At 40.8% G+C, this 71,823-nt stretch overlaps 3 protein-coding genes across 3 annotated transcripts in view; 2 read left to right on the plus strand and 1 right to left on the minus strand.

Moving 5' to 3' along the window:
* Positions 1-1,802: 1,802 nt before the first annotated feature.
* LOC127171017 (GRIP and coiled-coil domain-containing protein 2) lies at positions 1,803-25,588 on the plus strand. Its single transcript, XM_051119418.1, has 23 exons — positions 1,803-1,965; positions 2,659-2,715; positions 3,469-3,553; positions 3,636-3,703; positions 4,483-4,587; positions 4,784-6,763; positions 7,230-7,293; positions 7,387-7,487; positions 8,125-8,223; positions 8,320-8,439; positions 8,810-8,974; positions 9,182-9,286; positions 11,322-11,484; positions 11,604-11,704; positions 11,856-11,933; positions 12,013-12,150; positions 12,531-12,652; positions 17,443-17,619; positions 20,189-20,406; positions 20,515-20,706; positions 24,421-24,560; positions 24,635-24,836; positions 25,055-25,588. Exons 1-23 carry the CDS (start codon positions 1,960-1,962, stop codon positions 25,126-25,128), a joined length of 4,560 nt encoding a protein of 1,519 aa, XP_050975375.1. The 5' UTR covers positions 1,803-1,959; the 3' UTR covers positions 25,129-25,588.
* A 7,837-nt stretch (positions 25,589-33,425) lies between these two features.
* On the plus strand, positions 33,426-47,724 carry lims2 (LIM and senescent cell antigen-like domains 2). Its single transcript, XM_051119655.1, has 10 exons — positions 33,426-33,712; positions 40,354-40,513; positions 41,786-41,852; positions 43,054-43,174; positions 43,313-43,462; positions 44,135-44,285; positions 45,286-45,378; positions 45,717-45,765; positions 46,689-46,764; positions 46,873-47,724. Exons 1-10 carry the CDS (start codon positions 33,582-33,584, stop codon positions 47,012-47,014), a joined length of 1,140 nt encoding a protein of 379 aa, XP_050975612.1. The 5' UTR covers positions 33,426-33,581; the 3' UTR covers positions 47,015-47,724.
* Positions 47,725-48,472: 748 nt separating this feature from the next.
* The window catches only part of ranbp2 (RAN binding protein 2), a 25,373-nt gene continuing 2,022 nt past the window's right edge, over positions 48,473-71,823 (minus strand). The window contains 27 exon segments of the mRNA XM_051119646.1: positions 48,473-48,834; positions 48,836-49,087; positions 50,527-50,861; positions 50,968-51,241; positions 51,321-51,484; positions 51,902-51,991; positions 52,294-52,447; positions 52,534-52,706; positions 52,926-53,012; positions 53,213-53,395; positions 57,506-61,706; positions 61,802-61,896; positions 62,569-62,707; positions 64,374-64,457; positions 64,538-64,732; positions 66,910-67,041; positions 67,133-67,270; positions 67,366-67,527; positions 67,757-67,880; positions 68,007-68,188; positions 69,231-69,412; positions 69,496-69,796; positions 69,876-70,071; positions 70,375-70,489; positions 70,492-70,516; positions 71,218-71,442; positions 71,520-71,672. Of these exon segments, the coding sequence (XP_050975603.1) occupies positions 48,778-48,834; positions 48,836-49,087; positions 50,527-50,861; positions 50,968-51,241; positions 51,321-51,484; positions 51,902-51,991; positions 52,294-52,447; positions 52,534-52,706; positions 52,926-53,012; positions 53,213-53,395; positions 57,506-61,706; positions 61,802-61,896; positions 62,569-62,707; positions 64,374-64,457; positions 64,538-64,732; positions 66,910-67,041; positions 67,133-67,270; positions 67,366-67,527; positions 67,757-67,880; positions 68,007-68,188; positions 69,231-69,412; positions 69,496-69,796; positions 69,876-70,071; positions 70,375-70,489; positions 70,492-70,516; positions 71,218-71,442; positions 71,520-71,672 (8,418 nt within the window). The 3' untranslated portion in view covers positions 48,473-48,777.

Here is a 71,823-nt window from a genome sequence, read left to right on the forward strand (position 1 = left end):
TGGGTGTTTTGAAAGGCGCCATTAAATAAAACTCATTATTATTATTATTATTATTATACATTGTTGACTTTTCATATAAAAAATTTGGTTAAGACTGAAATGTTGATCCAACAATAAACGGTGGACGGCCAACAGCTCATAATGGTGGTGACAGTGACAATGAATTGAAATAGATTTGTAGTTGTTGATCAGCTGCTTCTCATTACTTTAAATGATGCTCAGAGAAACACAGGTGCCTGACACACACACACACACAGTCTGCTCCTCCCTCACATCTGATACCATTTCAAACACAACTGTTCACCTTATCATTGCTCGTCCTGTTGTGTGTGTGTGTTGTTGTTGTTGTATTTTGTTCCTGACAGTAATTTAGAACATTTGAAAAATGTTTTTAAGCATTCTCATTCTATTTTCACAAAAATTCAATGTTTCAGTGATGGATTATTAGTGAAATGTTTTAATGCTTGATTTATGCCCTGCACTGTGTGTGAATTAGCTGACTTTAGATAGTGTAAATCTTTATGTGTTTTTTAAGGGAGCTATAGCCGGCTCCAGCAGCGTTGAGCGCACATCGCACAGCAAAAATAAGCTCAGCACCGGAACTCGAGCAGCGCGTCTGGGATGTCATTTCCACTAATTCAGTTGAAGTCTGACTGATAAGACTAATAATTCGATTAAGGGGGGAAGTAAATCAATCAATAGATGAATTAAGGATTCATCTTTAACTCAAGTATCTCCGTAGCTTCGTGTACCAGAGCGTCATCACTGACAGCAGCCTAACACTGATGTACAGACGAGCACAGTGAGCCAAGACTGTTCAGTGTCGTCCTCTGCTCTGAGGAACTATCACATCTGCCACATTCACTTTCTGCTGCAATTAAAGTTAGATTCAGCCAATAAGAAGTGAATGTGAGACCCTGAGCTCCATATATCTATGCTGTGACTCCTGCCTCAGATTCCTCGACTTGACAGTGGGAAAGTTTTAAAGTGCATCAGTTCTGCCTCCACCTGCAAATGAATGGGCTTTAAACATTAATTTATGTATGCATGTTAAAACTTTTAGATTATTTAAACCATGTATCTTGTGTAGCTTTATGAATAAACAGATTGTTAAAAGTAATAAATTACAGATCATACTGTTGTGTTCTGGTGATTAAACCACTGTTTTGAAACAATCACTATGTGGAAAGACAATATGCAGGCTAAACCTCGACTGAAAGAAAGCATGAGAGTTTTACACCTTACACTTTATTTATGTTTCTTATTTCTGCCACAGAATAAAAATATTTAATACATAAGTTTTTGTCTTACAAATTTGACTTTTTCTTTTTTTTCTTTACTACACAGAGTTTACATCTTTTAATTCTTATTTCCAGGTGTCCAAAAATTCTGAGGGTAAAAAATATAAATTGTGAGATTAAAAGTTTTATTCCGTGGCTGAAATTAGATTTCATGTTCCTGTATTTGGCGGTTTTATTGCCTTATTAGGATAACCTGTCCTACTTGATTTAATCATCATCATCATCACCACATACGTGCTTTTGTGAATAATAATATAATACCTTTTTGGCGTTTATGTAGTAGTCTTGTAGCTATTTTGTCTCGTAAACATATACTAATCGTTTCCCCCTCCCCCCACCTCCTCGACTAACCAATCCTGTCAGCTGTAGCAACGGACGAGCCGCCTGCGATTGGATAGTTTAGACGTCATTCAAACAACCGTAGCAACCAACGCAAACAGTGACGTGGACTTCAGACGAACGCGATTGGCTGGTTCCTCTCGCTCTGCGTGAAAGCTGACGCGTGTCTACGGAAGTAACGAAGGCGGAAGTAGGCAATATAGTGATGCTTACCTATGTTTAGGCATTTATTCCTAAATACACCCGGTGGATTTGCTGGATAATTAATCTCTTCTCTGCGATTGACGTTTTGTGGAGGTGTCTGTGATTCCGCGGCAGAATGGAGGTCAGTCGCTGAAGTTCAAACCCTGACAACAGATGAAGCTGCTTGAGCCTCTGTGTAGATTGAGTTAAACGAGCGATCAAATGACACCTTCATTTATGTGAATGAGTCTTATTATCGTTGATCGGGTAAATAACTCTGTGGCGCTGCTAACAGAAGGAATCGAAAGAATCGTTTGACTCCAGCTTTACCATGGTAAAACACATGTGTGTACCCGCACCTGAACACAGGTTTTGTTGGTTCCGGTCATTTCTGTGAGGACAGTGGCAGTCAGTGATGATGATGCTTGCTGACCTGTGCTGCTCCACTTTATCTTAGAGCAGCTCAGTTAAGATCCACCGTTCAGTCATGTGTTTATGAGCCCTGCTTAGTGCGCAATGGTTTGTCATTTTGGAATAGAAAAGATCCTGCTCCAGCTGCTGCATTAAAATTCGTTTTTGAACTACTGTAGAGATACTTGTGAAATAGCAGAGTGTCATGGTGCTGAATAATTACCCTGCTCCATAAAAACACTGGTATTTACATGATGCTCCAAGGAGGACCATAGTAATCCCACAATAAGTTGGTGTACATCACATAAGAGTGTACACTGTTTTAAAAGGTGTTGCAGTTTTTTTATGGACTGTGATCCAGTAATGAACAAAAAAACATGTGTAACTGTAGGACTGTCATATTAACACCTTTCACCTGTGACAGGACACAAACCCTGAGTCTGCGATGTCTCCGGCAGGACAGAGTTCTGGCAAATCCAAGGTAAGATCCTTCACTGCTTCACAGCTCACATAGTCAATGCGTTTGTTGATTTAAGAGCACTTATGATTTACCTGTAGCTACATTTTAAGAAGTTTAATTTCCATTATTCATTGTTTAGTGGAGGAAAAAACGTAATAAGAAACATAATCCAAATGTTTGTTTGTGTAAATTCTGCTGTTGATTGCTTAACTTAAACTTAATCTTAACTCTCCACATTTTCCTTGTAGACTTTATTTGTAAACTTCTTGCAGCCAACTTCCTCTAAAGACTTTTAAATAACAGCATCCTGTTTGTTTTGTATGTTTAATTCATAATAATTAAATAAAAATATAATCTTGTATTGTTTTTGAAGGCTGATTTTAAATGCATTAGGGCAATTAATAATTATAATTATTTTATTATTACATTTAAATTAAGATTTTGTGAGAATATATAAAAGATTGTGTTTAAAGGATTAGTTTATTGAAAAAAAAAAGTTTTCTGGCTCTCATGTAATTCCATACTTATTTTTTCTTCTGTGAAACACAAAAGAAGATAAAAGACTATTTCAGCTTCTTCTTTGCAATGAAATTCAGTGTTGTCCAAAAGATTGAAACATTTGGACCTTATTGACTTTCATTGTATGGACTGAACAGCTAAAACATAACTCAAATACCTTCTCTCCTGTTTCACAGAAAAAAGAAAGTCAAACTACAGAAAGAGTTTATAAGAGTGTGAGTAATGAAGGTGAATGATCATTGTGTTTCTTTAAAGCTGGACACACTGTCTAAAGAAGATCTGATAAAGTTTGCCAAGAAACAGATGGTGGCAATGCAGAAGATCAAGTCAAAATGCACAGGTGAGATTATAAGAGTAAAAAAAAAATGATTTGTAAAGCTTAATGTTGAATTTTAATTATTTTTTCCAACTTTGTAAAACAGATCTAGAGAAGCAGGTTGAAGAGTTAAAACATCCTACAAGTGGCACGTCAGACTCCTCAGTTATCCAGGTTAGTAGCTCTACTAAACAACACTCTCCAAAATTAACCTTATTTTTTTTTCTTCCATTAAACAGATGTCATACATTTAACACATCCAGTGCTCTGTTAGGACAGGTTAGAATATACAGCTTTACGAACAGTTATTTTATGACAACTTTTCTAATGAAAAATATGATGCTAAAAGAGCAGATGCATCAAACTAAACTCCAAAGTCTCTTTTCCTCCATCGGGTCGAACGGCTCTCGTTGAGAAACTGTGCTATTCTGCTTCTTCCACTGTGGTGCTATTAAATGAGGAGTGGCGATAACATGATGACGTAAATCGCTGAAGTAGACTGATCATGTCATACAGAAAGGCAAACATCCCACACTAGCTTCAAAGAACATTTATTGACGTATGGTTGTCGTGGCATATTATATGAGTGTCACGGCATTAAAAACAAAAAAAAAACATATCAGTAAAATGCTGATATATAAGTTAGCTTGAGTAATGTAGCTCACTGATGAAGCGCTGTGAAGAATAAGTCTATATTAAACTTAAATGTGCTAAATCATCAGCACATCACTACAAGTGCTCGAGCAGCACATTTGGTTTGTTTCTGAATCTGTTCCTCATCATGCTGAGAAGCGTTCACCTGATGGTGGAAAAGAACTTTATACTCAGACAATTCACTAGAAGCCATAGATACGGCAGAGTTAGGAGGAATTTACATGGAATTGATAGGAGGGAATCCTGCCTGTTTGCACATGAAAATGATTTGTTTCAGAGTTTGTTTATCATTTTAACAGGAACTGACTGAGCGAATGGATGCAGTTCTTCTGGAAAAAGCTGAGAGCCAACAGAGCCTTACGTTACTGCGCAAAGAACATGAGGAGTTGAAAAAACAAGCACAGGTAACCTTACTTCTGCCATGGGTTTAACATTTGTGTTTTTTTAATGTGTAACATTTGCGTATGAAGTCTAATTAAAGCAAGTGTTAGAGGTGATGAGACTTGTGTTTGGATTTACAGTTGTTCTTTCGGTGATGGTGCATTAAATACTGTAAAAACTCCACTGTGAATAAGTGACTGACTTTACCTGTAATCACAGGAGACAGTGGAAAGGCTAGCAGCTCTTGAGGAGGAGCTAGACTTAAAAAATAAGGAGTATGCAGAAATGCAGAAACACACAGCTGAGCTCACTGCAAACCTCAAGGCAACCTGCACTGAATATGAGACCAAAATATCTCAAACTCAAGAAGAGCTGGCAGAAGCCAAGCGCCAGTGGATGGCAGCGACGGAGGATCTCAAAGACTCTCACCAGATGAGCCTCACCGAATCCCACCAGGAGATCGAGAACCTTCAGAAAGAAATCGAAAAAATGACCAAACAGTACGAAGATGACGTGCGATACTTGGAGGAGCAGCTGGAGGTGAACACGGCAGACTTCGAGAGGGAGCGAGAGCGGCTGCTTCTGCTCCAGGAAGAGCTTTCAGAGCAGCTGGCGCTAAAGGAGGGCTTCCTGCAGGACGTCCAGGAGGAAGAAGAGGACACGAATAGAGCAGGGCCTCCAAAACATTCACCAAGCGCCAAGACGTCAGACTTCCCGGCATCAGACGACTCGAGTGACGAGGGCGGCATGCTGAAATTGGCACTGGAGGATTTGCAGTCTCAAAACATGATGCTTCAGGAAGAGCTCGTATTTCTGCGAAATGTGAAAGTGGAGCTGGAGTCTGAGCTGAAGCAGGTGCGAGAGGAGTTCACCGTGGAAAAGGAAGAAATGGAGTTCAGGATCAATGAGCTTCAGATGCACAAAGACAATGGTGACACATCTGTGGACAGAGGTGAGGAGAGCGTCTCTGAAGAACCCCAAACCTTACAAGAGTCCCTCAATGATGACCTGAAGGAAACCTGCTCTAGTGCTGAAACAGAAGAAACGCAGCAAGACGGATGCTCTGCTCCTTCTGAAGATGGCAGCACAACAGCCAACACGTTTGAGCAGACTATGAGCGTCATCACAGATCAGGACGTGGATCTCAGAGACAGAGCAGAGCACTTTATAAAGCAGTACAGAGCCATGAAGGAGCACACGGCTGCATCGCTTCAGGGTCTGCAGGAGAAACTCAAGAGCGTCTTCCAGGAGAGGGACCGATTGTTGGAGGAGATTAGAAATGCAGAAGAAACATCAGACCCAGCAGCGGAGGGGCTGAAGATGTCTTTTGAGGACCTAAGGAACAAAAATGAAGATATCCTAGTGAATCTACAACACAAGGAGGCTCTTGTTGTAGAGTTTAAGGAGATGCTGAAGTTCATGGCGTCTGAGTCAGAGCACGAGCAGATCAGTAACTTGGAGAATCAACTGTCCTCCATGACCGAGGAGAAGGATGAGCGCATAAAGACTCTTGAGGAGGACATCACTGCTCTTCAAGCCAGACAGGAGGAGTGTCAAGACACCATCAAACTTCTCCAGTCTCAGATCACGAGTCTGTCCGAAGAGAAAGACGCCCTTCAGCGAGACATGGACGCTAATCAGAAACATCTCTCTGCCATTCAGTGCCACATCAGTGAAATCCTCAAGCAGAATTTCTCTGAGACTGAGGTGGATGGCACGTCTGATATCGCCACCCTCATAGACGGTCTCTGGAATAAAGCCCAGGAGGAGAAAGCGGTTTTAAGCCAGCAGCTGGATGAGAGAGTGGAGCACTTCACCGCTGAGCTGGAGAGCGTGAGGCAGTCGGGTGAGGAGCGGGCGGCTGAGCTGGAGGCGCGGATCAACGACCTCCTCCGGGAGAAGGACCTGCTGAAGGCCAGTCTGGATGATGTGGTGTTAGACACAGAGGGACTGCAGAAGGACCTGAGAGAAATGCAAGCCATGAATGAAAAGCTGAGGGCAGAAAACCACAGTCTGCTCACTCAAGTGGCTGACTTGAGCAGGAGTTTAGAGGAAAAAGAAAAGGAGTCGCCAGAGGAAAAAGAAAAAGAGTCGCTGGATGAAAGCGATCCGCTTCACAAGGCCAGCGAGCTCCAACAGGTTCTTGCTGACAAAGACACTCTGATATCTCAGCTCAAAGAAGAAGTCGGACACTTACAGGTATCGTGTGTTTGTAATGCAGGCTGGAATGTTTTCTTTTATACAAACAAGTAGCCAATCACAAAGATCTCAAATCAGAAAGAATAGCAGGGTCAGCTTCTATAGATGTGCTTGAGAGATCAGAATGCAAATCATTTGTGTTCACATTTGCTCCAAAAGCAAAAGAGAATCCAGTATTGTTTCCATGAATTATAATAACATAAAGAGATGGACAATGGCAGGCTGTATTAGCAGCAGCTGTATTAGAAACATTCACACAGCAGTGTCAGCTCATTTAATGTCTGGTGTTTATCTAAAGGGGCCAAAGCCAACTTGAAAATAGCAAAGACTGAGCCTAGCAGCCATCCACATTTTCAAAAAAATCTTGCATTTATAGGCAGTTAACTGAGTTATTTATAGCAGAATTGCTCTGCAAGTTCTAACAAAGATCTCTTATGTTTCTTTCCTTCTGACTGTCCATTTTCAGATGTGCAAAGAGTCGTTGGTGTCTGATGGAAATGAACAAACGAAAGAGTTATCTAATGAAATTGGTACGTTCTTTTACGTTATACTAAGAAACCCTCTACCTTTCATGATGCCCGAACTGTTTGTTTTATATTTTTGATATTTCATCTGTCATGTAGAAATACTGAAGAAAGAAAGCAAAGACAAGGATGAACGCATGAACAAAATCAAAGCTGTTGCTGTGAAGGCTAAAAAGGAACTGGACAACAGCAAGAAAGAGGTTTGACATGTCTTTTACTCCTGGAGACTGGTGACACAGGGTTTCTGCAGGTCCCTAAAAGGTTGTAAATGTATGTATCAAATTTAAGGCCATAAAAAGTCTTAAACTGTACAAGAAAATCTTCATTTTGATTTCGAGAGGTCTTAAATTTGCTGATGGAAAGACAAGATTTGCGATCTGTTCCGAAAAGCGACACCTGCTGGCAGAGAATGAATTTGCAATTTCAATAAGCAAATTTCAAAGACCCATGTTTTTACACTGCAGACATGCAAATCTAAACTTGTGGATTAACAAGATGATAATATCCATTATAATAATCTAAACAATTAAGACAGTAAAATATATTTGTTAATATAATTGATTCTTTTGACTTCCTTTTCTAAAAAATGATTTAAAGTTTATTATTTTCGAAAACTTTTTGTTTTGTGAAAACCTGTATCTGAACTGTAAATCATGCTTTTTCCAGTCATTTTCCAGTTAATTTTGTGTTACCATAGACATTACCTTACTCCGCTTATACGGAGTTAATTTTATCTGTGTAGATCTTAAAAGTTTGAGCTTAAAAATCCTTAGATACCCTGTGTCAGATAGCCATCAGTGTCGGTGCTGTTTATTCAGCCTCTGTTTGGCACACTAGGCTGTCTCTCTGAGAGAGGAAGTGGACCAGCTGAAGGCTGAACGAGACAAATTATCTCGATCTATGAAGGACATAATCCACGGCGCAGAGGACTATAAGGTTTTGAGTTTATTCCTTTAATTGTAGTTTAATTCATTTGTAGATTAGAGATTGACTGATGTAAAAATAATGCTGTTTTGAATGACGCTTTTATAGAACCTGATGGTGGATTATGACAAGCAGACTGAGCTGCTGGATCAGGAGAGGGAGAAGCTGGAACAGGCCAATAAACACAACGAAGATTTAACCAAACGCCTTCAAAATGCAGTTCAGCAGGTACTTCAATAACAACTGTCCATCCATCATGTGAAGTCATGTGTTATTTATAGGCAGAATAGATTTAGAGTTACACATAAAGACAAAAAGTATGTAAAAGGCTGAACACCTGTGTGAATGTGAGGAGCACTGACTTTATACAATCACTAAAAATCTGTACATGATTGAAGATCATTGAGCAAAACTGATGAACAGATGTGAATCCAGCTGTAAGAGAGGCTTCTGCAGCACGTGACTGATTCACTTGTGTCCAGTGACATTCACCCATATTTAAGGGTGACTGTGTAACTGCAACAGAAGGAGCAGGATGAGCGACAGCTGACCGAGGCTGGGGTTGTGTTTTTGATTGTTTTGTGTGACTGTGTCTCAGCACGAGCTGCTGTCATCAGAGCGAGAGGATCTTATGGCCCGTATTGAGACGCTGCAGAATAACGTCACCCTGCTGGAGTCGCAGATACTGGAGATGCAGAAGCTGAAATGTGGGCTGGAGCGAGACCTGGAGGCAGAAAGGCTTTTAAGAGAGCAGAAGTCTAAGGTACAACTCGGCGTGTCTGAGCTCTTACAGCAAACGCTGACTTTCTGATGCATCCCTGCAGCAAAACCTCTCTTTATATATTTCTCACTGGTATTGTGACAGCATTTCTTGTTGTTTGTGAGGAATGTTTTCTGTTGTTTTTCACTTAGGTTTTAAAGCTGTGACTGGCTCTTTCACTGATCTGTGTGTGTATGTATTTTCTTCCAGGACCATCAGTCTGCAGTCAAGGAGGTGGAGGAGCTTCAGACTCAGCTCAGCAAACACAAACAGCAGCTGCAGCAAACCGCTCAGGAGCTTGAGCAGCTACGAAAGGCATGAACAAAACCTCTTCACTATGTCCTGTTCACATCCTGCCCTCTAATCCCGATCCTAAAACCCAAACTATTATACAGACTGATATATGGATATTGTTGTTGTTATTGTTATTATTATTATTATGGGCAGGATTTTGACTTGAGTCTGGATTTACAGTTGAGGTCACAAGTTTACACCCCCCCCCCCTTCAGAATCTGCAAAATGTTAAATATTTTACCAATAAAATGCATGTTATTGTTTATTTAGTACTGACCTGAATAAGATCAAAGACCTTTAAATATAGTCCAGAAGAGAAAATAATAGTTGAATTTATAAAAATGACCCTGTTCAAAAGTTTACATACACTTGATTCTTAATACTTTGTTACCTAAATGATCCACAGCTGTTTTTGTTGTTGTTGTTGTTCGTTTTTTTGTTTAGTGATAGTTGTTCATGAGTCCTTTGTTTGTCTTGAACAGTTAAACTGCTGCTGTTCTTCAAAAAAATCCTTCAGGTCCCACAAAATCTTTGGTTTTTCAGCATTTTTGTGTATTTGAACCCTTTCCAACAATGACTGTATGATTATGAGATCCATCTTTTCACACCGAGGACAACTGAGAGACTCAAACACAGCTTTTACAGAAGGTTCAAATGCTCACTGATTCTCCAGGAGGAAACAATGTATTAAGGGGGGTTGAAAATGAAGGTCAGGGTAATTTTAACTTACTTGTCTTCTGGGAAAGTATCTTCTGTAGCTTCTGAAGGGCAGTACTAAATAGGGAGAAAAAGAAAAAGATATTTAGGCAATATAAGGAAAATAGACACATCTTCATTCTGTTCAAAAGTTTTCACCCCTGGCTCTTAATGCATGTTTTTTCCTTCTGGAGCATCAGTGAGTGTTTGAACCTTCTGTAATAGTTGCGTATGAGTCCCTCAGTTGTCCTTCTTGTTAAAAGATGGATCTCGAAGTCATACAGTCATTGTTGGAAAGGGTTCAAATACAAAAATGCTGGAAAACCACAGAATTTGTTGGACCTGAAGGATTTTTCTGAAGAACAGCAGCAGTTTAACTGTTCAGGACAAACAAGGGACTCGTGAACAACTATCACTAAAAACACACAGCTGTGGATCATTCAGGTAACAGCACAGTAGTAAGAATCAAGTGTTTGTAAACTTTTGAACAGGGTAATTTTTATAAATTCAACTATTATTTTCTGTTGTGGACTTAATGTAGACTATACCTCATTCAGGTTACTACTAGATAAAAAAAAAATAACATGTATTTTGTATGATTCCTCCTATTTTGGTAAAATAGTTAACATTTTGCAGATTCTGAAATGAGGATGTAAACTTTTGACTGTAGTTTGATATCATTCCCATTTTGTCATTATTTAAAAACAGTGTCAGGGTTTCTGCAGGTCTTAAATAGCCGGAATCAGAGCAGAAAATCTTAAATTCATGAAGTCATGACATTAAAATGGGGTGTAAACATGTTTTTCCTTTGAATAAGGTTGATATTTCTTTTTTTTTTTTTTTTTTTTTTTGGACCCAGTTGGCATTTATATTCATATACATTTTTAATCATAAACTCTTCTAACTGGTCAAATTCTGAGAAAACAAGGCTTCTTATCTTCTGTGATTTTGCTTCTCCAGTAAGCAAAAAGACAGTTTCTTTTGTACTGGAAAATAAGACAAAAAGTACTGAGGAAGAGCATCACATTTTTACTGTGTGATCAAAAGTAATGTAATTTCCATATTCCATATTGATTCTAGCAGAGATATACAAGCCTTAGCATTTTAATTGATGAATTAAAGTAATGAAGATCAGTTTTAAGTTGTATTTTCAGTTTCAGAGTATTTGCTTCCTTGACATTTCCATACTCATATAGAACACATTGACGTATCGTGTTCCCTTTATAATGCAGGTCATGTTTAAGAGTTAAACAAATGAAGTCCTTTCATTCATAGTGCTGAGATGAGCTCGTGTTCAGTGTTTGTGATGTGTGTTGGCCTTATAACGAGTGCTGATCTCCCCCCTCATGTCGTGCTGTAGGACGCTCAGCAGAGCACACTGTTGGACATGGAGATGGCGGACTACGAGAAACTGGTGAAAGAGCTCAATCACAAACTCTCTGAGAAAGACAAGCAGATGGAGGAGCACGAGATGCACATACAGACACAGAAAGAACGAGAGCAACGTCTGAACGAGGAAATCGGTACTAATAAAAGTTTTGTTCATTTGCGGTGGTTGATGTTGTAATCGGTGTGAAATAGTCTGCCTCCAGCTCTACAGGATCAAACGCTGATGAATCTCATTATGTGCTGATTCTCTCAGAGTCTCTGAAGCTGCTGGTGGATCAGACAGAAGACAAAGCCTCCAGGATGAAACAACTGCTGGTCAAAACCAAAAAAGACCTGGCGGACGCAAAACAGAAAGTGAGTTTTAAGAAATCTGTCTCTGCAGGGATGCTCTAAATGAGCCTATAATTAGTCGCTCTTATTTTACAAGATCAAGGGAATGGTATGAGCTCCATAACTTGATGTAGTGATGTGGTACGTATAGTGATGCAGTGAATGTTCACCACAGGAAGCGGCGCAGATGATCTCCCAGTCTGCTCTGAGAGGAGATCTGGAGGCCCATCAGCAGCAGCTGGAGGAGCTGAAGGTAGGAGGTGTTGTGATGATCTTCTGTATCTCTGTATCCTCTGCTGTGGCTCACTGGGTTGTGTTTGTGTGTATCTCAGATCCAGTGCAGTGAGCTGACGGCCGAGCGCCACCGGCTGCAGGAGCAGCTGAAGCTGATGAACGAGCAGCACCAGCGGACGTCCAGCTCATATCAGCTCAGTCTGAGCGCGCTGCAGGACGAGTGCACGGCCGCTAAGGTGCAGAAACGAACCCTAGCACTGCCTCCTCATGCTCTCTGTGTGCAGCATCTCTCCGTTAGATCCAGAAGTGTGTTGTTCTGCTCATTCCAGCAGACAGATTGAAGCTCTGACACCGGGATGTTTTCCACAGAACGCTATAGATTTTCCATTTCCGTCGCCATCTTCTAGTCTGCAGTCTTGTTAACAAAACACAATTATAGCTCGGCCATCAGCCCCAGCGGCTCCAAATAAATCCTGCGCAACAGAAGCGAGAGGAAATGCTTCTGAGTTTCCTGCTCAGGGGAAACGCACACACGACTTTATTCACTGTTCGCTTGAGCACCGTCAGCTTCAGTTTGTAGCTGTCGTCATTTATTCATGTTTGTCTCTCTCTGCAGGCTGATCTTGCGACAACGGTGTCAGAGTTCGAGAGTTATAAGGTGCGAGTCCACAATGTCCTCAAGCAGCAGAAACACAAGAGCTCAGCCCAGAGCGACGGCGACGCTTTCAAACAGGAGAGGTGATGGTCATGTTTACTGCATTTACTGTATGTTGTTTTTTTCCCGCTGCTTAGAGGTTACACATAGAATTAGCTGCAGTTTCACCGATGTGTGAATCACTTTCTTAAGACTTTAGCTCTCTTTCTCTAGGCAGATTCACTCTCTGTTTCATTCACAGTCCAGTTATGATATTGTGCTATGGCACTTTTGCGTATAAACAAACTAACCTTATTGATTAAATAGAGCTGGAGAATGGACCAATTTCTTTCTTTTTTTTTATAAAGCAGTTTACTGATCTATTGTAATATAAAGTTTAAATTTATAGAATTTATAAATTTATAAAATAATTAGATATAGTGAATTTTATTCACATTATATGGTATTATACATTATATTTATAAATAAATATGTAAGTCAATAAATGATCATTGCAAGTGTTTATTTTTATATTACATATTTATCCATTGTAAATTTATAGATTTATAGCATTATAATTTTATAGCATTATAAAAAAAAGACTGTAATGCAACAGGAGTAATATGTAATATATAGTTAGTAATTTAAATGTATTATTTATTTATTTATTTTATTTTATTTTTTATTTTTTTGGACCAATTTCGAGTAGACGTCACTTACGTCACCTGCAGTTGCATGCGCATAGTGGTTGCAGAAAAACACTGGTAACAAGTGGAGAGAAATGGGAAAAATCCACAGAATAAGAGATAAAATGTTCCAGCAGCCAGTAGCCTCGCGGTTAGTGCACTGACATATAGTGCAGTTGCGTTCATGGCTCGTGGTCCTTTGCCGATCCCACTCCCCTCTCTCTTCACCCAGTGCTTTCCGGTCTTATCTACACTGTCCTGTCCAAATAAAGTCCCCCCCCACCCCCCACCCCCCAAAAAAAACCCTGCCATTTGAAGCTAAAAGCAGATGTTTAAACCGACAGACTATGGGAGAAACCTGCTATGATTACTCTGCTTTTAAAGCATAAATTTGGTTTAAACAATAGGTCTACATAATATGCACACATGCAGTTCATAGGGGACATATCATATTAGCCCTACAGTTACAGAAATACTATTTAAAGGAGAAGTCCACTTCCAAAACAAAGATTCACATATAATGTAGTCACCCCCTTGTCATCCAAGATGTTCATGTCTTTCTTTCTTCAGTCGTAAAGAAATTATGTTTTTTGAGGAAAAACATTTCAGGATTTTTCTCCATAAATTGGACTGATATGGTGCCCCGAGTTTGAACTTCCAAAATGCAGTTTAAATGCGGCTTCAAACGGTCACAGCCGAGGAAGAAGGGTCTTATCTAGCGAAACGATCGGTTATTTTCATAAAAATAATACAATTTATATACTTTTTAATGTCAAGCGTTCGTCTGGTCTTACTCTGCTGGACTGTTTTTGTTCCGGTTCATGACAGTTAGTGTATGTCGAAAAACTCCCATCTCATGTTCTCCCTCAACTTCAAAATTGCCCTATATCGCTGTTTTAACTTGTTTCTTAAGGGTGTTTGATCTTCTTTACATGTTCACTCTGCAAAGACTGGGTCTGTACTTCTGCAGTGATGTAGGATGATTTTGAAATTTGAAGGATTGATTTTTGAAGTTGAGGGAGAAAATACGATCAGAGCTTTTCGACAAACCCTAACTGTCTTGAGTCAGAATACACAAAGACTGCAAGGCAAGACGAACGTTTGGGAATAAAGTATTTAAATAGTATTTGTTTTAATGAAAATAACCGATCATTTCACTACATAAGACCCTTCTTCCTCGGTGGGGATCGTTTACAACCACACTTGGGATCTTTTGAAGCCTCATTTAAACTGCATTTTGTAAGTTCAAAATCGGGGCACCATATCAGTCCATTATATGGAGAAAAATGGTGAAATGTTTTTCTCAAAAAACATAATTTCTTTACGACTGAAGAAAGAAAGACATGAACATTGTGGGTGACAAGGGGGCGTAAGTAAATTATTTGTAAATTGTTGTTCTGGAAGTGGACTTCTCCTTTAAAGCTGTAACATTTTACATTAACCTATTTTATTCCACATATTCTGACTTTTTTCTCTCAAATGCAAGTTCATATCTTGTATTTTGGACTTTATAACTCGGTTTAACTCAACAATAGTGAGTTTGTCTATTCTGAGGGGAAAAAGTCAGTGGGATATAAACTCGAAAGAGAGAATGGCGAGTTTATTTTTCTTATCAGAATCGGAATTGCAAGAATAAAGTCAGAATTTTGAAATATAAACTCAAATTTACCTTTTTTATTCTTTTATTCTTTGGCTTCCACTGTCTGCCACCAGACAGGCTGCACCCACAAAAAACGTCATTACTGTTTGCAAACAGTATATTGGTCTGTAGTGTGCATTCTGCTGTTCAACAGTACAATGATGTAAACCATATTTATATTGTTTACTTTTACAGAGAATTTATTTTATACTAAAAATGTGATCATCTGATTCATCAATGTACAGAATCACAATAATTTTTCAAACCATTTGCTTGGGGAACGTAGTCTTACCTCACGGATATTAATCAAACTGAAGAAGTAATAATTAAGAGCTTAAAAGCCCAGTCCCATATTGTTTGCTGAGGTGCATGTAGACAAAGTGTCTTTTGATGTTGGCAAAGGTGTGGTTGATGGCATGACGGCTGTTCAGCCTAGCAGCAGTTCATCCTGAATGAAGTCCGTGACGGATCCGTGCAGTGATTATTAGGACTCCTCCACTATCTGGTTGGTGAAGCTCCAGGCTATAGTCATCATTCAGTATCACATGACCGGACCAGACCTGGGTCTGTCAGTCTTTGGCATCTTCAAGACACTAAAACAAAACAGACACTTGTTACCGTTTACGTAATCATTTAGATTTATATTAATTGAGAAGTATTTTTGGGTTCTGGCCAAACTTATTAATGCAGCATAGTCATGCGTTTAGGTGATGAAAGTAGGTGTATGCTTGACTGGAGGGTTGAATCTGAGCCAATTAGGAAAAGGATCTGTCTCCTGCAGAGGATTTTATTAGTCTAGGTTAAGACATTAATGTGATATGAACTAAATCATTTATAAGTGATTACTATGAGTTGGGGTTAGTTCTACAAATACTTTTGCAAACACTGGAAATGTGACTTTAAAATGACAGGTATCCACTTATGTTTAGACGTTTTAGCCCAGTGTGTTTAATCAGAATTTATTAGAAGGAAATTACTGGCTGAGGAATTATTAAGATAAATATCACTGATGACATAATGAGCTAATTAACTACTGTCATGTTTCCAGACACATAAGGAGAAAAGTAGAGGTCCTAACACTGAGCCCTGTGGCACACCATACTTAACTTGACTAATATGATGTTTCTTAGTTAAAATAAAGTGAGAATGGATAGAGAGTGCAGACTCTATACTATTATAGGGCCTCAGTCCTGAAATTTATTACATGCCATGCTTTGAGGACACTTTTTTTTTTTTTTCTAAAATGGAGAATGTGCGTGTATGCGTCAGTGACTGACAATGTGATTAAACTGACTGCAGTCAACTGTGCCTTAAACAATTTAATCTGTGTTTGTAGTGAATAATGTTAAAGGGTTAGTTCACCCACAAATGAAAATTCTGTCATTAATTACTCACTCTCATGTTGTTCCAAACCTCTGACCTTCGTTTGTTTTCTGAACACAAATTAAGATATTTTTAATGGAATCCGAGAGCTTTCTGACCCTCCATAGACAGCAAGGGTTCTTCCACATTAAAGGTCCAGAAATAGTCCATGTGACATCAGTGGTTCAACCGTAATTTTATGGAGCTACGAAAATGCTTTTTGTGCACAAAGAAAAATGAAAATAAATGTTTGTTTTTTTTTCATTTTACAATGATGCATGAACGTGCTCTCCTCTGCAAATAAACAGCATTGTGATACTCTTCAGTATGGCGCTAGGGTGACGCAGAGAAGAATTAATAAATAAATTAATTTAAAAAAAATTCTTGTAGCTTAAAATTACGGTTGAACCACTGATGTCACATGGGCTATTCATTTTTCTGGACCTTGAACATGGAAGGACCCTTGCTGTCTATGGAGGGTCAGAATGGTCTCGGATTTTGTTCTGAAGATGAACGAAGGCCTTATAGGTTTGGAACGACGTGATTAATTAATGACAATTCATTTTTTGGCTGAACTAACCCTTTAACTGTAAGCCAGAGGGTCTGTGTTTGTTTTGTGGAGATCAAGAGCTCACAACACACAAGCTCTAGTGCGCACTCTAGTGTTGATGACTGTATAGGGAGACTTTTCATTGTCTGCTCCACTGATTACAGATTGCATGTGTGCTGAAACTGATTAACAGATCAGTTCAATCAGTAAGAGCTCTGATAAAAGTGCTGTTAACGGTGATTAATCTATTACATTTAATCAGTAAATTAATAATTTAAGTAGAAAGCAGCGTCAGTTTCAGAGAGCTACTGGTCCATTAGAACATCTTAATGCAGTTATGTTCCAGATTACTGCGACTAATTTTAAGTCTAATAAAATTAACTGTGACTTTGTTGCATGTATTTTGCCAAATATTAACGCTACTGTTTCCCTGTGAATGTTTATGTTGTAATTAGTGTTATTTTGTCATATTTTCTGAAGTGATTCCACCCATCAAATCTAACCCTTCAGCAGAGTCGATATCAAACACGCCTCTTTAACTCGAACTGCTCCTGATGAGAGTGAAATCTGTCTAGTGCAATTGTAGAGTTGTAGCTCACTCTGGGTGTGTAAGCATTCATCAGTCAGCTCATTGCTGTTTGTGTTGTCTTGCGTTAGGGAGCACATGGAGGCCATGGTGGAGCAGCTGCGTAGCCGCCTGCAGGAGACGCAGCAGAGCCTCCAGTCCAGCACGTCAGAACTGCAGCAGCTGCAGGTGGAGCATGACATGCTGCTGGAGCGACACAACAAGATCCTGCAGGAGACCGTCAGCAAAGAGGCTGAGCTGAGAGAGAGGTACCGGCACGCACATCTGAACATGCCCTCATACTGCTTACGGCTCACGCGAGTTGAACTCTGTAACTACAAGGCACAGGAAAACCTAGACGGCATTCATTTGATCTGAGCATTTCTGAATCATAAAAACTAATTGCACCCTTAAACCTTCTAACTGCACAGCTGCAGATAGTTGAAACACTGATAGGTTGACCAGTTTCTCAAGAACTTTCTCTTGAGAACTCGAGAACTTTCTCGTCTAATTAGATCTCATGTAATTATTATTAGAGGTTCAAGCATGTAGCGCTGAAACTATATTGTATTAGAATGGCCAAGGATCAGCGTTCTCCATGTAATACTGATCGTGCAGACCAAACCATAAGTCGTAGAAACTTGAAACTTTGAGAGATGGTAGTACTCACACAGTCTACAACGTGACCAAGGCTCACCCCTACCGGCCTGACGGGGACGCAACAGCGATCAAAAGCACAAAATCGCTCATAACTCCTAAACCGTCAGTTGCAGACTCAAGTGTCTTATGTCGTTGGAATCATTGGCTCATGCCTCAGATTCATGAGACTTTTCAAGTGTCAAAAGTTTTGGGGTGTTTTGGATTTTTTGAAAAACCTACTTTGGTGAACTAGTCCTAGGTTTTTTCGCCTGATCAGAACCAAACCAGCGCAGGAAAACACCAAAAAGGGCCACTTAGAGTAAAATGCCTGTAACTCCTGAACGGGAAAAAAAAAAGAAAAATCTACTTTTGTGAACTAGTCGAAAAAAGTTTACCCTTTGGGAAGCTATAATGGGGTTGTTTATAAAAGGGGCCTGTCCAATTTGACCCAAAAGCCTAAGGGAAACTCAGAACTGAATGAAATCTGCTGAGCATGTGACGGGTGATTGTAAACAAGCATGCAAAGTTTTAAGATCTGACCACAGGTGCCGCTATAACAGTCATAAACATTAAAAAACATAATATTTCTGTTAAATTACCTGGATTTTTGCCAAAAATGCTTTTTTAAATCATTGATTTCGGTGGTTACTGGCTTGCTTAATAATGTCTTTTTTTCATATGTGCTTAAATGCCTTAAAGTGCTTGAACTGATAAGCACTGCTTGCAGCTATATTTCTGTATTTCTTTTTTGTTTTGTTTTTTAATGTGGGATTGTGAGCAAATGTTTTCTTTAAAACCTCTGTAATGACACATGCAATCAAAAACAAGAGCCGTTTAGCACACTGAGAGTTTACTGCTCAGGCGCTCAAATCATAATGTCCACTGCGCTTTATGAGACTGTTTGACTTGAGCCTTGAGTTTCCTGTGTCGGTTGACACAGTTTATCCAGGACGGACGAGCAGTGTGGTTACTGTTTTGTTTTGTCTTTTGCGTGGCTCAGTGACGCACTATAGATGAATGCTGTCGAAGCGCACGTGTCCCACCCGCCGCATGACACTCGAAATGATTACTGTCTGACAGACACATGCAGACAATGCTGCTATTGTTTTACAAAGCCTCTTTCAGCTGTTCAGACAGTGTCTGTCTGAGCATTATGGACTCTCACATTACTTATACAAACAGTGCTTTATTTTGTGCTGTATTTTGCAAATACTGTGAATACATAAAAACCATGAACACAAAACAGAATGAAATGCATCTTTGATGCATTTGTTTTTGAAAGTTATATAACAAAATGATTGCATCTTAGAGTCAATATCAGGTTTAGCCTTATTAACAGCATTACACGTGACGAAAGTTTCCTGTAGTCATCTGCGAGTACTTCAGTGCCTCACCTTCCACACCCGCTTCAGATCATTGACATTTGTCGGCCTAAGAGCATGAACTACAGGCTGCCCTCTTGTTTTCATCTTGCTTGTGTGTTTGGGATCATGGTTTTGCTGCATGATGCTGTGCTTTCAGCTTCAGTACACAGACATACTTCTGAAAATACTTCAGAATTCTGAGGGTAATTTAATAATACACTACCGTTCAAAAGTTTGGGGTCAGTACATTTTTATTGTTTCTTTTTTTTTTTAAAGAAATTAATACTTTCATTCACCAAGGATGTATTAAGTTAATAATTAAAAGTTTATTAAAAGTTAATAATAAATAATTTACATTGTTATAAAATATTTATATTTTGAATAAACACTGTACTTTTTAAACTTGTTATTCATGAAAGAATCCTGAAAAAAAATTACAGGTTCCAAAAAATATTTGGCAGCACAACTGTTGATATTATCCAACATTGATCATTCTAACAATAAATCCGCATATTAGAATGATTTCTGAAGGATCATGTGACACTTAAGACTGGAGTAACAGCTGATAAAAATTCAGCTTTTCATCACAGGAATAAATTCTATTTTAAAGTATGTTAAAATAAAAAACATTATTTTATATTGTAAAAACATTTTGCAATATTACTGTTTTTTTTTTGTATTTTTTTAATCAAATAAATGCAGCCTTGATGAGCATAAGAGACTTCTTTAAAGACTATTACAAGTCTTACTGACCCCAAACTTTTGAACGGTAGTGTAAATGGATGTCTTTAGTTCCTCTTTGTGTGTGTTTGTGTCCGTGTGGCGTCTCTGACAGGCTGCTGTCGCTGCAATCTGAAAATGTTGCCCTGAAGTCTGAACACGGCCAGTGCGCATCTCATCTAAGCACCCAGATCGAGGCGCTGCGCGGCAGCTTCCGCGAGCAAACGCGCCACCTGCAGGACGAGCACTGCAGCACCGTGGAGACGCTGCAGCAGCAGATCAGCAGGCTGGAGGCCCAGCTCTTCCAGCTGCAGAAAGAGCCCGTCAGCACAGGTGAGAGGAGCTGCTGGCACTGATAATCCTTGATCTCGGATGTGATTCTCCCACAGATGTTGGTTGGTGCAGCATGTTTTGATGTGAGTGTGTTTCTGTCTGCTGTAGGCGCAGTGCTGGTGCAGCAGAGCAGGAAGAGTCATACGGACAGGAAGCCTGATGTTCCTCAGGTGGATCTGCAGGGAATGGCTAGAGAGGAGGGAGAGGGGATGGAGACCACCGAGACAGAATCGCTGTCGTCCAGCGGGACCACACAGCCCTCTCTGGAGCAGCTCCTCACCACCGCAGACCTCAAACACGGTACAGCAGTCTTTACATGTCACGTGATTGGGTGCAAAGCAGAGTGACTGAAAGTGAAGTGAATAACCCTGTAAAGCCTGACATTAAAGTGCTCCTATTATGCCATTTTAATGGTTGCTGATATTGTTTTATGAGTCTCCTAAAACAGGTGCATGTATGCAAGGTCAAAAAACATTTTAGTTTTCTCCAAAAATAAATTTAATTTGACTGTGACTAAACGATTCATAAACGAATCGTGCGAAGCTGTTTAAAGAATCGGTCTCTGTAAACCCCTCCTTTCCGTGAGCCCTCACTGCTGTGATTGGTCAGATGGCGCAGTCCTTTATGATTGGTCTACCGCGTACAGTGTGTTAGAGAATGAAACGCCCATTGCCATAACTGACTGACAGCCCTGGATACTTGTCAATAGGTAGAAAAGATGGCATCGATTTTACCTTACCAATTCGAGCCGGAGTCTGACGATGAAACGGTTGAAGTGGCTGATCAACAAGTTAACACGGTCTACTGTGGAAAGTGCTCATAATTTGCTTATGTAAGCGAACCGGGCACACCTCTATGTTGTAAACTTCAATATTGTATAATGCATGAAGTGGCATTCACACTGAACACGGAAAGCGCTGCGCTGGCTGTTCAGAGCGCAGTGGCAAAAGTGGTGCTCTCTGCTGCGCGTGTGCTTTGGACGACGCAGAAACAAGCCATCCTCATGCGGCACAAGCAATTGAAATGAATGGGTTTCACAGCTCAGAGCTTTCCGCATTCGGTGTGAAAGCCGCTTCGTGTGCCATCCTTTATCATTACTCCAGCTAATGAGACAGACAGACAGTCAAGCTTCATCAATCACAAATTTGTGACTACAGTGGGTCCACAGCTGAACAACAGAACTACAGAAGCGTGATTTAGCCAGTTAGCGAGACATGTGCAGGGTTGATACACAACATAACATACACAACTACATATTTTGAACGATCGTTAGAAAATACAATCTTTATAGATTCATGTTTTGGAAGTGAATATAAAACAAATGTACTCTCACAGTGTAGGACACAGCGTCTTCTCGACATGACGTAAACCACATGGAAATTGTACTGTGTTTGTGGGCGGGCAAGTTGTTTGCGACGTAGAACATGGGCGGACATTATGCAAATGTGTTACTTCGTGATGTACAGCCGTAACAGAATAAGATTCGAATTCCTGATGACTCGTTTAGGCGATTGTGAGTCGACTTTTTTTTTTTTTTTGATAGACAATAACTTTATTTATCGTGCACTGATGGCTTCACAACTGCACTGATGCAGATTTTACATGTGAACATACAGCTACATGGCACACTACATGAAAGATCATATTTGAAAAAGCATAATAGGAGAACTTTAAATTATAGTCAAAAAATATTTACTTATTGCAAAAGTATTCATACTCCATTTGTTTTCATGTTTTATGTTGCTGCCTTATGTTAAACTGCTTTAAATTACCTTCTGCCCAGTCTGAGGTTCTAAATGCTCTGGACTGTGTTTTCATTCAGGCTATCTCTATATTTTGAGCTTTTTTTTCCTGCTCTGACGAGTCCCTCAGTCCATGAGGCTGCTGCCCTTTATGAGCAGAGCTGGTTTCCTCCAAACATGATGCTTGGAATTGCCGTTCATCAGACCAGAGAATCTTGTTTCTCACAGTCTGAGGGTGCTTTAGGTGTTTTTTTTTTGCAAATTCCAAGTGTGTTTTCATGTGTCTTCACTGAGGAGAGGATTGAGTCTCATCACACTGCCATAAAGCCCAGAGTGGTGGAGTGTTGCAGTGATGTTTGTTCTTCTGTAAGTTTCTCCCATCTCCACAAATGATCATAGAGCTCAGCTACCATGAGTGACCATCAGGTTCATGGTCACCACTCTAGCCAAGACCCTTCTCCATTAATTGCTCAGTTTGGCCAGGAGGCCAGCTCTAGGAAGAGTCCTGGTTGTTCCAAACTTTTTCCATTATGGAAAAAAAAAATTTTAACATAAGGCAGCAACAGCAGGGGTGTGAATATTTTTGCAAGGCACTGTATTTATGCAACATCTTAGCTAACCTTTAGACAAAAAAATAATAATAATAAAAGAAAATCTTACAAAATGTTTTATGTTATCATATTTTGGTCCATCAGCCATTTATGGCTCAATGTAGTCTGATATAGTGAGAATATGGAGGAAAAAAAACAGATCAGTTTTATTCCAAGACCAGTGTTGGGGAAAGTTACTTTTAAAAGTAATGCGTTACAATTTTGCGTTACTTCCTGAAAAAGTAACTAATCACGTTACTTAGTTACTTTTTATGGAAAATAATGTGTTACGTTACTTTTTTTGCTTTTTAAATCTGGGCAGGACTTGCTTCTTTGTTTTTAATATGAAACAATTCTAGTTTAAAAGCCCTTTTACACCAGAAGTGAAATGAATCCACATCAGGCTGAAAGAAAAGCACATTTATGCAGGAAATCACTCAAAAAAATGAAGCACAAATGTTAGTTTATCTAAAGTAATTTTTGCTTATTAGTATGGTTGAATTGCATCATCGAAGGTCAGCAGCAAAGACACTGGTTAATAAAATGAGATTAAATACATAAAGGATATTTGTATTGTTTAACATATTTAATTATTGCAGGGTTGCGTCATATTCTGAGTTTGCATTTGACTGTTTATATTCAGTTTGAGGAATACTGAATCTGTTTTTTGTGAGTGAGATGAAGTAATGCATGTCACATTTAGTCTAGAATACAGTAACATGATGTTTACTCCCAATTTCCCGACAGGAGACTTGTCAATCAATAAATGGGGAAAAAAGTAACTGGCGTTACTTATTTGAAAAAGTAACCCAGATATTTTCTTAGAAATTCAAAAGTAATGCGTTACTTTACTAGTTACTTGAAAAAAGTAATATTATTACTTTACATTTGCATTATCCCCAACGCTGTCCAAGACACAAACTGAGCAAAGTTTACATGAATTTACATTTACGTTTATTCATTTAGTAGATGCTTTTATCCAAAGTGATTTACTGTACAAGTGGGGAATACATCAAGCGATTCATCCTAAAGAGGCAAATCGACGTAGGAAGTGCTCATAATACCATATCAGGCATTGTTCAGATCACTACAAGCTAGAAAGGGAAGAATAGGAAAAGAGTAGAACAAAGGTGTTTTATTTTTTTGTTTGTTTTTGTTTTTTTTATTATTCTCAAATAGTGTTGAAAGAGTTGAGTTTTCAGCAGTCACTTGAAAGTTGTCAGGAAGTCGTCAATCCGGATAGGGGTGGGAAGATCATTCCACCAGCCAGGAACGGTGAAAGAAAATGTTCTGGAAAGTGATTTTGTGCCTCTCTGTGATGGTTCATTGAGGCGTCTCTCACTAGTGGATCTCAGACTGCTGCAGATGCTGATATTTTTAAGATGAAATTCTGCTGCTTGTAAATGATATAAATATCAGTAGTCACTCTGTATCTCCAATAATATGTCTTAGTAAGATGAAATTAAAATAACTCCAACATATAATTCCTTTTCAGCAAAGTTTTGATCATTTTGATAAATTCCTCTGACAGCTAATATATTTCGCTGATCTGATCACAATAACATTAAGAGGCAAGAATTACAAGTTTCAATTCACAATTTCAATTCTAGTCAGAGACGAGCTAAAGTAGTTTATTTGTTTGATTATAACTTAAGTACTACTTAATGTTTGTGTGTGTGTAGAGCCTGCTGTCTGGCACATGGAGCCCAGTAAAGAGGAGCTGACTCAGAAGCTCAGCACTGCCGCCCGCAGCGTGGATCACCTGAACAGTCTGCTGCACGAGACCGAGGCCACGAACGCTGTCCTGATGGAGCAGATCAATGTAAGGCACACACACACACACACTGCGGTTCAGCTCTCTCACATCTGTCTGAACAATGAACACTGTATCCGCAGCTCCTGAAGAGTGAGGTGCGTCGACTCGAGCGCAATCAGGAGCGCGAGAAATCCGTGGCCAACCTGGAGTACCTTAAAAACGTGCTGCTGCAGTTCATCTTCCTGCGCTCGGGCAGCGAGCGGCAGGCTTTACTTCCTGTCATTCACACCATGCTGCAGCTGAGCCCGGAGGAGAAGAGCAAGCTGGCTGCCATCGCTCAAGGTGCGTTCTGTCATTTCCTTACGGTTCACCGATGGTCTTTGCTATAAAACACTGAAGGCTGAGTAACAGCAGGTCAGATTTCATGGAGGAGGCAGCCTTCAGTGACATCAGCACACGTCTGAATGAAGACTGGGTTTGTCCGTCTTTATAGTAGAGACGAGGAGTTCACAGGTGACTGGGTTCAGCTGTAATCGTGCATATTTCCTGTCTGTTTGTAGGTGAGGAGGAGTCCGCGCTCTCACGGGGATCAGGCTGGACGTCGTATCTGCACAGCTGGTCAGGCATCAGATGAAACAAGGACTTGCCCGCACCTCAGTCACACACTGACCTCAGTCCAGCGTCCGGCCGTACAGCAGCAGGAATCCTCCAGTCAGGACGCACAAGCGCTGGAGGACGAGCTGCTGCCCGGTCAGAGTCTCATAGCAATCCATATCAGCAGTTCATCTCCACATCAGTGCCGCCTTATTTTTCAACCTGTCAGTCCTAATGGGATTTTTTGCTTTGGGTTATTGAAGATTATTTTGTGCTGTGAAATCATACATGGGAACTGTTGATCATATTTATCGTATTTTAATGTAAATTATATCATTATCATTTTTCCACAAATTGTCTTATGGCTGTGTTGTTCTTTGTAAATCTCATGTCCATGAGAGATTTAAGGTTCGTTGAATGAACATTCACATGAAGGAATGTAAATACAGGGTATCAGTCTCAGATCTGTCAGAGAAAATCATCTAATTAAACTTCTTTGAGAGCTGCTCTGTTTATTCTTTAAACTTTTTTAGAAATGAAGACTCAGTTTAAGCTGATCTTAATCCTTGTTCTTTTGTGAACAAAATCTTTGTGTGTTTATCTGTGCCATATGTTAATTTACACACAAACAGTAATTACAAGTTAATTACACTCAAAGTAATGTGGATCTCTTCAGATCAGGTAAAGGATTGCGGGTCTTTTCTCCGCATTTAGGTTTCATGATGGCGTCATCTGAAATGACCTGAATCCCTCCTGAGGTGAGCTGATGAGTGAGAACTGACTGGGTCATCTGTTCATAAACGTGTCACATTATGTCTACTCAAGATCCTTTTCTCCACACATATAAATATAATGCAACTCAACTTCACTAAATCTAACTTTATATATAACCAACAGATGGATAATATAGTAATTAATAACAAAGAAGAAAAAAAGGTCAAGTTTTAATTACTTGTGTTTTTGTCTTCCACTGCACTGCTGTAATTGTTTTCCAGCATCTTGTGCATCAGTGTTTTAATAACAGTTCTACGAGACAATGGCTTTTTTCCTATTCATCAGCACTGCACTTCAGTTTTTTTAAAGAAGTCTCTTGTGCTCACCAAGCCTGCATTTATTTGATCCAAAATACAACAGAAGTAGTAATATTGTGAAATGTTTTACTATTTAAAACAACTGCTTTCTATTGGAATATTTTTACAATGTAATTTATTCCTGTGATCAAAGCTGAAGTTTCAGCATCATTACTCCAGTCTTCAGTGTCACATGATCCCTCAGAAATCATTCTAATATACTGATTTGCTGCTCAAAAAACATGTATTATTATGATTATTATTATCAATATTTAACTAAGTATTTTATATATAACTTTTTTGAGAAGGAAATTATAGAAATTAATACTTCTATTTAGCACAGATGCTTTCAGTTGATCAAAAGTGATGATAAAGACATTTATAATGTTTCAGATAAATGCTGTTCTTCTGAACTTTATATTCATCAAAGAAACCTGAAAAAAAAAAAACAATTCTACTCAGCTGTTTCCAACATAATAATAATAATGTGTTTTTTTGAGCAGCAAATCAGAATATTATAATGATTTCTGAAGAATCATGTGACTGGAGTAATGATGCTAAAAATTAATCTTTGACATCACAGTAATAAATTACTTTTTAAAATATATTCAGATAGAAAACAGTTATTTTACATAGTACATTTCAGAATTTTACTTTTTTTTTTTTACTTTTACTGAGCAGAAGAGACCTCTTTAAAAAAAAAAACTTACAAATCTTACTATTCAAAAAAAATTTTTTTTTAGATTTATTTTTGGCATTTTTATGCCTTTATTTAGATAGGACAATGTAGTTAGACAGGAAGGGAGAGACAGAAGGGGGTGGGATCGGGAAAGGTCCACAAGCCGGATTCAAACTCGGGACACCCACAGCGCAACAGCGCAATATGTCAGTGCGCTAACCGTGAGGCTATTGGTGCCAACATTAAAAAATTTTTGACTGGTAGTGTATACTACATCAGATGTACACTTGCTGAAGCACTGTTCTCCAAAATCCGATGCAGAGAAAATTGACAAGCTGGATACGACCATGGACGCACCAATGGAGGAGAACATCATGGGGAAGCCAGAATGACAGGAGACCTCTGGATGGCCGGCAGAGATGGAGGGCTCTTAAGAGGAGCCAGGAGCCCACATTGAATCTGGTGAAGTGGAAGCCCATGGCAGAGCTAGCTGGACCACTGAACATAGCAGAGTTAATGGATCAAAGGACTGTCATTAGCTTGTAGGCTTAAAGGACCAAGGTAAAGCTGCTGGGAGTAAGGACAATAGTTGAGCCAAAAGGGGTGGAGGGCCCAATCACAGCCAAAAGTCCAGAAGTCTGTGGTAGAGCAAGGGGTGCTGGAGGATCAGGGGCTGAGGTGGATCTGGAAGGTCAAGACTGTCCCAATGCCACAACTGCCAAGACCACAGTGGATCCAGAGACTGTGGTTGTGCTGGTGAAGCCGTGGCCCTGCCATGGTCTTCCTCTCAAAGGAAGGGCTTAGGACAGGGGTGTTTAATCCTGCTCCAACTATCTTCTATAGCAGTGGTTTTCAATCCTGGTCCCAGGGTCCCACTCTCTCCCTTATCTGACACACAGTTCAGTACATAGGCTGTGTTTACACTTAGCATTAACATGCGACCCGTATCTGGATATTGTCCACATACACACTGAAAAGACAAGTGTAAACACGCTTCTGATTGGAATGTTATCCGATCAGCATGTCCTGGTCCAGAGGTAGTCGAGGACGCATTGTAATCACATCTCAGTGTAATGTAAACACAATCCAGTCATTGTGTCTGCATTCGCAGGTTGACATGACGCAAAACGCTGCACCCTCTCTCACGAACTATCTGAAGAGAGAGGCCGTGGAGTGCTAGTGAGACTTGTACAGTTATTTTCATTTGTCACATGTGTGTTGGCAGTGTGTGTACACAACCACCCTATAATGATAAAAATCCACCCAGTGGTTTTTATTTAATCTGTAAAAATAATTTCACCTTTTTCAAATCGAGCCATTCTCAGCACCTTGTCTGTGTGACGACACCCCAACAGAGGCTGCTCCCATGATAGTTGACTGACACTGGCGTCTCACTTTAGACCTGCCTTGAATGAGCAGTAACAGTCCAATCACCATTGTTTTGATGCTGGAGCAGGGACATAGACAAGAATGGCTCCTAAGTGAGGTGTTCTTGTAACACAAAGGTTGCTGGTTTGATTCCCGCACCAGCAGGAATTGAAGGTGGGGGTTGTGAATAAACAGCGCTCTTTCCACCTTCCACCTTCAATTCCATGACTGAATGCCCTTGAGCAAGGCACTGAACCCCCAGTTGCACCCTGGGCAATGGCTGCCCAATGCTCCGTGTGTGTGTGTGTGTGTGTGTGCACCTGGTATTCATCACGTTATGGGGACCAAATGTCCCCACAAGGATAGTAATACCAGTAAATTTTGACCTTGTGGGGACATTTGTGAGGTCCCCATGAGGAAACAGGCTTATAAATCATGCAGAATGAGTCTTTTTTGAGAAAGTAAAAGTGTGCACAGTCTCCTGTGAGGGCTAGGTTTAGGTGTAGGGCGATAGAAAATAGTGTTTGTACAGTATAAAAACCATTACGCCTATGGAATGTCCCCATAAAACATGTAAACACAACATGTGTGTGTGTGTGTGTGTGTGTGTGTGTGTACTTGTTTTTGCTACATTGTGGGGACCAAATGTCCCCACAAGGATAGTAAAACCTGAAATTTTTAACATTGTGGGGACTGGCTTGAGGTCCCCATGGGTACAAAAGCTTATAAATCATACAGAATGCGATTTTTTGAGAAAGTAAAAATGCAGAACGTTTTCTGTAAGGGTTAGGTTTAGGGGTAGGGTTAGGGTAAGGGGATAGAAAATACAGTGTGGACAGTATACAAACCATTGCGCCTATGGAGAGTCCCCACAAAGATAATAAACCAGACTGTGTGTGTGTGTGTGTTTGTTCTTGCTACATTGTGGGGCAAGACCAAATGTCCCCACAAAGATAGTAAAACCTGAAATTTTTGACATTATGGGGACCGGCTTGCGGTCCCCACAATGAAAAAAAAAGATTAAAAATAGTAAATGATGTTTATCTGAAAGTGTAACGATGCAAACATGTTTTCTGTGAGGGCTAGGTTTAGGGTTAGGGTTGGGTTAGGGGATAGACAATATCGTTTGGTCAGTATAAAATCTATAGAAGACTATGGAAAGTCCCCACAATTCACAAAAACAAACGTGTGTGTGTGTGTGTGTGTGTGTGTGTGTGTGTATGTGTGTGTGTGCGTGAGTGTTCATTTCTCACTGCTGTGTGTGTGCATTCGTGATGGGTTAAATGCAGAGGACCTATTTTGAGTATGGGTCACCATACTTGACAATACGTCATCACTTTCACTTTCACTTTCTGTTGTTGGATGTAATAATGAACGTAGTGGTCGTCATTTACTCCCGACAATCATATCAGCTTGTGGAAAATGGGCATCCGATGACCCCTTTAAATGTCCCGCGTTTGAAAATGGTTTTTAAAAGAAAATCCATCACTTCGGGCCATTCTCTTATTTAAATATAGATAGATCCGATGGGTTATCCTGATAGAGAAGTCAGTTGATGTTGCCAGGTGTAAACGCGCTGTGTCCTGATTGACTGATGATCCGATCTGCTTGATCGGATCACGGTGATCGCATGTTAATGCCAAGTGTAAACGCAGCCAAAGATCTCTCTCCTAACAAGCTGATAATCTGAATCATGTGTGTTAAATGAGGGAGACACACAAAATGTGCAGAGCTTTGGATCCCCAGGACCAGGATTGAAAACCACTGTGCTACAAGCAGGGGTGCCCAAACTCAGTCCTGCAGAGTTTAGCTCCAACCCTAATTAAACACAACTGAACCAGCTAATTAAGGTCTTACTAGACATACTAGAAACTTCCAGACAGGTGTGTTAAGGCAAGTTGGAGCGAAATTCTGCAGGACACCAGCCCTTTAGGACCAAGTTTGGACACCCCTGCTCTAAACACTTGCCTGGAAGTTTCTAGTGAGTCTGAAAACCTTGATTGGCTTGTTCAGGTGTGTTTGATTAGGGCTGGAGCTAACCAGAGATTGTCTTACTATAGGGAGATGAGAGGGTCTGTATTACTTATTATTGGAGAAAGCGTAACGGCTAACTTGGATCACGTCTCCCTTAATAACCAATCACATTACAGCCTTGACATTATTGAATTTCAGTCAGATTGTGCGACACTCAGTCGCAGTTTACAGAATTACGGAATTAATGAGAAGTGCTGTAAGCTGAATCCGACCAGTGACTTCTCTTATAAAACAGCATTTTTTTCATGGTAAACTCTGAAAACAGTTCAGTCTGAAAGTACTGTTTAGTGTAAAACATGTTGAAGATTAGCAGATAGGCTGTCGATTCATTAAATGATTAGCTGTTTCTTCTAAAAAGCTCTTTTTTCAGCGTATTCCATTGACATCCATTCAAAGAAAACAGCCTGTGATCTCCTCCCACATACTACCAGACTGGAAGCATTAGCTTTAGTCATTATGCTTTTTTGGCTAATGGTCGCAGACTTGCCTTCTAGTGGCTTTGGCTAAACTCTGCTAAACACACCTGAACAAGCTAATCAATAGAAAGTTACTGGTTGTTGCGTTTGATCAACATTGGCACTAAACTCTGCAGGAAAGTGAACCTTGAGGGCAAGAGTTGAGAACGTCTGCACTAATATACTGTATAGAAGCTGCAGAAACACAAAACATTATGGTAAAACACAGTAAAGTAATGATATAAACCTTCATTTAACAACATATTATGTAATGTAAGAAATAATTATTTAAATTAAAAAAAAATCTAATGTAAAGTGTCACAGAGAATTCTGGGAATGTCAATTTACATTTTTTTATTATAAATTATAAGATGACTTGTTTTTTTACCTCCAACATCTGTACATTTAACAGTATTTTTCTGTAACATTACATTAAATGTCCTGTTACAGTTTTTCACTATATATAGTAAGGCAGCATACTATCCCTTTCAAACATTAACCATGGTTTTACTACAAATAAAACAAATTAACCATGGTCTTGCTACCCTAATCATAATTAAACAGATTTTGTAGTAAAACTATGGTTATACAAATGGTAATCAATGCACCAAAAAAACATGGTTACTGTACTTTTACTATAATAAAACCATGGTTAATTTTTGTAAGGGATTAGCCGACAGTGCTTTACTGTAGTATTTTTAGTCTTTGACTGTTAAGATTTAATTTTTTAGACAACACTTGAAATGTTTTTGTTTTTTTCTCTCCGAATAAACATACAAATAAAAGGAAATTAAATGAATTCGTAATATGCAAAAGTCAAGCTATTTATTTAGTTTTCACGTAACAAAAGTTTCCCTCATACTTCTGCAGTGACTCTGATTGTGTGTTTTCAGTGTGCTGCATGCCTGGGACGTCCTGTCTCCTCGTCCATATTTAGGATTGACACACACATGCCTCTGCAAACACACACAGTAAAGCTCATATCTGCTGCTCACAAACCTTTCTCAAATCACGCATCGTTCTCAGTGTATTTGAAATGACACAACAAACTTATTTACTTATGGCTATTGAATTTTGTCCTATGGAAATCTTCTGCTTCTGCTGTTGTGATGGCAGAGAGCTGCAGATATTTTTATCATGACAAAATTAGTTGTCCCAAGCCATACATTTACAGGACAGGACAAGAGCTGTATAAATGTGATTCAAACACAATCTGCTCTCTACTACAGACATGTACTGAGAGACAGAGATCTGTTTATGTCTAAACCAAGTAATTCTGGTGCTGTCTGTTAATGACAAAGTATTAATCTGAGAAATCTTACATGCATAATTACTGTGTAGATCAACAAAACCATTGTGATTGTGATATTACTGTTTGCAACGGTTAAATAAACAGCAATGAAATATTAAATACTAATACATTTTAGACACAGTATTGCCAGTTATCTTGTCTGTTTTTGCTCCGGCAGTGAAAACAGAGCCAAGCAAAGACAGAAGGACTAACCACTAAACATCACAGAGCAACGCAATAGTGGTGGTATTTCATTCATCAATCAATCGGTGCTTTCAAGCCAAAATAAATGTTTAAACAACTCACTTATAAAGACAATAATTTATCAACCTGAAGCGTTGCTGAAAATTGCCCACCATTTGATACAGCTTTTAATTTTTTTGCGTCTCCAAGTCCTAAACAGATGAACACATCACTGTGACTCGATATAATCACGTTCTGAAGAATTCTGAGCTTCCGTCTTTAAGGTGTGGGTGTGTATTTAGTGAAGAATGATGACTTTGGGCTACAATTATGGATAATGTTCAGCATGAGTTCACTGAGGTAACTGAAATGTAAACAAAAACCCCAACGTCTTTGACATCAGGAATCTTTGGAAGTGTGGAACTGAAGTGAGTGAAAGCTTCAGTGATTATTAAACTAATTTACTAATATTAAACTAATTACCACTAATTTATTTAGCAGGACTCCTGTCTACAAAAGCTCATGTAGTGTTATGTTCTGTTTCATGGACTTTTCATGGTTTGTATCCCCTTGTTTTCCTCTGTTTTGTCGTCATTACATCTTTTTAATGTTCACTGTTATTTTCTGAAATCCATTTTGTTTGGACAATCACCTTTTTAAAATAAAACATCGTGAGATTTTCCATTACAATGGCAGAATTTTGAGAGAATGAGCAGGTTTCGTGACGCACCAGACTCTCACCACACAACAGAGAGCAGAAGGACATATTTCAAAGGGGTCAAGAGCTTCCATGGGCCAAATTCCCAACTTAGCTCAGTTTGTTTTCATCCCACAGAGGCAGCTGCCAGCTTTGGAAATGTGCTGAACTTTATTTATAGAGACAGAGAGCTGTAGAGGAGGAATGCCACTTAACTGTGTGCTGTTTAGTGTCCACTGTATGGTAAACTGTGAATTGGTGAATTGGTTTTCTTGAGCATGAGCAGAAAAAGTAGATTTTGAGCCTTGTTGGCTATATGTTTTCAGAGTCATTGTTTGTACTTTTTTTTTAGTTAATCAGCATAAAAAGAAACCATCAATCCGATCCGAAATGTGTCATTGTATTTTTTTTTAAGTAAATACATGACATTAACCAAAATATTTATTAGAAAGAATGTTAAGATTTCTAGTTGTTTGTTTGCATTTATAAAAAAAAAAAAAAAAAAAAAAAAGCTTAAAATGTTTGTTTGCATTTATAAAAACTAAGCATTTCTAGTGGGTGAGTGAAGTCTGGTGTACTGGCTTGGGCTGGACACATGATGAAGAGTGAATGAGGGGAGCAGGAGAGACGCTCTCAGTCTATTATTGACTCGCTCTGAGTCTGTTACAGCCGCAGCTCTCACACACAAGTCTGACCAGTTTGCTTCTGTAATCATCATGGAAGTAGAAAGTTCAGCGAGGAACCTCAATGGACTCCAGGAGGAAACAGAGATCTGTGAGGGGCCCGAGGTTCCCAAACGCAGCGACGTCAAAGTCTACAAGGAGTTCTGTGATTTCTACGTGCGCTTGTGAGTGTGCGGCTAAAACATCACATCATGGAGTTCATATGGCTTCTGCGTATTTAATTACAATATGTATGTTATTAAATATTTCAAGTTAAAGAAACTCATGAAAAGTAGGCCTGTACTCATATTTCGCTGCATGTAGGATGTGAAAATTATAAAAATAATTGTATACTGTACACTGCATGATTATGGTGTAGGCATCTGCTAAATGTAAATGTTCACAGGTGTCCTGAAAGCTCATTTGAATGTCTATTTCTGATGAATGTCCATGGATGGGTTTTACATGGATCTTCAGCAGTAAAGAACAGTAAATGTGTAGTTACAAGGACCAGCTCTGTAAAATCTGTGATCTGGTCCTGTGTCCTTTCAGCTTGACTTAGAGTAAACTGATGATGATACATGCATCATGTTCTTGTGCTAATTTAGAGCTCCTCGTTCTGAAAGAGCCATGAACGAGAGAAGAGTGGAAATGCTAGTGAAACCTTATGCAGCTGATTGACTGCATAACAGTTACATGACCTTTTACATTTCTCTGTTTTGTGAAGTGCTTTAACTGTTTTACTGTTTAATGTTCGTTCATAGGATTGCTCATAGTTTGCTACAAGTTAAAAGCTTGTTAAAGTTTGCTCAATAGCTCAAAACTCGTATGTTGTGACCACATGCCCTGCCATAGCACAACATGTACCTTTTTTCCCAGCCAATAACGGCAGAAAATTCCAAGCTGGTTGCCAATGAGATGAGCCTTTTAACCTTATTTTTAACCTACTGTATGAGCAACATGGCTATTTGTAAGTTGAATGTGCGAGTGTTGTTCACTTCCAGTTATTACAGCTGTATAAAAACAGTGCATTATGCTGTTTGATGTTGCAAACTGGTATTTGTTTTTGCATTACATTAACTGATTATTGTAATCATAAACAAATAGCAAATGGCTGTTCTTCTAGTTGTTTACTATAGCAGCTAAACAATCTGAAGTCTTGCACACTACGTTTGCTTAAAAAATAATAAATGACTCTGTACTAGCATTCTCAAAGCTGTAGTCCAACACTCTGAATCTAAATGACTGTGAATCTAAACAAGACAAAACTATAACTGATAAATGCACAATATGCAATCTTCCAGCCTATAGGGTGATTTGTTGTGCATCATGTATCAGTCACTCTGCGGTGCATGGACGTGATATCTAAGGTTGAGACTAGTTAACAGTAACTCTGACAGCTGTGGGTCTGACAGATGAATCCTGCACTTCCACAAATATACATGCCTCACATGGTTCTCCAGAGAGCAGATCACACATTGCTCATGCCGCATGTCTGAGCTTTACAAAGAGCGGCCCACATACACACATAGAAGAACAACTGTGATATTCTCTAATGTGGCCTAATACAATTCATTTAGTTGATGCTTTTATTCACAGTGACTACAACAGCTTTGTTTCAGTAAAAACATAGAGCTTTACATGACTTCTTGTGTTATTGGTGTAGGGTTGTGTAGCTTGCATGATATAACCAGTCTTCAACTTATTGTTGACCCTGTTGATTTTTGGCCATGAAGGATGTGCTGTCACTTTAGTGTGAGCAGCGCAGCAGAAATGACTGCAGGACTTTAGCTTTTGCTTCTGTGGTGTGAATGATTCACTGAATTGTTTTCTAATGCACAAAGTAACTGTGTCAAAATGAAAACATCCAACCACATTTGAAATCTGAATGAAATATAGTAATATGTGAAAATATGATTCAAGCATTTTAATACACTCATGACAAATGTCACTTCACGGCGATTGGCTGCTACCTGGTGTTTTTCAAACTTGAGCTTTTCTCACTTTTTAAGTGCTTTCATTTGCGTTGTAGTTGTCTTTGTAGTGATGAATTGAAAATGGTCATTCAGTTGCACTCCACACTCTGAAAATGCTTTCTCCACAGCATGCTTTTTCCCAAGGGCCATGATATAGCAATCGACTGCAGCCTAGGCCCCGAACGCTAGGGCCCCCAACAGGATTCTCTTTTGCACTTTAAAATGACACATTTCATTTCAGATAATTATCCATGTGACTGAATTGTGTATTGGCGGACATATTAGGAGTGTTATTTGGACAGTCTGTGAATTCCTTCTCTAACTCAGTTTTCTTTCTATATTATGCAGAGTTTTCAGAAAACCAGGACTGTCCTTGGAAGAGTAGACTTGGATCTAGTGACAGCTGTAGAAATGCTTTAGTCTAGGGCTGTCACTAATGATTATTCTGGTAATTGAGTAATCGGTCGATTATTCTGAAGATTAATCAAGTAATCGACTAGCATATTTTGAGCTGTTCCAATTTGCTGTTGTTTCTGCTTCAGCTTGGCACATGCTAGTTTGCTTTTCTTAAAGTGCTCAACAATGTGCCGAGCACCACCTTGCCACTTTCTGATATCCTGGTTCTTTAATGCATGGTGGACCATCATGTGTGGCCTACACATCGCACTGAGAGGCCCATTCATACTTCTCCTCCAAAATCTTTATTGCGACAACAACGTTGCATCCGTTATCATGAACAGCAGGTTTAATCTTTTAAGGTGGCAACTCAGACTTGGCTATGACTTCCTCTAGCTCCCTCTTGCATTACATCAGGAGGTGCTGTGCAAGTCAGTGCTAAAAATCAACCATGTTATTGATGTAGTAACCACAATAGTAAACTTTATCAAAGCAAGGGCACTGAATCATTTGTTGCACTTTTGGAGGAGTATAAAAGTGAACATAGTGACATAGGCTAACATGCAACTGTCAGATGGATCAGCTTGGGCAAGGTGCTTAAAAGAGTATTGGATTTGAGAGCAGAAATTCAGGAGTTTTGTAAGAAGAAATGCAGGGACATCCCAGAGCTCTCAGATGTAGACTGGATGGCAGATCTGGTTTTCGCTGTTGATGTGACTGCACTTATGAATAAACTAACTACCAAGCTGCAAGGCAAGGGCCTCTTTGTACATAAAATTTATAGCTCATTCATGAGAAAGCTGAAGTTTCTTTCAAGCTAGCTGGAGGGCAACGTTCTTACCCACATACCAACATTAAAAAGAAGTCACCGCTTCAGCTGATCACCTCCACAGGTACTCATCCATGTTTTTCTCATCCGTGATTCGAAGACTTCAAAACAATTAAGAGTGAAATGCACATGATTTCTTCTTCCTTCACTTGCAGTGTGGATAATGCACCCATTGATGTTCAGCTTGAACTCATTGACCTGCAGTCTGATAAACTACTGGCAGAGCACTTTTAGTCAATATCACTGCTGCGTTTTTATTCTTCTCTCAAAGAGGAAAACGTTCCACACATAAGGAGGCATGCACAGAGGATGTTGGTTCTCTTTGGATCTACTTGCATTTGTAAACAAACATTCTCAGTAATGAAGTTTAACAAATCCAGATACAGATCCTCTCTCAGTCATGATCACTTCTGGATCACATATCCACCTCAGATGTTCAACCTGACTAAAGTGCACTTGTTCAAGGCCAACCCAGGCTAGATTTCTCTCACTGAACAAGAAAAATGAACTCGGGTAAAACAATCAAACAAACAACACTGGGGCATTTTTGCTTTTTTTATGTGAAGTTAATGTGAGGCTAGTCTTTGAAATACTTGCTTTAAAACTAGTTTTTTACAAAATGCACATTTTCAAAACTGAATATTTATTAAATAGTGATATAATTGTGTGCTCCACATTTTCATTGTAATGTTTAATTTACTGTTTTTGAAGAGATATATTATATTATATATATTTTGAAGAGATATATATATTAACTCAGTTCTCAGCAGAACTGAGTTAAGTGTGTTGGAACTCTACATTTTCTCATGTGGGCCCTTGGGAAAATTATTTGCCCACATGATATACAGTATAAGACATACAGAGCATTTTTTGCCCTCATATCTTGAATTTTAGGGAGCATATAACTGCGTTCTGTAGGCTACATTATGCAATGCATCCTGCAGTTATTTTTTTCTTTAAAATTATTCACATTAATCAGCAGCCCTATAAGCTAATTTTTCAACATAACCTGCAGAGGGCGCCAACAGCCAGATGGTTAATTATGAAATAATCTGACCATTGTTTTATGATTAAAATGCTGCAGTTATCATATTTCCTTTGATTTGTGTGATGAGTAGGCCAAATCATGTTAACATGGCAAGGGATATGATGATCTTATAAAATCATGATGAATACTAATCTGCACCTTTGGACAAATAACGATGCATTAGCATGTGCAGTTCACATATGGTCAGAAATAATTATAATTTCTATCTAATTTCTATTAATTTGTATGCTTTGACGGGCACTGCTTTTGGTTACTGTAGTTCCCTATCTGTCAGTCACTTTTACATTGTGTTGATGTACTGACACTAGGGGCCACACTTGGGAGCCCCAAACAAGAAAAGATTTGGATCGCCACAATCTCTGTCTCATGTGTTTGGGCTGTGCCTATGTGGAAAAAGCATATGTGGATGGTTTATATCCTCATTGTAAGAACATGACCATGGCAAGGTTCAAGTCACAACTCTCTTTTCTGGTTAGAGGACAAGTCACTTCTGCCCCTTCCCATCCTGGTCCTTCAATAGACAGAGCAGAGTCTCCTGGGGCATATGGCATACTCTGTGGCAGAAAAAGTGTCTACACATGTTGTTACAACAGACACGTCCAAATCAGACTGGAGTGGCATATGCAATGGGCTGTTTCAGCCGTTCCATCCAGGGCAGGCACATGTTGGTCCAGGTGGACAACATAGTGGTGGTTTATACATCTAACTGTCAAGGTGGTGGCTCACATCGCATGTTGCAACTCGCCTACCATCTCCTCCTTTGGAGGCAGCAGTGACTGAATTTACTGCGGGGCACTTACATAACAGGCGAACTCAGTTGTGTGGCAGACATGATATCAGGACAAGCGTCACTCCTAGGAAAGTAGAGACTCCATCGCCTCGGCATGGATGCGCTGGCACACAGCTGGACCTGGAGTCTGTGCAAATATGATTTTCCCCCAATGAGCCTGATTGCACTGACATTATGCAGAGAAAGGGAGAATAAAGAACAAGTCCTGTTGGTTGCACCATACTGCCCCCTCTAGTTCTTAGTGCTCATGTTCCTTGCAACAGCCTGTCAAACTCACAATTTGGCCACCGACATCCAAACCTCTGGAACATCTGTGTCTGGCTCCTGAACATGATGTGCAAGACGTAAGTAGACTATAGCCGGCAGTGATAGACATTATCACTAGATCCTCTCTACGAGGACATGGAGTCTTGTTCTGTGTGTTACATGGAGTCTGTTCACTAACTGGTGTTCTTTCAGGGGGCAAGACTGACAGACTTGTGCAGTCAGCTCAGTGCATTTCTTCCTGCAAGAGAGTTTAAGAGATGGTGTATGTGAAGGTGTATGTGGCCGCTGTAGGAGAATATCACAATGCAGTGGATGACAAGTCCTTAGGGAAGCATGACCCGATCATCAGGTTCCTCTGAGAGCTTCTTTTGAGTCTCTGGTGTCAGCCGAGCTAAGGGCCCTCTCTTTTTGAGGACGGTACTCCTGACCACACTCGCTTTCATCAAAAAGTTTGAGGACCTGTATGCATTCTCTATCAGCAAAACAGGTCTAAAATTTAGTCTGACATACTCTCACATGATCCTGAGACCTCTGCCAGGTGACATGCTCAGTGTTTCCAATACCCCTTTTAGGTACCACGTGGTGAACTTGTAAGCGCTGTCTGTTTTGGGGGAAAGCAGAAGGCTAAGGTTGTCTCCAAACAGAGGATTGTATGGATTGTATAGATTGTAGATGCCATTGCCTTGGTTATACCATGCCCAAGGCGTGTAATGCTCTTTTGAAGTCTGAGCACACTCCTCAAGAAGTGTTGCATCTTCCTGGGCTCTAGCAAATGGCTCCTCGCTAACAGACATCTGTAGAGCAGTGGACTGAGCAACACCCAATACTGTCACAAGATTTGACAATCTCTAGGTTGAGCCAGTTTCGGCCTGTGTGTTACATACAAACAGGTAATCAGTGGCAACTAGCTGGATGTTCCTCTTGCATACAGTGCCCCTCCCATCCCTGACATGATAACTTGCACTTTTTTTATCCATTCCCTGGGCAGCAAACCCTGGGCATGTTTTATCCTCCAGTACCCTGCAGCAGTCAAATTCAGCAGAAGAATTCCACACCAGGCTTAGTACTTGCAATGCAAGCCCATTTTAGGTCAGCCCTTGTATGTGGGCTAGGTGCTCCATTTACAATAATTTAAACACAAGATTAATCATACAGAGGAGAGATGTGTCTTTCTGAATGTGCGTTTCAAGAAAGTCACAGGGAAAGAGTTTTGCCCCATTTGAACAGCAATTCTCGCCAGGGCTGCGTTCACAAGTCTGTAAAGAGTTGCCAGATTTTGCTAGGATGAAGTGTTTAATGGGTAAGATGCTTAAAATATGTAGAGATGGTCATATTCCAAGAGATCACTTTGCAGAGCAGCTTCATCTGAATCAGAATGAGCTTCATCTACAAAGTGTGCACAAACACTTAAAGCGTTACACCCCTGCTTAAGGTTACAACCATGCAAACATGTTTTCACTTTGTTTCTAATCTACTATAGTATGACTATAGAATCATAAGATGAAAATTTGTCTTCACAGCAACATGACGAATGCTTTAGCCAATGCCATCTGTGAGCGCTGTAAGGCCAGCTTCACACCAACAGAGAAGATTGTGAACAGCAGTGGTGAACTGTACCATGAGCAGTGCTTCGTCTGTGCACAGTGCTTTCAGCAGTTCCTCGAGGGGCTCTTCTATGAGGTGAGACATTCACACACTCAGATCTGAAACCAACAGTCCTGCATCACCTGCTGGAGGGATCTCCAACCCTGCTCTTGGACTTCAGTTCCAGTCCTGCTCCAGCACATCTGACAGTCATTTTCAAGTAACCCTGAGCACATTGATTAGCTGGTTCAATTGTGGCTGATTGGGGTTGGAGCTAAAATCTGCGTGACGGCAGTAAGTCTTCAGGAGCAAGGTTGGAGACCCCTGGCCTACTGTATGTACTTTTTACATTCATTCATTCCATTTTACTTCTCTGAGATAGTCTAGCCCAGAATCATCAGTGTGAGAAAACACTTTATAGCAGCTACTTACCTGACATAGAACATCAACTGGTTGACAAGTTTTGCAGATTTAGAACCTTTTTTGGCATGTTCATATTATTATATCAAGGTCTGTACCACAATCTACAAGCAGCTAGGTTTAAGATTACTTTTAGATAATCCTGGATTTTGGTAACATAAAGTTGGGTAAGAAGGTAAGAAGGAGTACAATGCCATAAGAAATGCTTCTTGACTAACCTTTTTAGTAAGATCTGGCCACAATGATTGATCACTGTCTTACATGATTGGCTGCTTGCTGTAAACATCACAGTCCTTAATGACATCATCCTTAAGGAAATGACATCAAACAATAGCACCAGGGCCAGCACGTGCATATAGGTGAACTAGGCAGCCACCTAGGGTGGCAGCACAGTCAGGGTGGCAAAAAGGACAGAGATTTATCTTTTGGGCATTCAATTGGAATTATTGCACTCAAATCAACAAGTTATCACCCCATTAGTTATTCTAAATCTAAATTAACTTTGCTTTATAATAATGCCGCTTCCGACGTGCGGCATCAATACTCTACATGAAAAACACCCTCATCTTTCTCATGATCATGTTTAATTGTGAGAGTGAAGTGTAGTGAAGTGAAGAGAGTGAAGAAGGCATGCCAGTGTTTTGCCTAGAGCGGCAGTTGAGCTTGCGCCGGCCCTGAATAGCACAAACTGAGTTAGTTATAGGTTTTTTATTTTTGTGATTAAAGAAAGGAGGGAAAGAATGAAAAATGTTCTTAATGAATTACTAAACTATATTGTAGAAGCACCTAGAAACATGGAAAAAATGGCAACATTGGCTTTATTTAACTTTAGTATGATACATGCTAAAGAAACGTTAATATGTAACATTAAAATGTTGTTTAAGACATTAATGATGGAGACATGAACAGCTAACCTATGACACACGTATCCTGCACTTGCTTTTGCAGTTTGAAGGCAGAAAATACTGTGAGCATGACTTCCAGATGCTGTTTGCTCCATGCTGTCACCAGTGTGGTGAGTAGACAAACCTGATCAGGTGTAAACTGATGAATCATGTACATGTCAGAGCTGTGGTGAATGGCTGTCAGTGTGAATGCCCAGTGTAAACACACTTTAGGTCATTTTTATCATACTATGTTAAAAAAAACCAGCAAGATATCCCCTAGTCGTCACGTCAGAAAGTGTCCCATTGTATTGAATTTAGTGGCTCTTATTTTAAAATGCTAAAATATGCCTGAAACGAATCTGACTGAATATAATGAATTTGAGAATTTCAGCATGTATTTTTACAATGAACAGCCATTGACAGGTGAAGTGAACAACATTGATTATATTGTTATAATGGAACTTGTCAAGGGGTGGGATATATTAGTATGCTGTGTCAAAGTATCTCCACAACGACACGTCTTGTGTGGTGTCCCAGTATGCGGTGATTAATACCTACCTAAACTGGAGCAAAGAAAGACAACTTGTGGACTGGCATCAGGGTCATGGGCGTCTGAGGCTTACTGATGCACATGGGGAGTGAAGGCTAGCCCGTGATATTTGATCACACAAATATCATACTGAGTGACAGAAGCTCAGACTGCCAAAAAGCTTAATGCAAATATGTTTGAAACAACAAATCGCAATATAAATGTCAACTTGTATCCGTTGCACACTTTTTTTTAAATCAATGCATCGCATTGTTAACTTTTGTGCCTTTACACTGATGCAAATCGTTGAATCCTACCATCATACTATAAAACAATTCATGATACATTTATTTTAGTTTGTTTTTGAATATTTGTATGTCAAGGCACTCATCTTAAGGTTTTCCCTTTCAGCCTGAAAGGTATATCACAAGTCCGCCTGCCCAACCAGTCCTAATAGTTAATGGTGAACAAACTTGACTTGGTGTCCTCGAACGAGACTTGAACCTGAGACTCAGCTAAAGCTCCAGGTTACAACCCCCTGCGCTGGTACTATATGGAGCAGAATGAGAGAAATAGAGCAGGAGATGAAGAGATGGAGGGATGATGATTGACAGGACTGAATGATTAGGCTCCTCCTGCAAAATATGTTTGATCTTAATTTCTTTGTCAAGTCAGGAGCTACAACACAAGTAGAGTTCTGGCAAAAGTTTACATTGTTCTGCAGCAGTTCTGAAGACCATGACACTGAACCATGACTCCAGCATCTGTGTGATGTGTGTTGCATGTGTTTGTGTTCCCAGGCGAGTTCATCATTGGCCGTGTGATAAAGGCCATGAACAGCAGCTGGCACCCCGACTGTTTCTGCTGTGATCTGTGCCAGGCTGTGCTCGCTGACATCGGCTTCGTAAAGAATGCAGGCAGGTCAGTTCAGCCGCTGCTGCAGATAAGGCCTTCGTGTGGCCCTTGTACAACTTTCAGTCAAATCAAAGTAAATAAACATGCTGCAGTCTAGAAATTAATATTCAGTAAATAATTTTATGTTGTTAATCCATCTGACAGACATCTGTGCCGCCCGTGCCATAACCGTGAGAAGGCTCACAGTCTGGGGAAGTACATCTGCCAGAAATGTCAAGCTATTGTTGATGACATCCCACTGATTTTCAAGAATGATCCGTATCATCCAGACCACTTCAACTGCAATAACTGCGGGTGAGTAACATACTCTGAATACACAAGCGACGGGACGGATGAGCACACGTATGTCTGCAAGATGTCTGTTAAAGATCACTCGATCTGGAAAGCATCTGCTGTCTACAAAAATCTGATAGATGTCTGTAAGATGTCAGTTTTACATACATTCTAAATCATGAACATCTTACAGACATCTGATAGACGTCTATTTGACATCTGATAGGAAACGTCCTATAGACATATTGCAGATGAGCAAACACTCTAATAAATACGTTTTGCAGATGTAAATGCAGACGTCAAATAGACGTCTCCGAGATGTACGTGTGCTATCAGGAGTACATCTCAGAGATGTCTATTTGACATCTGCATTTACATCTGCAAGACATCTGCAAGATGTAGTTTGCTCATTTGCAATACGTCTATTGGACGTTTCCTATCAGATGTCAAATAGACTAGTATTAGATGTCTTTAAGATGTTTATGATTTAGAATGTATGTAAAACTGACATCTTATAGACGTCTGCCAGATGTTTGTACACAGCAGAGGCTTTCCAGATCAAGAGATCTTTAACAGACATCTTGCAGACGTACGTGTGCTATCTGGGGAGACTTTCAGAACGTCTGAGTCAGCAGATGTTGAATCCACAGCAAGTTTCTAGAGCTCAGGGTTGACTGATTTTTCTGCTTTCAGTAAGGAGCTGACGGCCGATGCCAGGGAGCTGAAGGGTGAGCTGTACTGTCTGCCATGTCATGATAAGCTGGGCGTGCCCATCTGCGGCGCCTGCAGGAGACCCATCGAGGGCCGCGTGGTCAATGCCATGGGCAAACAGTGGCACGTGGAGGTAAAAATGTTCAGTTCGATATCCATCATATGATGACTGATCCTTTAAAGGATCACTTCCAGAACAACAATTTACAGATAATGTACTCACCTCCTTGTCATCCAAGACATTCATGTCTTTCTTTCTTCAGTCGTAAAGAAATTATGTTTTTTGAGGAAAACGTTTCAGCATTTTTCTCCATATAATGGACTGATGTGGTGCCCCGAGTTTGAACTTCCAAAATGCAGTTTAAATGAGGCTTCAAACAATCACAAATGGGTCTGTAAACAATCCCAGCCGAGAAAGAAGGGTCTCATCTAGTGTAACAATCGGTTATTTTCATAAAAATAATACAGTTTATATACTTTTTAATGCCAAGCGCTCGTCTTGTCTTACTCTGCTGGACTGTTTTTGTTCCGGTTCATGACATTTAGGGTATGTTGAAAAACTCCCATCTCATGTTCTCCCTCAACTTCAAAATCGGACTGTGTCGGTACTTCTGCAGTGATGTGGGATGATTGTGAAATGATTTTTGAAGTTGAGGGAGAAAATACGACTGGAGTTTTTCAACATACCCTAAATGTCTTGAGCCAGAATACACAGAGTTCAGGGAGAGAAAGGTAAGACAAGCATTTGAGATTAAAAAGTGTTTAAATTGTATTTTTTAAATGAAAATAACAGATAGTTTCGCTAGATAAGACCCTTCTTCCCTGGCTGGGATCATTTACAACCACATTTGGGATCGTTTGAAGCCGCATTTAAACTGTATTTTGGAAGTTCATAATCGGGGCACCATATCAGTCCATTATAACATTATAACTCAAAAAACATTATATTCTTTACGACTAAAGAAAGAAAGACGTGAACTTGGATGACAAGGGGGTGAGTACATTATATGTGAATTTTTGTTTTGGAAGTGCACTTCTTCTTTAAACACTGTAAAGCTGTGATGAGATGTTGCCTTCATCCTCTGAGCCATTCTTGACTTGTTTATTATCATCGATCGTCTTCTTATTTGCAGCATTTCGTGTGTGCCAAATGTGAAAAACCATTTCTTGGTCATCGGCATTATGAGCGTAAGGGCCTGGCGTACTGCGAGAATCACTACAACCAGGTGAAGTCTGGAAATTAGCTAATTTATTCACTGTACAATGAAAAATACAAATTTAATATTGAAGTATGAATATAACTATCAATGTTAATAATGCTGTGTCTGTTTTTGTTGTATTTGTAGGCATTTTATTTCAAATCACTGTAACGCTATAATACCATGTGCATTTAAAATGTGAAAGAAGTGATCACGCTCTAAACACAGATAGAGACAATATGTATGGAAGTTTACAAAACTACTACTGACATGATGCAGCCTACAACTGTGTCAGATGCTGTATGCAATGAAAACACTGCTTTGAAACATGATCTTAATGTGAGTGTGTCTCATTTCTCTCATAGCTCTTTGGGGAAGTCTGTTACCACTGCAATCGCGTCATTGAGGGAGATGGTGAGACCATTTGCATTGTTCATACAGTTGAGGTCAAAAGTTAACATACACCTTGCAGAATCTGAAAAATGTTAATCATTTTAACAAAATAAGAGGGATCACACAAAATGCATGTTATGCACTTTATTATAGTCCACAAGAAAAAATAATTGTTGAATTTATAAAAATGACCCTGTTCAAAAGTTTACATTCACTTGATACTGTGTTGTTCCTGAATGATCCGCAGCAGTGTTTTTGTTTAGTGATAGTTGTTCATGAGTCCCTTGTTTGTCCTGAACAGTTAAACTGCTGCTGTTCTTCAGAAAAAACCTTCAGGTCCCACAAATTATTTGGTTTTCCAGCATTTTTGTGTGTTTGAACCCTTTCCAACAATGACTGTATGATTTTGAGATCCATCTTTTCACACTGAGGACAACTGAGGGACTCACATGCAACTATTACAGAAGATTCAAACACTCACTGATGCTCCAGAAGGAAACATAATGCATTAAGAGTCAGGGGGTGAAAACCTTTGACCAGAATGACAATGTGTACATTTTTCTTATTTTGCCTAATTATCTTTTATTTTATCATTTAGTACTGCCCTTCAGAATCTACAGAAGATACTTACATGTTTCCCAGAAGACAAAATATGTTAAATTTACACTGAACTTAAGATTCAAAAAGTTTTCACCCCCCGGCTCTTAATGCATTGTGTTTTCTTCTGGAGCATTAGTGAATGTTTAAAACTTTTGCATATGAGTCCCTCAGTTGTCCTTAATGTGTGTGCTTATTTTGGTAAAATAATTAACCATTTGCAGGTTCTGCAAGGTGTATGTAAAGTTTTGACTTCAACTGTATAATGATAATCACAGTGCCAGGATTTATAGTGAAGAACCCACACGTGTGCTTGATTTTTTTTTTCTTCCTCTTGTGTTTTGAAGTGGTGTCTGCGCTGAAAAAGGCCTGGTGTGTCAAATGCTTCAGCTGCTCCACATGCAACTCCAAGCTGACCCTCAAGTGTGTACAAGTGTTTCAGATGTGTGCTAGATGTTAGCTTCTCATATAATTTGATGGTAAAACACTTTTGAAAACCAAAACAATTGAGTGAACATGTCCGTTTTTCAGGGATAAGTTTGTGGAGATGGATCTGAAGCCCGTGTGTAAGCACTGCTACGAGCGCGTGCCGTTTGAGCTCAAGAGACGCCTGTCCAAGCGTGAACAAGACTCCAAAGACATGACGAAGAAGAAAATGCCCATCTGTTTGTAACGCATGACTCTCCTGTCATCACGACACATGCTGTTTCCTCCTCCTGAGACACTTCTGTCATCAATCGCTCTCCCGCATGTCAGACCCAACCCACAAGACCTCCGTTCATCTTCAAATCATCTTTAAGGGTGACGAGAGGATTGTCATATTGTGTCATACTAAAGAATCACACATACATTTAGCTGAAGATCACCTTTAGCCACTTCATATGTCGCTCTCCCTTCACACCTGTGAAATGAGAAAGCATTTCTGACAGGTTTTACACATACAGGCCCGGGGCTTCATCCAAAAGCAGGGTCTTTTTTTTAAACTCTTTTAACTGCGTGGTGAGTTTTTGGGGTATAACTAGCCTTGTCCTCATGTGGGGAGTCGGAACATCCAGCATTTCACCTCCATTGTATCGAATCTGTCATGAGCTGCATCACGACTGATGATTTCATTGTAAAATCACAAGGGTTCACGAATAAAGAAATACAGTCTTTTGTTGTGCTGTTTTAACATCTCACCTGCGTTCTGTTGGATTGCATTTTGTGTATGGTTGATAACAGTCAGTTGGAAAATGATGTTTGATTTTTGTTCGCTATTAAGAGAGTAACTGCACTAATGCAGGCACTACGTGCATTTATCAGTTCTCAGACAGTAAAACTGATGTTTCATGAAGTTTGAACTGAAGTCTCCTGTATGGGAACCAGCGGCAACTGCATGTGAACTGCGCATTTCAAAACAGCATTTTACAGCAAAATTGTCTTAATTACTAAACAGACTTTTTATAGCCTACAGTCTGTAATACTGGACATCATATTGATGACTTGTAAATGTTTTACAGTGTTGATTATTTTCCCTCAGCTTGTAGGGTCCGTTCACTTCAAAGACTTAAAGACACTGCAAAAATACCCAGGTGTTCTGAAAAGACGTGATCACTTTATATGATCAAAATATTTAATTTAGATTTTTATTCACATATAAACACACTGATCAGCATATACATATATGTAGAGCTCATGAAATCTTCATAGAGCTTCAGTTTTATGAAATGCAGCTCAAACATGTTGCGTGACGCAATAAATAAACACTGTTTCAAAGAGTCACATTTCCCTGGTTGGGAAATGCACAGAATCGTACTTTTCAGCACAAAAATCTGGATTAAATTAGGCACTGGTCTCTCAGAAATCAAAAACGCACTAGGAGAGTAAACTATGCATCATCTGTAGGTCAGACCTATGCAGTAAAGAGAAAACTAGAGTTGAAAACTAGCCCTGAAGAGTGCATCTATTCCAAACAAATGAAGAATATCTCCTGATCTCACTGCTGCTTAGTCAGAGGAAACTCAAGTTACTAGTTTTCCTGAAACACGTCAAAACGAAAGGAAAAATAAAGCAGCTTTGCTTTCACTTGATCTAGAAGCATTTGACAACATAAAAAGATTCTCATCAGTGATGACACACTTTGACTAAATAATGAAACTCAAGTTGCCAGATGTTTATTTTATGTTCAAAAAACTGAAACACAACGTGGCAATGTTTGTGTGGGACCTCATTACAAATTGTGTATTAAAATAAAGTGTTTTCTTTTTATTTTATTTTATTTTATGCAAAGCATGAATTTTGTCAACTATCTGATTTATTAACACACCAACAGGACAAAAAACAACAAACAAAACGAAACAAAAAAAAAAAAAAAAACTCTGCATATACAAGTTCAGTACAAAACAGTTCACGGAACACTATCTCAAACAGGATAAACAATAGTTTTCGTAGGAAAGCTCACGAAATCTGTCCACATTTTGAGATGGTGATGGTTTTCGTGGGTTTCCCCGTCTTTAGTGCCCAGTTCTCCGATTCTCCTCACCACATCCATGCCTTGTTTGACAAATCCGAACGCCACGTGCTTGAAGTCCAAGTGCTCTGCTTTCTTAAGGGTGATGAAGAACTGTGAGGTGTTGGTGTCTCTGCCGCGGTTTGCCATAGACAGCAGCCCCGGCCCCGTGTGCCTCACCTCGAAGCTCTCATCCTCAAACTTTGCTCCGTAGATGGATTGTCCTCCCGTCCCATCCTGGTTTATAATATCGCCACCCTGAGAGACAGCAGGACACAAAGTACACACACTTGAGTTAATTAAATAGCCAGCAGAAACTAAAGCTAGAAGCAGAAACACTGCAGATACTTCAGACCCTCACCATGAACAGCTGTTGGTATCTAGTGTTTGATATGTTTAGCTCATAATGTTCAATACTGACCCGTCTCGCTCCAACCAGATCTCTTACTTTTACCATTCTACTATTACTTTTGTTAATACACTGCTCATAAAAATTTAAGAAACACAGTCACAGTACAACACCAAATCAGTTGAACTTCAGGGATATCGGTCTGTCCAGTTTGGATGAAAGAAAGTGACAACAGGTGCACTGGAGAGAAAACGGCACAACAAAACCCAAGGAGGAAATTATTTTGCGGTTGGTGACACTGAACTAAAGACAAATCATTCAGGAAGGAGCGACTGCCTCTTTTGTTTGGGCTGCAGGTACTGCCTCACGCTACAAGTAGTGAAAAAGACGCTATCAGGTTGCACAGCCAGCTGCTCCATGATGGCACGTCCATACATGCTGCCACAAGGAGGTTTCAAGAGGAGAGACCGGGAGACGAGCCATTATAGGAGGAGAGCTGGACAGGGCTGTAAAAGGGCAACAACCCAACAGCAGGACTGGTATATGCTCCTTTGTGTGAGGAGGAACAGGAGGAACACTGCCAAAGCCTTACAAAATGAGCTCCAGCAGGCTACTGGTCAGTACCAGACTCCATAGGTTGGCATGAGGGCCCAACATCCTCTAGTGGGACCTGTGTCCAGCTAGACTGACATTTGCCAGAGAACCCCAGGTCTGTCAAAGGGTCTGGAGACTGGACGCCCACTGAAACAAAGCAGGGTCAGTACCTGGATGGGAGTACTGGGAAAACTAGGAAGAGGTGCTAGTGAGGCCAGCAGGGGGTGTGGTTTCTAACACCCTAGTATTGGGGACATCAGTGAGTTGATGTTTTGGTTTCCATTGACACATAATTTTGTTCTTAAATTACACAATTCATACAAGTAAAGACTTCCACAAATATTTTCTCTTTCTTGAATAGTCTGTTCACAGAGATGCAGTGTGTGATTTGTGTTCCCTTAATTTGATATAATTTTGTGTATTAAGAGTTGTACTTTTTGTTGATATTTTAGGTTTTCACTTTAACAAAATTATTAGCAATTTCATTGATGTTGTTAAAGTTATTTTTAGTAGGTCTATATGGTTATTATTACTTTCAGTTTTAGTTGTTTTAGTACTTCAAATTAGATAAAAATGACAAACAGTGTCCTAGAAACTACCTGGAATAAAATATGTTTTTCATATTTTCGGTTAATGTTTATTTCAAATAAAGAGTTCTTTTTAAATGGTTGTAGTTATAGATAACTATATTGCTCTACTTCTCAATTGCTTTGCACATCATTAGTGCGATTGCACAAAGTCAGTTCATCCTCACCTGACACATGAAGTCCGTGATGATCCTGTGGAAGATGGACTGGCGGTAACCGAAGCCCTTCTCTCCCGTACACAGAGCCCGGAAGTTCTCTGCTGTTTTGGGCACAATGTGAGCGAAGAGCTCCATGACGACTCTTCCAACATCCTCGTCATCTATGGTGATGTCAAAGAACACCACAGGGTTGGACTCTTGTGAAAGCGCCTCAGCGACGGACATCTGAGCGGCGTCAGCCTGCGACATGCGGCTCTGACAGTTGGTGAACGCTCGTCTGAAGGACTCGGCCAGCTCTGGAGTCTTGAACCTGGCCGCCAGCTGCTCGACTTTCCCATCTCCCTCTGTGTGTGTGGGAAAAAAAAAAAACAAAAAAAAAAAAAAAACATACAGACGTGAAGACAGAAGGGAGAAGGGTGACGTGTGTGAGGTGAGGAGCGAGGCCTGTACCTGAGTAGTCGGTGGCGGTCCACACCAGCGCATTAGCTGAGGTGTTCATGGGCTTGAGCTCGATGCTCTGGCTGATGGTGTGGTTGGCGCAGACTTTCAGCACCTGCTCGCGTCTCATCAGCACGCGGTAGCACTTCTTCACGGGGTGGAAGAGGATCTTGATGTCTCCCACACCGCGCTCCTTCCACTGGTTGAGCTCACGGTCCCAGCGGTACAGTTTGGCCCTTTCTTTGAACAAGATCTCCTCGTCCTCCTCACCAGACTTTACCTCCACCTGCAGGAGCCACGTCAACACACGTCACACCTCCAGAGACATGAAGAGCACAGCTAACAGCATCACGGCAAACGCTCACCTCAGGCAGAGACACGATCGGCTCAAAGTGGATCTCATCATTATGGGGCGTCTCATCATCACTGCCCTCCTCTTCTGCTTCATTGCGTGTTTTCTCTCCTTCGGTTTTTGTCACTGCACTTCCAAAGACTGTGGCTCCTGCGCCTGACCATGTGAAGTTATCATCTGCAGAAAAATAAACACATGATGAAAACATTACACTGCCTATATCAATGCTGACAGCAGCAGTATGCTAACATTTTAGCAGTCTTATGCTAATTCATATTAATGCTGTCAAAGAACTCACAAACAAACAAACAAACAGACAGACATTATGAACTGCTCATTTACAGGATAATGTTTATGCCAATTTTTTTTAAATGTTTCAGATCAGTCACAAGCTTTTAGACAACATGGCTGAGCGCTAAAAAGACACTGGGAAACCTCAACTTAAAGACCTGTGAAATGGACTATTCAATAAGAGAAATCAAATAAAAGACCTTTGGGCTGCTTCTGTTTAATGAATCAGACTGGAGAAAAAAAACAAAAAACAAAAAAAAAACAAAACAAAAAAAACAATGGTGAACAGGTAAACAGACTCACCTTTTGTGCCAAACGCAAATTCACCTGAACCCTTTGCCAGGTCTGCAAATGAAAATTCACCAGCAGAAGCAAATCCAAAAGGCAGACCTGCTGGAAGAAGGCAAACACACGTCAAATGCTAAACAGCATTCAGAAGGTGAAAGATGATCTACAGCTAGTCTGCAATTAACATCCGTAACTAAACTGTAATCTTCATATTGCACGAGGCTGCTTGTGCTGTTTACAGCTACTAAACCTGCCATCAAACCTTCTCAGTGATGTTCTTCTCTGGATCTCACAGCACAGATGATTATTCAGCAGAATAATCATTTTACATTATTTGTAATTACTGGAACTAATATTAGGAATCAGCCTGCTTGAGTGAAGCTTTATAAGGTTGTACTGATGCTCACCTGTGGCTGTGCTGGAGTCGCTCTCACTGCTTTTCTTGGTGGAGAGGTCAATGGGACGGCTGCCGTCAGCCGCCGGTGTGTCTATCTGACGCTCTTCTGTCCTGCCGTCGCTCGTGTCAACAGCTGCTGCATCATGGGAAGGCTTGAGCTTCACCTGTGTATCCAGAGCAAGACATGAAGAACTGGTGCTGTGCTGCAGAACGAACTCACAGCGCTGTGAAGAACAGAAACACACATCACCTGTGCCTGCTGCAGTTTCTGGAACTCAGTGTTGAAGTCTTCTAGTTTCTCGGCCTCTGCTTCGGAGTCGCTGCTGACGCCGCACAGGTAGGTGGGAGGCAGCAGGAGGCGTCTGGCTCTTTGCTCCTCTTCTGCAGTCGGCTGCTTCTCCCATACCAGAGTGACCTCCGAGTCTGCAAACACAAGCATCTCCATCTAGACATGCTGCTCATCACAACACACAACCTTACTGCACATCACGGACCATCAGTCACAGAGCTCATTAACGCTGAATGATAAAACTGGAATTGTGATGCGTCTCAACCATCAGTTGAACCTCACACCACAAACATCCACCAACTCTCATCAAGCAGACCTGATAAGTCCTAATAACTACTAGTCTAGATGACTACCATGATCAGATGTTCCATCTGCTCCATCAGCTTCATCTGCATACAGTTTCCCCTTCAGACTCCTCACTGCGCTTTCAAAGTCCTCATCTGAAAACACACAGTTGTGAATTAGAGGTCGAGCATGTGTCATGACGACTCAGACCGCTTAAGTTAAATGATTAAATGTTGCTAAAGATGTACAAATCAAAGTGTACAGAAGTGCAGCTCTGATAAACCACACTAGACTTTGGTCATTAGTTTTACAGGTGACAGAAAGCAGACTGTATTTATTTGAGTGCAGATCTTACCATCGTTGTCATCGTCGCTGACGTATCCTGGACGGTTTTTGTAGCAGAAAAAAGTAGGAGGAAGCATCAGTCTGGTGGCCAGCACTTCTTGCTCTCTTGTTGGCTTAAGCTCAAATACTAGCTCAACATCACCATCATCATCACACACGTCCTGAGCGCTCTTCTGCTCTGACGGAGAGGAAACTGAGCAACACAAACCAAACAAAAATTAGATTAAATAATGCAACAAAAACTGCTAAAAGAGTAGTTCATCCCAACATGAAAAGTGCCATCATCTACTCACTCTCATGTAGTTCTACAGCTGTACGACTAACAAAACATGACCACTGGGGTCTAAACCACATTAGTCCCACTGACATTATACTGTGCTGTGAAACAAACTCTGAGATGATCTCATTTTGTGTTCCACAGAAAGATGTTGTACAGGTTTGGAAGGATGAGACAGAGTTTTCATGTTTGGATGAACTATCCTCTGGTTGAGTAGCGTTTTCAGAAGCTATCAGAGTCAACACGAGTCAAAGCATGTAGCAGATGGACAAAACTACGCCGGCATTTCCTCGGTCAACACACGTTTCACACCCAACATTAAATCAGTAACTCCACAGACACACACATGCAAACACTCATGCTCTCTATCAAACAGTGTGATAATTCTCACAATGTGAGAATTCAGTATTTAGTACACTGCACTAGAGTGTCTCCCTCTTTTATCAGCACGAGACTTTATTCCCACATTTGCTCAATTATTAGACAGACTGCTGAAAGAAACTAAAAACACTGGGATTGCTGAATTGTAGGTCGACTAAAAATCAAAACTTAAATACGCAAATGGAGTTACTCCTCTTCTACCCTGCAAACGAGAGGCACGACAGAAAACCCACTCCTATTAAAACCGCCTTAGTGTCAGTAGTGCCACTATGCTGCATCAGCGCGCACACACACACACACACTCACAATAGCTAAATATTATTGCATAATTATCAAAAGGAAGGCCTTTTATGTGTTCTTTACCTAACAGTCTTCACATGGAGTTAAAATCCAATAACTCTCATAGATTCAGTAACAGTAGCTGTATGAAGAAGAAACTAAGGAAGTATGGCACTATTATTTGAGCAAACCATGAACCAATGCCTTGATCTACTGCTTGAGCTCACAGAAACCACCTGGCAAAGCAACAAAACAAGTCTGATATATACTTTAAACTGTCCACTAGGGTTGGGTAGCGAAACTCGGTGCACCCTTATGATCTTAATTAACCTTAGGTGCCAGACCAAATCAGAACACAGATTTCAGTACCAACACAGATTTTTCATCAGTTCTATCTGCTGTGACCAGTATGAATGAAACATGTTTACAGCGCTCAATAATGGCCAACCAATCCTATTTTGGGTAAAAATCAGTAAAATAATACTTCTCTTAAAAGAAATTTGAAGTAGACATATGATAATATTTTTTTCCAGTGTATAGGATTTTTTTGTTAATTTGTTTATAAAACAAAACACTGATGTGCCAAGCCACAAGAACAGAGCCAAAAATCTTGGTACTGAATAGTGAGTTAACTTTATTGCGGCATTCCTACCAAAAATACCAACTACTTTGCTGTTATTAGTACTGTAACTTTAGTGTTAAATTATTGTAGTTGGGTTAGGTGGCTTAGGTTTTATTGTGAATTTATGTAAACTTTGAATTTACTTATATTTGTAAATTTCTGCATACTTTCAAAATTTTGTTCAATTTAAAGATTGTTTTTTTTCCTCAACAACAAAAAAAGCTGTACTTTAACATCATCCACCATTGTTTCGTGGCTTTCTTTAAAGTATCAGTTTAGGCACCGTTTAAGCACTGGTATTTAGGGATGGGCGATATGGGCTTAAATATTTAAATCACAATAATTTCTGGTATTTATTGCAATAACTATCGATGACGATAATTCAGGAAATCCTGTTTTGTTTTTTTTTGTTTTTAGAAAAAAGTACTACCTTTTCTATTTTTACCCAAAATAGAGTGTTGTGAGCATTACGGAGTACACGCGTAATGTAATGACTGTTTAACTCACTGGAATGTAAATCCTTTTTTTTTTTTTTTTTTTTTTTTTTTTACTTTTTGTACTGGAAGCTCCTCACACCAAGACGAATTCCTTGTGTTCAACACTTGGCAATAAAGCTCTTTCTGATTCGGAAGCCAGAGGGCGCCCTTGCGCAGAAACTCCACATATGGTTATAGTAGAAGTAACAGTACTGACGACGCCTCAGGAATCTCTAATCCAGTTATCGCTGTAGCTGAATAAAACGCAGATAGTGAAATATTAACTGAGGACACTGAAGACAATAAACATATGATTCAAGGTTTAGACCGATTTTTTTTTTTTTTTTTTTTTTTAAACCAAACCAGTTCTAGTTTGGAACTCCTCATTTAACAATATACTAGTTTCACGTCCGTCTTGTCACTATATTCTGTCGCACATATATTCTTATAGTGGGGAAAAAATGTACCGGTATATCGCAGATAAGATATCGCCCATCCCTACCGGTATTGCTTTAAAAACTATCAACTTGGCACTGGTATTGTGAAAAACCCAATCAATACCCAACACTACTGTCCACCTGCCACAGCTACTTCACCAGAAATTCTGCATTTTTTCCATTCAAATTAATCTGAAACACTATGTAGATGCAGAAACAAACTATGATGAACCAAGACGGGGGGGGTGGGGGGGGGGGGGTGTCAATGCAAGTAATTGAGAAAGTCTTGACTCATACTTAGACAGCAAGAGGTTATAAATTAGACATTTCTTTAGCTTGACTATAATGGAGGCAAGGACGGTGGTCCATCTATGAAAACTACAACACAGGAACGAGATAAGCAACAACAGCTGAACATGTTTAGTAAAACCAAACCTGACCCTACATAGCATGCAGATCCACACACTGATTTGTTAGCTAGTTAGCAGACTCACAAGAACCAACAAGTACACAAAAGCCCAAAATATGCTTCAGATTTCTGCTTGAACAGGCCAAACACCAAATAAAGACTTTATGATGGGGTAATGGGGGTGTAGTGTAAATACTTATTTATGTCCACTTTCTGCAAATCACCACAAGTTACTTCTGAAATCAGTTATTGGCAGTGCCATAATGTTAATACTTCATTACTCATTTCAATTTTACTCTCACAATATGCATTACATTGTAAAGTCTACTAATCTACATGAATACATTGCAATTTCTTAAAGGGAAACCGTCAGTTATGATTTGTGATAATAGCGCAGCCCCAACTCATGTACTGTCCTGTACACAGTGTCTGATCTCTGTAGTCCTTCAGAAAAATGTGCCACGCCTATTTTAACAAATTCTATTTTTATGTAAAACCATAGAGGTCAAGAAACACTGTGGTTAAGACAGTAAAGAGTAACCACATAAAAACTGAACTGTACATGTGTCATAATAGTTCGTCTGTTAGTACAAATAGCTGTATTTGTTAGGGAAAACATCAGCAGAAGAGTCACAGCCAACTACAATACTGGAAAACTGCTGCTACGTCTACAATATATAGCAGAGCTGAAAATACCTGTAACTATATAGCCGAGACAGAAATGCTTGGAAGGGCAAATTCCTTTAATGACACTTATGGTGTCACATTTAAAGATGGGAAATCACTTTACAAGACACTCACTGCTGAGGACTCTGAAGCCACTGGGGCACCTAAATTGTAAATTCTATTTAAGTTTTAAACAAAGGGCTAAAGGTTAGCAGATTTCAGATCATGCAAATGTTTCGATCAAGGACAGAAAGTAATGTTTGGTTATCACATCATTCAAGGTCAGGTCTCCTGGCTCATGCCAGTAAGTCAGTTAAACGGTGACCTGAAATACCTTGGGCTTCAAACTGGGTGGCTGATGTGCAGGTCCAAAAGGCCATAGGATTATTTTTGAAAAGCCTAAAATCCAAACCTAAAAAATAATGTTGTGTTAAAGTTTTTTTAATCCTTTTGTTGAAGGACTTGAATCCATGTCAGCAACTGAGTATACACACACACACACACACACACAAATACTTCCTTGGGAAAAACATACCAATAAACTGCACAATAAGAACACGAATGTTCTCATTAAAAAAGTAATCCAACTACAACCTGAACTAGATATGTGCTAGCACCAACCTTGATTGGACACACCTGAACCAGCTAATCAATTCTTAGGACTACTTTAACTACAGGCAGGTGTGTTTGGAGCAGGGTGATCTAAACAAGAGTTACAGTTTTGTTCATAACTATGGAACACAGAGCATTGCTTACTTCTTGTTGGTATACTGAAAGGAGTCCCAGCTGATGACTGGCTGGTCACTGCTGGTCCAGAGGTTTTCAGTCTTGAGGCACCCGTTTCCTCATCATTTGAGTTGGAAATCGTAACAGGAGATTTTTCTTTTGATGGTGAAGGGCTTCCAAAGATCTTCTGCACAGAGTCTGATCCAAAGACAAACTTAGGAGGAGAGACCACAGTCTTGGTGCATTGGGCGCCAAGCTTTGCCCCAGGTGTCCCATCCGGTTTAGGACTGCTTTCCTCAGAGAGTCCAGTACGTTCTTTTGTGGTTTCCTCAAGTACAGCAACCGCAGCCTTGCCACACAGCGTCTCTTGGGTGGAGGAAGGTACTCGTGCAGAAAACGGGGTGAGCAGAGTGTCTTTTTCCTGTGCAGTCTTTGCCTCTTCGAAGACATCTTTGAAAGCACTTGCAGTTTCCTGCAGTTTAAATCGAACAGCCAGCTGTTCAACCTTGCCCTGCCCTTCAGCAAAATCAAAGGCACTCCAGATCCACGCTTTCTCGGCTCCCTTCATGGGCTCGAGCTTCATGTTGGAAGCGATCCAATGGTTCGCGCACAGTTTGAGGACCTGGTCCCGTCTCATCACAAGTCTGACACGCTTCGTCTCGTAGTGTTGCAGTATTTTAAGGTCTCCTATACCTCGTTCCTTCCACTGACTAAGATCTTTATCGTAGCGGTATAATTTGGCCCGGTGACTGAAGAGGACTTGCTCGTTCTCCTCTCCTGTTGAGACCTCAACGAGATCTGGCAGCGGCACAACAGGCTCAAAGTACTGACCATCTCGCTCTTCCTCCTGCGATGCTTCTTGTTCATCATCTGTGCCAACAGAAGCCTGGCTCTGGTTTAACTTCGATGGAGACTTAGAGGGACTGAGAATAGGCTGAAAACTGAAACTGAAGCCTGTGGTCGATTCGCCAAAGCGGAATAAATTTTTGGCTACCGAATCTGGCTGCGAAGGTGTATCGCTCACAGAGGAGCTGGCATAGTCCTCATGCCCCTCCTCTCGCAAATCGTAATTATCCCATTCTAAAGTGGGTACGGTGCTGTCAGAGTCAAGCTTGACTACAACTGCAGAAGTACTGTGACCTGCATCGCTACTTTCGTCACCCTTGTTCTGGTACGTCAAGAATGATTTGAGGTCCTTAAGACCAGATTTCATTTCTTCAGCTTTCTGTATAAGCTGGGCCGTTCTGCCAGTGTTCATGAGCTTGTGAGGGGTCTGCAAAGGAATATCCAAAAGCAGTCGCTGACACTCCTCGAATTTCAGCTTGAACTCTTCGGCAAGCTCTGGTGTTTTGAATTTTGCGGCAAGTTGTTCCGTTTTGGCATCTCCATCCGAGAAGTCACTGGCCAGCCACATCCAGGCTCGATCCGACCCAGAGAGGGGCTTCAAGTTCATTGTGGTTGTGATCCAATGATTAGCACACACTTTCAACACCTGCTCTCTCCTCATAAGAATTCGCAGTCTCCCGTTCTGGTTATTCTTGAGCAGTTTAAGGTTGCCGACTCCTCTTTCTTTCCATTGGCTTGTTTCCGGGTCAAATCTGAAGAGCTTGATGCGCTGTGAATACAAGACTTTTTCATCTTCTTCCCCTGTCACAAGGTCAACCTTCTCTGGCATCTGAACAACAGGCTCAAACTGAATATCGTCATTCTCCTCGGTTTTATACATTTCATCTTCTTGATCACCAGAGGTGTCGGCCTTGGAGCTGGAATGAAGCTCTTTAAAGAGCTGCTCGCCAGCCCCTGCAAAGCCTTTGAATGTGGGATCTGTCTGGCCAAACTGAAAATTACCTTGTGACTTTGCCAAGTCAGCGAAACTAAAGGTGTCAGGCTTACCAGTAAAGAGTGGGTTATTATCCTGACTATCAGCCTCTACAGGCTGATCTGAGGAACTCGGGGCTGCCTCTTTTTCTTTCTCTTTGTGAAGCTCAGCAATATTTTTGAGGAGGTCAGATGCAGATCCACTTTCTGACTGTCTGTCTGATGGTTTTGCCTCAGATTCTGCAATGCCAAACTTAAATCCGCCAACTGGTGCTGGCATGGAAAAAGAAAAACTGGAACTGCTCGATGACTTTTCAGCCTCAGTTGTGGAGGATGCAAACTTAAAGCCTTCAGAGGATGCTTTTTCCTTACTTGTGCCGAACTGAAAAGCAGGGCCTGGATTAAAATTGGCTTTAAATCCTGTTGCAGCAGGTTGACTACTAGAACTACCAAAACTGAAGGTAAAAGAGGAATTTGATGGTGCAGCAGAGGTCTTGTTTTTCATATTTGGGTTTGCTGTCTGACATGAAACACAATGGCTAGATGTACCTTCATTTCTTACCAGGCAAGTGTCACAATCCCACTGTCCAGATTTTTTAGCAAACATGGCCGCTAACCCACCTGTTTTACAGGGGGCTTTGCAAGAAACGCATTCAGTTGCTGATGCATCATTCCTCACTAGGCAGGTGTCACAGTCCCATTGACCCTCCTTCTTAGCAAACTGAGTACCAAATCCAGTGCCAAATGGGACTGCTGGAGCTGCTGACACTTTCTCTTGCTGTGGTGCATCAGCTTGAATTGTTTTCTTCTCAGCCTGAGCTCCAAAGCCAGCAGACGTCACCGCAGCATCCTTTGACCCGAACTTAAAAGATACTGGTGTTTGAGATCCAAACATGAAGCCCTTCGAGCTGACATCAGTGCTGGCAGTGTTCTTAGAGGTATCTCCAGGAAGTCCAAAAGAAAACAATTTGGCAGGAGGAGCCACAGGGCCAGAGCTTTGGATTTTCTCTACAGGTTTCACCTTTGCTGTAGAAGGAGCTGGAGTGCTGCAGGCCACACATGCCACAGATGTTGGAGCGTTTCTTACACAGCACACGTCGCAGTCCCATTCACCCTCCTTCTTGGAAAACAGGGTTTTGAGATCTGCTTCTTTGGATGAAACCTGAGGCTGTGGCGTTTCGCTTTTCTTTTCAGTCTGTTGGCCTTGTGGGGATTCTGAGAGGAACTTCTGAGCCTCCTCAAATTTGACTTTAAACAGCGCCGCCTCATCTGCCGTTTTAAAACGAATGGCCAGCTGCTCAGTCTTCGGCATTTCATCTGCATAGTCCATAGCGTACCACACCCAGGATTTGTCAGATCCAGCATTTGGTTTAAGGGCCATATCGGCAGTGATATAGTGATTAGCGCAGATTTTCAGAACCTGCTCCCTCCTCATCAACAGACGAACTTTCCCAGAGGTTTTGTGTTTCAAGATTTTGATACTGCCAATGCCCCTCTCTTTCCATTCTTTCGTCTCTGAATCAAATCGGAAGAGTTTTGCTCTCTTGCAGAACATCTCTTCTTCCTCCTCCTCACCAGTTTTCACATCAACCTTATCAGGAAGAGGCACAATGGGCTCAAAATGAGGCCCATCCTCATCCTCTTCCACATGGGTGCTGTCATTGTCACTTTCTCCACTTTTCTCTTCCCGAACCTCTGGATTTCCTAATAGTGGTTTGGTTCCACTTGCAAAGCTAAATCTTTGGTCTGTGTTGCCAAAAATATTCATTTTGTTCTGAGCACCATCAGTAAATGAAAATCCTGCAGCATTTTTACTCCCAAAAGTAAAGACTCCACCCTGACTAAGCGGCTGGTCTTCATTCTGAAGTTTCGGTTCTAACGGCACCTCCACTTTGGGAGGAATATCTGACGTCAGAAGTCCCAAGAGGCTTTCGCTATTTTTCACCTGAGCAGAGGAGAAGGTGAAATCACCATCATTGGACTTAAAATTAGAGTTAAACTTGAACGCAGTTGTTGCTGATGTTGTTGGGGTGGCACCTACTCCTCCAAAGTTGGGAACCTTAGCAGGTTCACTGGTGAACTGTGACCCAAAACTCATCTTGGGGTCGACAGACTTGCTTTCAGTGCTCCTGGACGGCTGTGTGGATGGAACAGCACACTGCTTCGTGAAATATCCAGGCTCTGGCAATGTTGGATTGACTGCAGGCTGAGGAACATTGTGACCGTAATACTCTTCACTGTATGGGGAAAGTATAGATGTAGCTGGTGACTCAAAGCGAATGGGAGGACCAAAGACCTGCTCTTGAGGATACATGCATGCAGGTGTTGACTGGAGAGGTGGGGTGTGTGTTGACTGTTGGTAGGCATACATATGCTGCTGTGGAGGAAGTCGATTCATCCCGTATACTGGGCCCTGCAGAAGCAAACAAACAATACTTTAATATAATTTCTCTGCCCCTTTACTGTAAGGTACAATATAATGTGTTTACATGAAAATCCCTCCAGTACCTTTGTTGGAGTGACATTTGCAGCGGTGCGCAGGAGATACTGTGAATTATACGCTGGAGACTGGTTGTAGTACACAGAGGGACCTGTAGTAGCAACTGAGACAAATAAAAGTAATGGTTTTAGCCATGTCTCAACTACTGTAAACAAGTAGTTCCCTTTTTTTTGTGATGCCCCCTTTGGAAGTAGAAAAATCATGTTATATGTAATATTAATATTTACAAAAATATCACCGATACATACAAATGAACCATAAACAGGAGCCTACAACATTAGCAGTTAAGATTTTACTGAAAAACCGCTGTGCGTTTCAGCTTTATATTCTTCCATTTTTGTGACGGGGGAAAAAACTGAATTAAGTAGGCCTACTGCATAAAACTACATTTAAATATAGAAATATAGTTCTTACAATACAGAAAAAAACATGATAGTGAATAAAAGTATGTTTATTCTGGGTAAACTCCTTTCATATTACTCCTGCAAAACATGGTCACGTCTCTCCAAACCTGAGTGACGTTTTAATTTTACGAAACACATGGATGACAGGATGATAAATGTAACCCTCAAACTCAAAAAGCACATAAAAGCATCATAAAGTGTTGTTTCCAGTATTCTGAATTCATTCAGTTGCTTACGTCTACTGTTGTGAGATCGCCTGTACATTTGAAAGCTTAAAGTGAACAAGATTTGGGGGGCACACTTTGAGAACCACTAGTATACACTTAAAATTTCAAATTTCAAACAATTTATTGCTGATTTGAGAAGCTGACCAGTGAGAGGAACACCATGGAACGTCTGCGCTGCAGGAAATGTTTCCTGAAGTCCTTCTGCAGTATAATTGTCTCGATACATCCTATATGAGGATGTTGTGGCATCTGAGGAATTATTGCGCAGATCATGAACCTCATTCTGTGCAAGACAAAAAATAAAACAGGAAATTAAACACTAAAATTTAAAACCCGTCTGATCCAATTTCACAAGGAGCTGACCAGTGTTACATAGCGCTGGGTATCGTTCAAACATTTTCGATAACGATGCCAATACCGATACCTTGACTTCGATACCGGTTCCTGAACGATAAAATTGGTATCGAAAAAAGTATTAAATCATTTTTAACAAGATTGGATTATCTCAAAATATTTCTTTTTGACGTTTATACAGATTCAAAGACTCCTGAGCCACTGCACAAAGGAACAAAATATATCCAACACAATAAATCAGTGAAGATAAAAGCTCAAAAAGTTTTCAGTTTGGACATCTGTTAGGCTACATTCACACTATTGCATGTTCGTTTTAAAATGCATACCTCAGACAGAATCATAATCTCTATTAATTTTTCACTAATTTGCCGTCTGCCTGTATGTATAGCGTAATATGCCTTCTCTCTTCTGCAATCGCTGTTCTGACTAAGAGGACGTAACATATTTCAACAACAATAAACGGAAGCTAGTGCAAACACTCGCTGGTAGTCGTTTAAAATGAGTTTTGAGTAAAAGGGAAATCTTATTTATTGTCTTATGTAGCAACATATGATCTGATCACGTAACGCACACTTTCACGTAACGTATGGACAGATATGTCTTCTGAAATGCAAGTATGGATGAGGATTGTTTTAATTTTTTAAACAAAAACGCACCAGTGCAAACGTAGCCTTACATCTAAGGGGGCTGTAATGCTTTCACGCTACACTCTCACGAGTGAGCCACATCTCTGAGTGTAACCGGTGTAAACTAGCAGGTGTGTTCAACTTTGTCGCGGCTCTGCGCAGGACCAAGAGAGTTATAGAGAGCAGACTGCTTCGTATGCTTCCGAATCGCTCTCGCGGATGCGCCGCACGAGGACGGTTTGTTGTGCGGGCGCTTAAGCCGCGCTCAAAGTTCAAATTAGTTGAACTTTTGCCGCTGCGCTCTGAAGGGCTGCGCATTCCGCGTTCAGTGTGAAAGCCGCCGATCTGCGCGGCGCCGCTTCTAGCCGAACACCCCTAGTGCTGCAGGCTTATTGGTGCACTGACATTGACGAGATTAACCCCTTAGGTATCGAAGTTTGGCACCAAAAGACAAGAGGTTTTTCGATACTCGCTGGTATCGAGGCATTTCGGTCGGTGCCTAAAAAGTATCGAACTCTGTACCCAGCCCTAGTGTTACATGATTGAATTTTACCCATACCTACATAAAACCACTCAAAAATATTAAAACACTGAATATTATCACCAGAAACGCACTTCCAAAACAACCGTTTACAGGTGGCACTACATGGCTTTTGTTTAACTTATTGTAAAAGCTTATTTTTAAGCCTTTACTAGGACATCAGAGCAAGAGAGACGGGAACAGGACAGACAAAAGTCCTTAAGCTGGGATTGGAAGCTGTGCTATGAGCATTTAAATCAATACTCAAACTGGGTTAACAGGGCTTTACTGTATAAGATTTCCTAGCCCTAACCATTCCCCTTATTTGACGTTGAAAGCTGGTTAATCATGCTAAATGATGAAAAAAAAAAAAATAAAAAAATGCTCACAGGGTAAATTTACATTATGACAAAGCAAAGACTGATGCAAGCTGTTGATGTCGGACTGACCTTCAAGGCCTCGACCTGCTGACATAACATCTGCAGCATTGACTTCTGGTCCTCCACCCAGTGAGGTGGTGTTTTCGGGGAGAACTGCAGAAGGGAGACAGGGAAAATCAGCAACAGTAGACAGCAAGCAGAGTTTGAGACAAAACAGCTGAACCGTGACGTACCACAGATCTTTTGGATGGTGACGTGACACTCTTGGATGGGGATGGAGTGGAGAATTTAACATGGCCTTCAGCGGGCTGACCGGGGCTGGATGTCAGAGGATAGTCCACCTGATCTTCAACCACCTCACCAATATCCTCAAGCTGCTGGTTAACCTCATTCAACAACTCCATCACCTCCTCCATAGATACAGGTAACTTCACAAATACACATACAGACACACCAGCGGTATAACATTATGGAAATGTGATTACAAATAATAGTGGAAAACAAACAAAAGTACTCAAGACAATTTCCTAAGAAGCAGTAATCACAAATTTGATGCACTTTCAAAAAAAAAAAAAAAGCTCATTATTTATAGGGTTGGGCGATGTCGACCAATTTGGCGTCGTATGATGCCTAATGTGAAACATCGCGATGGACGATGGCATCGTCGTCGTGGGGCGGCGGGGTGGGGGGAGGGATGGTTATTGTTAAATAATTCATTCATAACTAATTAATTAATTGTAGCCTACCGTTTCCACTACCTGACCTGCATGGTCTTTGTTTTACCCATAACCAAACCATAAATAAATAAAGATAAGTAACACACAAATTACCACCTGTCAATCACTTTTTCCGTGGGACTCTGGCATGAATAGGCACAGTGATCTGTGTCGTTATAATGGCGTCGACAAACTTGGTTGGTAAAAAAGGTGCAAATTCACCTATCTGGCAATACTTTGGCTTTAGAACGAATGAAAGAGGACAGCCACGAGACACGTCTGAAGGGGTGTGTAGGATTTGCGGTCAAGTTATCAGCGCAATAGATGTGCAGACGACTAATTTACATGACCATTTGCGTGTTCACCATCCCGCGGAACACAGCTCATTGCCAATGTAGAGGACTTCACGGGTCCAAAAATTCGTACCCGAACCCGAAGAGACCCGTAAATTTGTTGCACGGAACCGACCCGGACCCGTATTTAATTTGAAAGTGGGACCTGAACCCGTGCAGACCTGAGAAATGCCTTAAATTTACTACCCGGACCCGACCGTTATTCGTAAATTGGACCCGAACCTGGCTGGGAAGACAGAGACCCGACTGCACCTGGTCAGCACATATTGCACAGCAAACTGCTAACAAGTCAATAAACAAGTTGCGGAAACAAAAAAAAAAAAACAACATTTTGGCTTACCTACTGTTAGTGGCCCTGACTGCGATCAGTCCTCCTTGACACTAACAATTTCGTCCATGTTAGGCTGTTCCTCTGTCTTGCCGAGTGAAAGAACCTTAGTTTATTCATTATTCCAGCTTGGAGCATTTTTTTATTTTATTTTTTTTTTTTCAAAAAAGGCACAGAACAAGAAGTGCGTTACACTTTACTGCGTGCGCAGTGGTGTAGTGGTGTCTGGAGAAGTAAGAACTCCTTATTTATTTAAGGTATTGTTTTCCTTATAATGTACTGATTCAAATTAGTAATCAACAATTAATTATGTTACCACTCTGAGTTACATGCTCTGGCGCATGCAGGCAGAATGTGCTGTCATGAAGCAGGACAAAGCGGGCGCGGGCGCAATCATATTTCAAAGGAAGCCGGCGCCACGGTCTTGCTGTTATGGAGTATTTGCATTTATTCACATGCAATTGGATAAGATATTATGTGGTCAACTGTCATGATTTTGGCTAATGCAAGACACTACTGAATGATGTGCATCAGAGTGGATTTAGAAGTGAGTTGCACAAATCCGGCTGCGCTGCACCATCGTGCGTGTTCAAAATGTGCGTCTCTTCTTCAGTAAAAGAAAACAATACAAAACATATGCTTAAAGCTCCACCTAGTTAATCTTATGAAGCTTAAAGGAGGAATTCACACGAGACAGCTTGATATCGTCCGCTTGCAGTACTAACATTAGCTTCGCGTCACGCATGTTTTTCCCCCCCACCTTATTTCCCGCTCACACTTTTCTCATCCTAATTTTACAAGTTGAAAGTTACAAAACACACGCAAAGTGCTGACCGACACTGATCACTGGCGGGTGCGATGTTCTCCGATCGATTCGGGTATTACACACAAATGTTAAACAGACCCAGGACCCGAGGTAATAGATTGGGACCCAACCCGTACCCGGCTGACCATTTCAAATATAGACCCGAACCCGTACGGGTCCCGGGTCCTCGGGTCTCGGGTCCTCCATGAAGACCTCTATGCCAGTGTCATCATCACTGCGGGTTGGTGCTGCGGCGGGGGCGGGGCGGGGCGGGGCGGAGGATCGTGATGTCTATCGGCCATCGGCGATGGACGATGGCATCGTCTATCGACCCAACCCTAATTATTTATCATAATGATTCAAACCTGTAATTCCTGAGTCTTCCTGATAAAGTTTCACATACCTTCTCCACATCCTCTGCATTGGCCTGATAAATCTTGGTCAAGTATTTCCTGAACTTCTGGAGGAAGTTGGTGCACCTGCCCTGAGTTTCCTCAAGCCCGTTTCCTGCCTCCTCTGACAGCCTCTGATAGATCTGTCAAACAACAAATGAGACTCGTCAAAAGCTAGTCAGCAATCGTCATTGTGGATGTGCTGAATCGGAGTCAGTGTGACTGCGCCGTTACCTTCGCCAGATGCCAATTAGACGACATGCTGTTGAGTTTCTCCAGCTTCACGATGGCCTCCTCAGTGTTGCCCTCGATGTCAAGGAGTATGGCGAAGCTTATGTCAGCATCTTCCTCATATACTCGGACCTGAGAAGGCTAATGTCCAAAAAAACATTAGAGACAATACAATAACAGAAAACAAAGACAGAAGCAGGATCATCCAAACAGCCGAAGACAGCGAGGGGAGATACCTGTATGTCTCTGCTCCGAAAGTGCATGAACAAGGGCTGGAGGGGTTCAGGGATGCTGCGTTTGTGTCGGATCTTCTCCAGCAGGGGCAGCACAACCTTCCAGTAGTGCACACTGCGGCCAGCATAGTCCTTCTGATCGTAGTAGGAGTTTACCCGCTCAGCCTGACAAACAAACACACACACACACCTTACTGCTAGCCTTCTGCAGCTCTGATGAAGGCACATTTTTAAACTACAAATGAATCATTTTTTCTTGACAAAAACATGTTAAAGCATTGAAAACACTCTTATTTGTCCAGTCTTTTTACAGCAATACTATGTAAGAAATTAAGTGCATGACAACAGGTAATGAGGGCAGTGTTCATCAGGATAGATGTGTATCAGTACGTACTGCGTCAGTGAGATGTTTAGCCCAGTGTATGAGCAGCGCCGGCTGAAGGCCGTGTTTCTCTCCGGCACGAAGTGTGCTAAGACCGTGCTGAACAACCAGACGCAGTTTAGCAGATGTACCGGGCCTGTAAGACACAGAGAATGACACACACTGCGGTCAGGACGACATGACGTCACACACACACACACACACACACACACACACACACACAGAGACAGAGAGAACTTGGGTGGCATGAGGAGTCACTCACGGCGCTCTCTTGTGAATCAGGCTGTAGACGGCATCCCACCACTCTCTCTGCCTGTCAGACGACAGCAGCTTCATGATGTGCAGCGGCAGACAGCGCGGCTCGTGTGGCTGAGAGCAGGACGCCATCTTCGCTCTCTCCTGTAGCTGCGTCTGACTGCAGAACACCACGCCACACACGAACACCTGCAATAACACACAACATTAAAGGCCTTCAGTTTGTGGAAAAGAATCGTATTTCCCCCTTTGTCTGAAGCTCTGGATTACAGGTAATAGTATTCAGTTTCTTGCACAGAGTGATGATTTCACTTCATAAGACTGCCTGATATGCTTTCATAATCCTTAAATGCAAAAAAAAAAAAAAAAAAAAAAAAAAAAAAAAAAAAAAAGTGTACAGGTTCACTAGAGACCCGAGGTGTGTAATAGTGCAAGTATATTTTCTGTGTGCAAAAATATGAAAATATCTGATGATTAAATACATGCAATTCACCTTCAGTCCTTGAGATGGTACTGTCTGATAGACCAAAATGATGTAATGTATTACTCGTAATTGTGGCAGGCATAAAACAAAAGAATATCAGCAGCAAAATTTGAATTGGTTTAAATGGCTTTACTGCAGAGCAATTACTGTATGCAATAAAATATAAATGTCACTGTCATTTGATGGTGGATGTGGTGAATAAGTTGCCAGTGATCAAAATAATGATTTTGAAGTCACTGAAAATGATAGTTTTGTAAATATGATTGAGATCACGAATATGAGCCAGATGCTAAATGTACAGTGGAAGTGCGCTCTGACAATATCAGCGATGGTATAATCATCTGCTCGAATTTGAACTCTAAGCTTCAAAAGATATCTAAATATGCTTAATTTAATTCGGCTGTAATTGTTCAAAATATCAAGATTCTTTTTGCTTTTGCAGCAGTTAGAGATCCATCCATGCTGGATATGTAGGTCCGGGTCACTAAAGACCCGAATATGTAAATGTGATTGGCGAAACAAGCAAGCATTTAAGGGTTAATTCTGAAAAATTCATTTTATGAATACCCAAGAAGCACGGTTTCAGCAAAAAAAAATAAAAATATCTTCACATCACATATGAATGAACCTCCAACATCAGCTAAACACCTGTGTCAGACCCAGTTCTTGTTTCACACAGACCAACATCTTCCTCAGTGGAATACAATGTCTCATTCACAGAAAGACTGCCTGAGGCTGTGAACGCACCTCCAGGTCCAGCAGGCAGATGGATTCAGGTGCATTGGTGTCCAGTTTGGAGGTCTCAAGTGTGAGGCGAGGAAAGAGCTGCTTGACCCAGTCCTGAAGATTCACGCTTTGACCCATGAGCGCCCACTGTAGGCCGAGCCACGCCAGTTGCTGCAGATTGCCCGCATGCAGCAGCACCACTCCTGTGGCACACACACATACACACACACAAAATCAGCATCTACAGCAGAACCAACACACACTCATGCTCCCATCTGACACTCACCGCTGTCCCACTTGGCCAGATCCATGGCTTTGGGCACCTGTGCGCTGAGGATGTGGATGTCATCGTTGCAGATGAAGGAGAGCTGTCTCTGCTTCTGTGCGCCAAACAGCTCATCAAACAGATGGCCCGGGCTGCTTCGGTTCCCGAACGCCTCCACCACGTCCTTCAGCAGCTGCTCCACGTCCCGGCTCAGATTCAGCAGCATGTGACCCGCCTGACTCTGACGATCACAGGCCAGCAGCTCCAGAGGCTCATGGGACACCTGCTCACCTTTGAAGCTCTTGGCTTTGGGTCTTGGAGACTGAGGGGGAAACAGATGAGACACTGTAACGTGGAGGATCACACGGGTCCGAGCATGTCAGGAAGAGGAAATGGCATACCTGATAGGATATGAGATAACAGAGAGTGGCCAGATCCAACACGGCCCTCCACTGCTGCGCCCCGTCCTGCGCCCTCTTCAGCAGCAGCGTCCCGGCGTACAGGTACAGGTGTGCTCTCATCTCCGTGAACACCTCCGCCAGCTCGTCCACTGTGTTTGTGGCCGTGTTCTTCAGAGCCTGCATCGCAGAGTCAAAACTGCACCACAACAAAGACAACGATGACCATTAGCAACAACAACGTTAACGTGACATCCAATCAGTGTGGGAAATGAAGGAATTGAAGTTAACGACAAAAATTATTATTGCTGTGGCTGTTTCATATTAACACGTGTTCATTTTTTATATTCTTTTGGGTAAATGCCTTCAGTCCTCTCAAACTACTTTGGCTGAAACACATTCTGCAGCTGAAGTTCTGGGGCATGATTAATTTCCATATAGAGTGACTGTAAATGTGGTGTGCTGTGCTAACAGTGACGTGTTTGTGTGTTATGTGATGTACCTCCAGAGTGCAGCGGTGCTCTCCTCACAACCCTTCAGTGCCAACGTCAATCTCATTCGCCTGCAATGCGCCAGCAGCAGCTCTTTGTGAAACTTGCGTGATGCTTGTTCGTTGACGACACGCTCGGCTGGCGGACGTACTCCTGAAATACAGCAGAGTGAAATGCTACAAATCATGCAGTACAAGTACACAGACCACCAGGAACATCACTTCCCATGATCCCCAGAAACCTTTTTATGTAGGGGTGTCCAATATGACGATTTTTGATCGTGGACGATAAAAATGTCTCCACGATCTGCTTTTGAAAAAATGAATTAAAAAAAATAACTGTGTACTGTATAACACAACATGCATTCACTCACGGGACACTGCACTTATTTCCAATCACAAAAGTACATTATTTGCATGCGCTTTAAAGCCTTGCCGGTTAAATAACGTTATTTCGTTCTCATTCTGGCATGCGTTTCATGAGTGCATACACCATATGGCTAAAAGTCTGTCAAACAGCATCCGATAATTGAACTAATCTATCTTTCGCATCTGATTCACTAATACTGTCAAAAACACACAAAGATTACATAAACACAGTTGGTTAAGTATAATTACTGTACTCACATGATGTCCCAAACCTTTATTAATTTTTGTTTAATGATGAACACAAAAGTAAACAATAATAAATAAATAAATAAATAAATAAATAATCATGACATTTTTGCCATATCACCCACCAGTGTGGGGCGAACGATCCCTTTAAATGCAAATCAGCTAAAAACAACCAATGTTAGAATCAATGGAAAAACTGTCAAATGATAAACTGACACACAAAGAAGGGTGATGATGTACCTTAAGGGTGTCGACCAACAGCTCATACCACTCCAGACAGTCTCTCAGGACACCGGCCTTCTCCACAGCGAGGCAGTGTTTGACGGCGTCCTCGTGTCGGCCCTCTGCGCTGTAGAGCTGCACCAGCTTGCAGTTGATGTAGGTGTCTGCGGGCCGCAGCTTGAGCTCCGAATGCAGCAACTCATACAGCTGGTTAGAGCCACTTCGAGCGCTCAGAAGCTTCTCCTGTGACAGAAAGGACACGTGAGACGCAGCGCAGTGGACGTCTGCAACTCTTTAGCTCAAGTGACGCATGCACTTACCCTCAGATTGAAGACGGTGGGATGTCCCGGCAAAAGCCTGGCTGCTTTTTCCACCCAGAACTCGGCTCGGCTGTCATGATCAGGTTTACCGCACAGCAGCTCAGCCACCTTCAGGACCAGATCGTGCTGAGCCGGATTTAGATCCAGTGATCGCTAAGAGTCAAACAAACATCATCATTACATAAAGTGTACACATCTTACTCAGACTTCAACAGTGCACTGAAAGGTAAGTGACACATTTGACAACAGGATACAATGACACTGAAAACGGAGGAAGTGACAGTAACTGGGAAGGTGAATGCAG

Source organism: Labeo rohita, chromosome 9 (assembly GCF_022985175.1).
Source record: "Labeo rohita strain BAU-BD-2019 chromosome 9, IGBB_LRoh.1.0, whole genome shotgun sequence".
Lineage (NCBI taxonomy): Eukaryota > Metazoa > Chordata > Actinopteri > Cypriniformes > Cyprinidae > Labeo > Labeo rohita.

What these genes read in the sequence shown, in the direction of transcription:
- LOC127171017 (XM_051119418.1), top strand. An exon ending in AGAGTTATCTAATGAAATTG is followed by an intron (nt 7,294 to 7,386) that starts GTACGTTCTTTT and finishes TCTGTCATGTAG; the next exon opens with AAATACTGAAGAAAGAAAGC. An exon ending in TGGCGGACGCAAAACAGAAA is followed by an intron (nt 11,705 to 11,855) that starts GTGAGTTTTAAG and finishes TGTTCACCACAG; the next exon opens with GAAGCGGCGCAGATGATCTC.
- lims2 (XM_051119655.1), top strand. Translation starts at nt 33,582, where the DNA reads ATGGAAGTAGAAAGTTCAGCGAGGAACCTCAATGGACTCCAGGAGGAA. An exon ending in GCAAACAGTGGCACGTGGAG is followed by an intron (nt 44,286 to 45,285) that starts GTAAAAATGTTC and finishes TCTTATTTGCAG; the next exon opens with CATTTCGTGTGTGCCAAATG. An exon ending in GCGAGAATCACTACAACCAG is followed by an intron (nt 45,379 to 45,716) that starts GTGAAGTCTGGA and finishes TTTCTCTCATAG; the next exon opens with CTCTTTGGGGAAGTCTGTTA.